The sequence below is a fragment of the Pinus tabuliformis genome, chromosome 7 (assembly GCF_031772625.1).
Source record: "Pinus tabuliformis cultivar Carrire ecotype Pingquan chromosome 7, CPIR1, whole genome shotgun sequence".
NCBI classification, from domain to species: Eukaryota; Viridiplantae; Streptophyta; class Pinopsida; order Pinales; family Pinaceae; genus Pinus; species Pinus tabuliformis.
This window is the reverse complement of record NC_142293.1, coordinates 771,379,135-771,451,223: the sequence shown is the minus strand read 5'-3', so window position 1 is coordinate 771,451,223 and position 72,089 is coordinate 771,379,135. Positions and strand designations below refer to the sequence as shown.

General features: G+C 39.6%; 1 protein-coding gene across 2 annotated transcripts; it reads left to right on the top strand.

The window, feature by feature from the left end:
* The first annotated feature begins 20,037 nt into the window (after positions 1–20,037).
* On the top strand, positions 20,038–66,080 carry LOC149249853 (muniscin carboxy-terminal mu-like domain protein). Of its 2 annotated transcripts, XM_089458803.1 has the most exons (3): positions 20,038–20,186; positions 20,337–20,488; positions 63,827–66,080. In XM_089458803.1, exon 3 carries the CDS (start codon positions 63,897–63,899, stop codon positions 65,805–65,807), a length of 1,911 nt encoding a protein of 636 aa, XP_089314929.1. In that variant the 5' UTR covers positions 20,038–20,186; positions 20,337–20,488; positions 63,827–63,896; the 3' UTR covers positions 65,808–66,080. The 2 variants fall into 2 exon arrangements, with proteins under 2 accessions (XP_089314929.1, XP_089314928.1); XM_089458802.1 differs by having other exon boundaries at positions 20,065–20,488.
* Positions 66,081–72,089: the final 6,009 nt, after the last annotated feature.

Sequence of the window (72,089 nt, the reverse complement as noted above, 5' to 3'; positions counted from 1 at the left end):
GAGAGGTAACCAAATTTTGGAGTGTATTCTCCAGAGTGGCTCATCGACCAAACAATCAAAGAAATAGATTGAAAAGGGATTGTTGTAGAGAGTTGCTACAAGCCAACCATTCTATAACCATGGCTCCTTCCAAATTTAGAACTTCTAGGGAGCTCCAAGTTTGTGGGTTGACAAGCCCAAATTTGTTGGAGACTTGATGGAGATAAAAAAACACCTTGTTCATTTAGTTTCTGAATCAGTGGAGCCGAGGGAATATGTGAATTTTGCCTGCCAATATAGGGATCCTTTCTAAAGAGAAGCCTAGTATCATTCCCAATTTTTTGATTAAGGTCATCCTTAAGGAAGTTGAAAGAGTTGATTATAGCTTTCCAAATGATGGCTCCATTATGTGCAGATTTCCTTGAGGATCGGATCCAATCAAGAGTAGTGGAAGGAGATATATTTTTTTGCACCATATCATGTGACCAAGGGTCCAATCATTTATCAATTTCCAAACACCTTTTGAAACTAAGGCTTTGGAAAACTAGAGAAGGTTTTTTAGGCCCCATCCCCTTCAAGATTTCGGAATAACAAAAGTGGACTAGGCAATTAAAACAAAAAAACCCTTTTATCTTGCTTCTTGCCCAAAGAAAACATAATAATTTTGTATTTATCTTATGTAGTATGCATAGAGGAACCCAAGTATATTTTTGTTAGGTAACTTAAGAAAGAAAATTGACATTGCTAAAATAAGTTTAAACCCTTATAAGCTTCATAACCAAACAATGTGGTAGATTGTCCCTAGAACACCATGGAATAAAATAATTTGTCATATTTGTGATACTAAAAAGGTGGAAGATGGGAAGAACTTTCACTTAAAATGCCATGTCTATTTACTCATTAAATATCATTTTCCAAATATCTATAACAATATCAACCCTCCTAACTTGTTAACTCATCGAAATTATGGAAGTGTAGTAAAGCTTCTATCCAATCATTTTTAGTATAGAAGTAACATTTTAAGCAAACCAATTAAATTTTCACATTTTTCTTAAGGTATGATAAACCAAAGTTGACCTCAATAGATAGTAACAACATCATCATCACCATTATTTATTAAAGTGAAATAAATAAATAAATAATAAACATTTTTCTAGAGGTGAGCAAAATATCATGTGCCCTTGAATGTACTAGGATAGGTGTTTAATGACATATGGACATATGGATTATAAGTATTGGTTTACACATTACTGCAAAGAGAAGTCCAAGCATTAATGCATCTTGAATCTTGTTCTTCATTATGTTAGTTTGGTTTACAAAAGTCTAATAGACATGGGGACCATTGCTATGCATGTGTGAGGTTATTGGTTTATTTGCATGAGGAAATCTATGAGCATGGAAAGATGACACTCACTATTTAGAGTCAAAATTAAGGAGATTTGGTTACGATGATGACCATTTTTCTTCAATGTCCAAGGTAAAGGGTAAAAAAATTGAGTAAATGGCCCTTGAAGGCAAAACCCTAAGAAGAATGCCAATCAAAATGGCTAAGAGCACAATGAACTTAATTCTTAAAACTAGTAAAAAGCAAATTTAACCATGTTGATGACTAGTGTTTTGTTGTAGCTGCTGCAACACCCTCCAAAATTTTGGCTTGAATCCAAATTTCGGAGCCTCCCTTGGTTTTCCTTATATGGTTGCAAACACTCAAGATCACCCCATGAGCTCTTGTGAAGTCTTTTTCATCTTTTTGCTTGTTTGACCAGAAGTTGTCTTTCGACATGTTGATTGCTTTGTCATTCTTGTGATCTAATTCTGTTGAGTTTGAAGGTATGGATTTGAGTGATTGGGTTGTCTTCGCTATGTGAACATTTGTCGTACTCACAAAAAAAGTTGTAAGCACTATCGCGCAAGTGTCGTCATGGTCGTTCGAAGGTCTATCACAAGTGTCACATTTGTCGCTCTCAACTCCAAGGAAATCTCACTAAAGGCATGTTTCGTCTTGATGTCATGGTGGTTTATATTGTCGCGTCATCGAGTATGCTAAGTGTATGTTCACAATGTCAATCTGCACAAGTTTTCTTGCTTTGGACACTTAGCCAATTTCCTGAAAATCTACCCGCTCGGACAACCCTCTTCCGCCGGACCCCGACTGAGTTGCACTACACAGTCTCAGCCACCAGTAACCCTTCTCTGCTACCCGGAACTACGCAGTGCTTGAGGTTGTCCTCTAAGGCAGCTACACTGCACAATCCTGGAGATAAGTAGCCTATTTGCCTCCTAGAATTACGCAGAAACTTCCTCCTTGTCCAACTAAACTGCAAATTTCTCAAGCACAGTCATCAACCCTCCTCTTTTCCCATCGGGAGCCTACATTGCTCTGAGACCTGGGTCTGCACTATTCTCCAAATTTGTGCAGACAAGCCCAGTTGGTCATATGTTGCCTTGCTCTGCACTATTCCCCAGAATTGTGCAGAGTTGCCCAAATGACCCCTGTTGCCTTGCTCTGCCCTGCCTCCAGAAATTGCGCAGACATGTCTGGGAGTTCCCCTGCTGCCTGTCCTGCACTATCTCAAGAAATTGTGTAACCATGGTTAGCATTCCCCCTGCAGCACTGCTATGTCTTCCTTCTAGAAATTGTGTAGTCATGACCAACAGTCCCCCTACAACATTGCTTTATCTTCCCTCTAAAAATTGTGCAGAGGTTGCCTCCCTCAGGGTCCCACCTTGCAGCTGACACTAGTGACTCTCATTGCGCAATCCTGCTTCCCGGTGATCACTACGCAGTTTTTCTCGACAGTGTAGTTTGTCCTCCTAGAATGCCTCATTCCAGCCTGAGTTGTGCTCTGCGTTGTCTCAGTGAGTTGTCCTCCCTCCCTGTCAATCAGAACACGAGAACAATGCATCATGCTAGACTAGGAGGCTTTGTATTTGATGTCATCCCATCATGAGTGAATTGCAGGAACAAGTACACTAGTAGATCATGGCGAGATGATGAACGACATGAAGAAGGAGTGCACATACTAAAAGACTTGCTTGCAACTGAACGGACATACCAAGCATATCAAGCAACAAGCAAGAAGAACACATGCATTGAACCATCAAACAATACCATTCCAGCCTGAGTTGTGCTCTGCACTGTCTCAGTGAGTTGTCCTCCCTCCCTGTCAATCAAAACACCAGAACAATGCATCATGCTAGACTAGGAGGCTTTGGATTTGATGTCATGCCATCATGAGTGAATTGCAGGAACAAGTACACTAGCAGATCAGGGCAAGATGATGAACGGCATGAAGAAGGATTTCACATGCTAGAAGACTTGCTTGCATCTAAACGAACATACCAAGCATATCAAGCAACAAGCAAGAAAAACACATGCATTGAACCATCAAGCAATACCAAGACCATCGAAGACCCTGCAACACTATGCCATGCAGAGGAGAAGACAAAGCACACCAAGAGTACATCCATCACTCAACAACACAACAACTTGACATGGACACCACAGTCAGCCAATACATGTCAATAGTGTCATGTCGAGTTGTGTCATGAGTTGTCTCGGCCACATCACCATTATGGGTCATATCCATTGTAACTGAATGTAATGTAAAGTGAAGTCCAATGGACGCACATAGAAGTCGAAGAGTCATGTCAGTTGAAAATTCATGGGAAGTTGAACAGTCACGAGGGTATTCCAAGAGTCACAAGGGTCAAGCATCACCCTTGGCTATATATACCCCTCCCATTGTATGAGCAAAGGACTTTTCACCTTGGCTCCTCCCACATAGCCTTGAGATTTTGTAGTATTAAGGAGCGAGGAGTGTATCCTATGTCCCACGATTCGGACTAGTGATGTATGGTGTACATATGTCTCTTGGGGATTTTGCTTAATTCAGAAGCCTGTTTCAGGCCAGCACGTTTTCACGCATGTTTTGTAGATGTTTGTAAGACTACTCTTTAAACATTTTTAATGCATGTTTGCTTAACCTATACTAAGATAGTTGAACTACTTTGGTTATTTTAGTACTTACATTGTTGAAGACGTGTTGTATTTTTTATCATTGTTGTCTTGTCCGTGTGGACAACTCCGTGGGAGATTAGACAAACCATTCTTGTTTTCTTGGTTATAACGATCGTCACCTCCGTGTGGACTACTCTGTTGGATAGTGTACGTACTTTCCCTTTGCATTTTGGTTTTAATGACTGTCGCATCCGCTATGGACTATTCCGCTGGATGTTGGTCAGGTCCTTGTTGTTTTGCGTGTGTCTCTCCCTGGGTGGTACTACTACCTCTCATATAGAGTCTCACTTTTACCCTCTCCTTTACAGTAAGAGAACCAAGACACAAGTTACATTACGCACTTTCCAGGCATACTCACCTCACTTTTTGAAGATACAAGCATAACACTTTCATGTGTTGAACAACAAGAGCTAAGGCAAATATTTAAGATAATGGAAACCGGACCATCATACCGGATGGGACTCCTACACCAAATGGTGTGAGGGCTAGTTGGGACTTCATACGAGGGAGGTCCCATGAATGTTTGCGAGTCCAGCACTGTCAACATTTATGGTGTTAGAAGGAGGGATGTCAACAATTTATGGTTGGATGTCCTACTAACCCCACTTACCTATCATATGGTCAAGGCAATAACACGTACTCCCTCTCCCCTACGTGCAAATATGAAGTTGTTTATTCCTCACCTCCCGGACTCGAACAAGAAATTTCATATCATCACATTCGCGTTGTCCATCCCATCACCCGTCAGATTGCTAAAGTTGTTGGACTAATTCCAGGAGTGCACACTCTTCCCTCTTCGTAAAGGAAGCAAAAGACTACTCCCACAGGAGTGGTAGTCTCATCTATGAAGAAGCAATCCTCGCCACTCTTGAAGAGCTGGAAGAAGCTGTTGAAAATGAAGAGGAACCTCCAGTTTTCCTATAAGGAGAAGAAGAGGTGGAGGGGAAGGCAGTGGAAGAGGTGGAGGTAAAGACGAACCAACAGATTCAGAGGTTGAACCGTCAGATTCAAAAGAAGAGGAGGAGGACGAAGAAGAGGACAACATGGCTGACCAAAATCTAGAATGGATGACACAGGGCCCATTGGCACTCCCGGGTGTCTTGCATAAGATTCTAAGACATGCAGAGAAGTTGTTAACAAAGTATGACCCTGACAGAGCAGTGAAGGTGGAAGATCATATAGACACGTTCTACCTACATCTACAGACACTCGAGGTACATTATGACGATGTTTCATGTAGATTGTTTCCATGTACCTTGGATGGCAGAGCAGTTTTATGGTACCACAACCTTCCTGTCAACTCCATTCAAAACTAAGGGGTGTTCAAGAGAATTTTCCTTGAGAAGTTTGCTGAAGACAAAACCCCTGCCATGTTGCTAAAAGAGTTGGGTAGTCTCAAGATGGAGCAGAAAGAAAAAGTGAAATATTTTAACCAAAGGTTTAACTGTATATTGAACAAGTTCATTGCAGACACAAAACCTCACGACTCCATCACAGTTGACTACTACATGTCTGCACTGCTGACCAACATTGCGTAGTTCGTCAAGCGAGCTGTGAAACCAACACTTTTGGAAAATTTCCAAGAGGCAATTGATGTGGAGAAAGACCTGCACACTATTGGAGTCATTGTAAATGACGAACCAGCTAAGGACTCCAAAGGTATGGGCAGGATGTTATGAAACCAGCTCACAAAAAGATAGAAAAGATAGATCAACGCCTTAGAAATAAGACTCTTTGAGGTGGAAACCTCCTTTACATTACACAAATGAACAATTCTTGGATGATACAAATGACAAGATCTCCTTTCTATATATAGGAGTCTAAGGGGTCATAATATAATTAGAGCCGACATAACAATAATAATGTAAGGGCACAATAATAACTATAGTGGGCTTCTATGGGGCACAATAATAACAATATGGGGACTACATGGGCACAACAATATAATAAGGGGGTTGTACTAATAACAATAAGGGGTTACACTAGTATTATAGGGACCTAACATGCCCCTATCCTTCAAAAAGTGTTGTCCTCAACGCTTGAGTAGTTCTTGATGTTTCTGTATAAAATTCTTGTCCTCCCATGTGGAATATTCAGTGGGTAAGTTCTTCCACTTGATGAGATACTCTGAAATTGATCGATTTCATTGCTATCAGGTTCTTATTTCTGTGACTGCTCCAAGTTCCAATATGATTTTTCCTTCCTCATCAAGTTCTGGCAATATTGTTTGAAATGGGATCTTCTGCAACTTTTGAATGAGTGGCCACACTTCTTCATCCTTCTTCCATTCATCCCTTGCTTCATTTATCCAATCTGGTTGGATAATAGAAATTGCACACAACAATGCTTCCACATCCTCATTCTTTCTTGAGAGTGCATCTGCCACAACATTTTGCTTCCCTTTTTTGTAGATGATTTCAAAGTCATAACCCAACATCTTTGTGACCCATTTTTGTTGCTCTTCAGAGGATGACCTTTGTTCTAAAAAGTATTTAAGACTATCATGGTCCATTTTTACCTTGAAGTGTCTTCCCATTAGGTAGGGTTTCCATTTCTTAAGTGCATGTAGTGTTGCCAACATTTCCTTCTCATAAATAGCTTTGTGTAAATACTTTCCTTTGATTGGATGATTTTCGAAAGCAATGGGTCTTTCATCTTGCATTAAAACAACACTAATTCCATTTCCTGAAGCATCACATTCCACAATAAAGGTTTTTGTGAAGTCTGTCCAATTAATGCTAATAATTCTTCACTATTCCCTTTGAATTCCTTCAAACTAATTTTTCAAACCAATCTTATGCAAAATTTAAAAAACTACACACCTTTTTTTCACTTTGTAAGAGCTCGATATTGAATCTGTTTTATCTTTGTAACTACAGATCTCGAATATCTGAAATCGCGTCCTGAAGTAGCCCTTTGAGTCCTCTTTCTAACTCCGCAATTCTGATCAAGATTGGATTCTCCAAGGAAGAGTTATGCCAAATCTCCCACGGTGACCTGATTATAGACTAGTTCAGTAGAGCGAACTTGTATGAAGTGCCACGTGTCACTGTTTTGGCCTTAGTATCTGAAACTGATATACAAAAAACTGCAGGCCATCCTCTTTCTGAAACTTCTTACGAAATTTAAATCTGATTCTCAGAACAAAATTTATGACTATTTTCCCTAGGTCACCTGTTTGGAATGTAATTTGGGAGTCTGCAAAAACCCTAACTTCCTTAGATCATATCTTCGAAAATATAGCGAGACAAGCTGTGACATTCAGACCCAAAGTTCAAAACGATTTTGTCTCAAATGGGTTTTTTTTTAGCTTCTGAAATGTCGTAGAAAAAAAGTTATAGCGAAAATTCCACGATGACCTATTTGGAGCAGTGAAACCCTAGAATCCAAAGCTCTGATACCAAATGTTATGAAACCAGCTCACAAAAAGATAGAAAATATAGATCAACGCCTTAGAAATAAGCCTTTTCAAGGGGGAAACCTTCTTTACATTGCACAAATGAATAATTATTGGATGATACAAATGACAAGACCTCCTTTCTATATATAGGAGTCTAAGGGGTCATAATATAATTAAAGCCGACACAACAATAATAATGTAAGGGCACAATAATAACAATAGTGGGCTTCTATGGGGCACAATAATAACAATATGGGGACTACATGTGCACAACAATATAATAAGGGGGTTGTAATAATAACAATAAGGGGTTACACTAGTAGTATAGGGACCTAACACAGGAGGTCTCATACTGCTATGAGTAAGGCAAAGGAAAAGGAAGCAAGTGAAAAACCTTACTCATCTCATCAAGTCCTTAACAAACGAAGTTTTCAAACTCAAACAACGAACAAGCGAGACAACCATCAACAGTAGGCCTCCCAGATTTGTGCAGAAGAAAAACTCAGCTTCGAGCAGCAGCAACAGTCACCTGGCCAAATCTACGCCAAGATCTAACCTTGTGTTCAGCCTGGATGCAATCATGACAGATCATTATTGCACGTTCCATGGCGAACAACATTCAGAGAGGACTTGCCAAGGATGGAACCAAGGAATGAGTGCCCTAGCTACATAGTTAATTGACTAATTTATGGCCAGTGAGCAGGCTGAGCCGGAGGGTGAAGGCGCAGAGGAAGTTGCTGCATCTGATGAAGCTCTAAGTGTTGGGCATGTAATCAACATGTATCATTGTGCTAATGTTTCCCAGAAGACAATCGCTGAGAAGGAGCCTCTGAGTGACCGTCTGGCCCCAAAGAAAAATAGTCGATACAGTTTGAGGAGTGAAGGGGCCCCCATTGTTTTTGAGATATCGAGAGAAAAAGTAAGACAACATCTACTAAGAATAGTTGATCCGCTGGTAAGCTCAACACAGATGACACAAAGCAAGTCTGGGAAGACATCTACAGCTAAAAGTACATCCGTGAACAGCAAAGACAAAAGCAACCCACTGACAACGCGAACACAAGTCTACCCCTGGACATCTTAGTGAGTCTTTCTGCTTTAGATTACAACATTGTTGAGGACATGAAAAAGACTCGCGCAAACATCTATCTTTATGATTTAACCAAGATCAAGGGCCAGCGAGATATTATTTTGCGTGCACTGGGGCAAACCTCCACGTACAGTGTTTCCTCTTCCAGCAAGGGACCAAGCAAGTCTCCCGACACACTTGCATCTGTGCTCAACGTGCTTCGCATGGAGGAAGAGAACTCACTCTGCCCATCATTTTTGCTATCATTCAACATATTTAACTTCAATGTCCACAAATATTTGGTTGATTATGGCGCGTCAGTCAATGTCACGCCGCTCTTAATTGCTAAGTGAATCAATGCTCAATGGAGTAGCACAACTGCGCAGATCATCCAACTTGACAGAACATGTGTGCCATCCATTGGTGAACTATGGGATGTGATCATCTGGTTATCGTCTAACGGACGAGTTCATTAGTGCATTAACATTATGATTGTGGACATCCTAAAAGCATATGGCTTATTTCTCAGCAGAGACTGGTCTAGCAAGTTGCAAGGATACTTTGCTACAGACTGGTCACACTTATGGCTTCCACACAAGGGTAGAAACAACCAGATCTGGGTGTTGTCAAAAAGATATATGAAACATAATGTTACTCCCTTGAATGGTGAAAATGAACCGTTGGCTTTCGCAAAACTTATGTTCGGAAATTTCTTTCTGGAAACATAGCTGGGGTGTTATCTCACACAGCCAGCCCCAACCCCACCAAACACACAATTGGGTCTCCTTCCTTGCCCAAATGGCGAAAATGAAACTTGTACCATAGATTGTAACAGTAACAATAGTAGTGACAGTAGTACTAGCACGACAAGCGATCCTTGTATAGATAATATGTGGACCCTATACTTTGACGGATCCAAGACATAGGAGGGCTCTGGAGCCGGTTGTGTTTTGACAGACCCGTTGCAAAGGAAACACTTAGTCTCAAGCCACTTGGAGTTTGAGTGCATGAACAACACCGCTGAGTATGAAGCACTCATTTTGGGCTTATAGAAAGCCATCAGACTCAATGTTGTTGTGCTTAAAGTGGTAGGTGATTCAGAGATCATGGTACGTAACACCATACTTTGTGTTTCACCCCTTCTTAAGAGTTACCAACAAGAGGTATGATAACTTATCTCTAACTTCCAAGCTTTCAATATTATCTTTGTACCAAGAATGCGTAATGCAACTGCATACGCTCTGACAAATGCAGTTGCTAGGATGACATCGCTTAGGAATAGATTTTTTGTTGAAATTTTGCATAAGCCATCTATCCCTGATAACATCATTAATTTATGTGTTTTTGATGATGATCAACAGATACTGCATTTCACAGCCAATGATAAAGTCTTCAAGGACACATCGATAGATGAAGACGAGCACGAGCAGTCTTTGTAGAGCAAAGCTAATGACAATAGAGGCAGCCTCATCCCCAAGGGTGTGGTATCACTCGAGAAGCTGTATGACTTGAAGAACCGCTTTCAGGGGTCAGTGAATGCCAAAACTCACAGTTCCACAATGTTGTACGAACAAATCAACCTGGGAACTAACAAAGATCCAAAGTTCATGAATCTCGGTACATGTTGCACACCAGAAGAGCAACAAGCTTTTGTCCGCCTATTCAAACAGTACCGTGATGTGTTCGCATGGACATATGATGACTTGAAAACATATGATACACGAATAATCCAACACGTCATTCCAATCAAAGAAGGGGCCAAGCCATTCCAGCAGAATCTAAGGAAAGTACATCCATCACTTGAGCCCCTCATACAGAAAGAATTGACTAAGTTGTTGGATGCTCAGATCATTTACAAGGTTCGTCATTCCACATGGGTTTCAAACTTAGTCCCTGTCAGAAAGAAGTCTGGGGAGATCTGCTTGTGCGTTGATTTCCAAAATCTGAATCGTGCCTCAGACAAAGATAACTACCCAGTGTTGTCTATGGAGCACATATTATAGACAATATCTGGAGCAGAGATGTTCTCTTTTCTAGACGGTTTCTCAGGATACAATCAGGTTCTAGTAGCAGAGCCTGACAGACTGAAAACAACATTTTGTACCAAGTGGGGTACGTTCACTTACCGTAGAATGTCATTTGGGTTGGTAAACGCAGGCGCTACATTTCAGCGTGCAATGGAAATTGATTTCCATGGGCTCATCAGATAGAGCGTAGTGGTCTACCTTGACAATGTGACAGTCTTCTCTAGACATCGGTTAGACCACATGCGCCATCTCAAGAAAATCTTTGAGCAATGTCAAAAGTACAGGATATCCTTGAATCCCAAGAAGAGCGTATTCACAGTGTATGAGGGTAATCTCCTTGGGCACATCATTGCCAAGAGTGGGATCAAGGTAGATCCAGACAGAGTCCAGACCATCACGCAGATTCCTCATCCCATGAACAAGAAAGTTATGTAGTCCTTCCTGGGGAAGATCAACTTCCTCAGAAAGTTCATCTCTGATTATGCGCAGATTGTCAAACCCATTTAAGAGATGACCAAGAAGGACACAGTGTACAGTTGGGGAAAGAAGGAAAAGGAAGTGTTTTCCTGGATTAAGCAAGCTATAGCAGAGGTGCCTGCACTGTACAACCCAAACTTCAACAAAGATTTCTTGCTCTACATGTTTGCTTCCGATACTTCACTCGCTGCTATGCTCACTCAAAAAGATGAGTTGAACAATGAACGACCCATCTCTTTCATGAGCACGAGCTTGCAAGGACCTGAACTGAACTATCCCATCATGGACAAACAAGCATATGCTATATACAAGGCGGTTAAACATTTTAGACCCTACCTCTTGAAAAATCACTGCATTGTCTTTGTGCCACACCCAGCAGTCAGATCACTGCTTGTTCAACAAGAGCTGGGTGAGAGGCAGGCAAATTGGATGACTGGACTGCAAGAGTATGATCTTGACATCAAGCCAATTCACACCATAAAGGGTCACGGTCTTTGCAGATTAGTAACTGAAGCAGTACATGCACAAGAGGAAGAAGTAGAGATTGTCGACTGGGAGCAAGAAATTGAAATGTATAATGTTGAGTGAGCCCCCCCCTGCCCTTCGCACAAAAACTCTTGGTACACATACGTGCGCCAATACCTTGAGCATGGCACCAAGACTTCTCACTCTTTATGTGGCAGAAGAGGGCAATCCGACTGAAAGATTTATCTTACGAGTTGGTGCATGGAGTGCTTTACAGAAAACATCACAACGAAATTTTGCTCAGGTGCCTAAAGGCATAGGATTCGGAAAGGGTGTTATGTGATCCCCATGGCAGACCAACCAGGGGTCACTTCGCGGGAAACATGACAACGCACAAGGTCATGTAGGTCGGTTTCTACTGGCCTATATTATTCAAAGATGCACATGACTATGCCCACAAGTGTCTGGTCTGTCAGAGATGTGCTGACAAAGAACGAAGGTTAGCAGCTCCGCTGTAGCTTGTTGCAGTGGACGAACCATTCCAACAGTGGGGCTTGGACACCATTGGGGATATTTTCCAACATGTGTCAAAGCAACACCGCTAGATCTTAACTGCTACAGATTACTTCACGTGGTGGATAGAAGTAGTTCTGCTGAAACAAGTGAATGACTAGGAAGCCATCAGCTTCCTAAGATAGAACACCATCTCGAGGTTTGGCATTCCTGTATCACTTGTTTTTTACAATGCAACAAACTTTTCTTCATTAAAGCTTTATGAATTCGCATTACAACGTGGTATTGTGTTAAAGCATTCAGCTAACTACTACCCGTAGGGGAATGGTCATGCCAAGTCTACAAACAAAAATCTTATCTGCATCATAAAAAAAATCATTTACTCTAAACATCGATACTGACATTCCTCTCTGGTGAATTCTCTTTGGGCTAACCAAGTCACACCCAAACCCTCTCTGATTACCTCCCCCTACTTCCTTGTATACGGAAAAGAAGCCATCCTCCTGCCAAATATCTACTTGCCTACTCTCAAGTTAACCCAAGAATTCCAAGGCAAGCCATGTCTATTGGTTTAGCGTAGGATGGACACATTACACAAGCTACAAGAAGAAAGCAAAAGAAAGGTTCACACTTCACCATAACTGTATCAAGGGATGGTTCGACAAGAAGTCTGCAGGGAACACCAACTTCGTTATGGGTGACTTAGCCTTGAAGTGGGATAAACCCCACGAAGACAAAGGCAAACATACGAAGTTTCAGTCCCTGTGGATTGGCCCATTCACAGTTCACGAGAAGCTTGGATAACACACATATAGTTTACTATCACTTGACGCTAAGATTGACACTATCCCTGTCAATGGCCAAGACTTAAAATGTTATTTTCAATGATTTGGGGCCACACTCCGCACCATATGCATACTTCTTCATTATTGTTCTGTTATTTGCTCTGCTTTTCTGCTTTGATTTATTATTTTGTTCTTTGCTTTGCTAATTTGCTCTTCCTTGTTGTCTAGATTTTTGTTTTGTAAATAAGTGTTGTCCCGCACTGTGTTCTGGCTTCTAAATGTGCATGTGGCTAAAGTTCAAAGAGTCTTGTGATACTGCAGTGCTTGGTCAGTCCTGTGTCCTTCTTCTTTGTGCTTGGTTGTAACTTTTGGCCGATGAAGTCTTGATGGAAAATACAATCCGTCTGTAAGGAAAGTTTTGGTCAAACCATGAACCCGTGTCTAGTCTGGGAAACCTCATGCCTATACTCAGTTTTCTGCTCTGTGTGTTCAAGCTTATCCAACTAGTAGAAACGGAGAAGGGGAAAATCTAAACAAGCAAACTTGAATCAAAGGTCTTACATGCTTCTCCGAAGGAACAACCTCTTCTTCTCTTAATAAGTCGGGATCCCTCGTCCGCCCCAAAAATCAATAACTGCCTATGCACAGTCATATTTCAAAAAAATAACAAAGGTGAAAGAAGAGAAAGGCTTCGTGCGCAGAGAGGTGAAGCAAGCAACTCCATTGGAAAATTGTCGAGGCTCGCGGGTAGTGGAGCAATGTTTGTGTTCCTGCGTGACTCCACTGGGGTACTGTCCAGGCCTGTTGGCAGCGGAGCAACACTAGAGATGAAAACTTATACTCTGAAAATCTTAAGCTCGCGAGCCAAATTACCCTTCCCGCTTTGAAACACTGTGATCTGGTTGGATTTTTATGTTGTGTTCAACTGAGTCGATACAAGGTGAACCGTGTCTGTCTGCGGGATAAGTGGGGAAGCCGAAGTGATTTGCACAATGAATAAATACTTCCTGAGAGGCCAAGGCCATGTGCTGAAAATGAACCAAAACAGAAAGTTGGTATTCAACTAGTGTATCGCCAAGTGTTGTAGCAGCTGCAACACCCTCCAAAATTTTGGTTTGCATCCAAATTTCAGAGCCTTCCTTTGTTTTCCTTTGATGGTTGCAAACACTCGAGCTCACCCCATGAGCTCTTATGAAGTCTTTTTCATCGTTTTTCTTGTTTGACTAGCGGTTGTCTTTCGACATGTTGATTGCTTTGTCGTGCTTGTGATCTAATTTTGGTGAGTTTGAAGGTCTGACTTTGTGTGTTTAGGTTGTCTTCACTATGTGAACATTCGTCATACTCACACACAAAGTTGTAAGCATTATCGCGCAAGTGTCTTCACGGTCATCCAGAGGTCTATTACAAGTGTCGCACTTGTCGCTCTCAACTCTAAGATAGTCTCACTGGGGGCATGTTTCGTCTTGTTGTCATGGTGGTTTATGTTGTATCGTCATCAAGTATGCTAAGCGTATGTTCACAATGTCGGTTTGCACAAGTTTGCTTACTTTAGACACTTAGCCAGTTTCCTGAAAATATTCTCGACTGGACAACCCTCTTCCGCCAGACCCCGACTGAGCTGCACTGCATAGTCTTAACCCCCAGTAACCCCACTATACCACCTAGAATTGCACAGTGCTTGAGGCTATCCTCCAGAGCAGCTGCACTACGCAATCTTAAAGATGAGCAACCTATTTGCCTCCCAGAATTATGCAGAAACTACCTCTTTGTCCGACTGAACTGCACATTTCTCAAGCACAATCATCAACCCTCCTCTTTGCCTGCTGGGAGCCTACACTGCTTTGAGACCCGGGTCTACATTATTCTCCAAATTTGTGCAGACAAGCCCAACTGGTCATTTGCTGCCTTTATCTGCATTGTTCCCCATAATTGCGCAGAGCTGCCTAGATGAACCATGTTGCCTTGCTTTGCCCTACCTCCAAAAATTGCACAGACATGTCTGGCAGTTCACCTGCTTCCTATCTTGCATTGTCTCTAGAAATTACGCAGCCATGGTTAGCAACCCCCCTACAACATTGCTTTGTCTTCCTTCTGGAAATTGCGTAGTCATGACCAACAGTCCCTCTGCAACACTGCTCTGTCTTCCCTCTAAAAACTGCATAGAGGCTTCCTCCCTCAAGGTCCCACCTTACAACTGACACTGGTGACTCTCATTGTGCAATGCTGCCTCCTAGTGATAATTGCACAGTTTTTACCGACAATGTAGGTTGTCCTCTCGGAATGCCTCATTCTAGCTTATGCTGCGCTCTATGCTGTCTCAGTGAGTTGTCCTCCCTCCCTGTCACCCGGAACACGAGAACAATGCATCATGCTAGACTAGGAGGTTTTGGATTTGATGTCATCCCATCATGAGTGAATTGTAGGAACAGGTACACTGGTAGATCATGGCAAGACAATGAATGGGATGAAGAAGGAGCGCATGCTAGAAGACTTGCTTGTAGTTGGATGGACATACCAAGCATATCAAGCAATAAGCAAGAGGAACACATGCATTGAACCATAAAACGAGACTAAGACCATCGAAGACCCCACAACACCATGCCATGTAGAGGAGAAGACAAAGCACACCATGAGTACATCCATCACTCAGCAACATAACAACTTGTCATGGACACCACAGTCATCCAGTACATGTCATCAGTGTCATGTTGAGTTGTGTCATGAGCTGTCTCAGCCACATCACCATTATGGGCCATATCCATTGTAACTAAATGTAATGTAAAGTGAAGTCCAATGTACACACATAGAAGTCGAAGAGTCATGTCAATTGAAAAGTCATAGGAAGTTGAACAATCATGAGGGTAGTCTAAGAGTCGCAAGGGTCAAGCATCACCCTTGGCTATATATACCCCTCCCATTGTATGAGCAAATGACTTTTCACCTTGGCTCCTCCCACATAGCCTTGTGATTCTATAGTATGTTCTTTGAGGAGCGAGGAGTGGCTCCAATGTCCCACTATTGGGAATATTGATGTATGGTGTACGTATGTGTCTTGGGACTTTTGCTTAATTTAGAAGCATGTTTCAGGCCAACATGTTTTCACGCATGTTTTATAGATGTTTGTAAGACTACTCTTTAAACATTTGTAATGAATGTTTGTTTAATCTGTACTAAGATAGTTGAACTACTTCGGTTATTTTAGTACTTACATTGTTGAAGATGTGTTTTATTGTTTATCACTGTTGTCTCATTCGTGTGGACTACTTCGCGGGACATTAGACAAACCATTCTTGTTTTCTTGGTTATAACGACCGTTAGCTCCGTGTGGACTACTTTGCTAGACGATGTACATGTTTCCCCTTTGCATTTTGGTTTTAACGACTGCCACATTCGTAATGGACTATTCCGCTGGATGTTGGTCAGACCCTTGTTGTTTCGCGTGTGTCTCTCCTTGGGTGGTACTACTACCTCTCATATTGAGGCTCACTTTTACCCTCTCCTTTATAATAAGAAAACTTGGAAATAAGTTACATTACGCACTCACTAGGCATACTCACCTCGTTTTTTGAAGATACAAGCATAACACTCTCATGTGCTGAACAACAAGAGCTAAGGAAAATCTCTAAGATAATGGCAACCGATCCATCGTATCGGATGGGACTCCTACACCAAACGGTGTGAGGTCTAGTTGGGACTTCATACTAAGGAGTTCCCCTAAATGTTGCCGGGTCTAGCACCGTCAACATGTTTGCAACTCTTGGCACTTTGAATAGTGCAAGTCATCAACCTCACTACCAATAACTCTGACCTAGTCAATGTAAAATTTTCCAAGAACGCCTAAAGAAGGCAGTTGGGAAGCAGTCTCACACACCATATCTGAAGAGTTGGCTTATCATTTGAATCCACATTCACTCCTATAATCCTCACAGGCATGATTCTCTTATACTCTTGTGAAGTATCCTGAAAAGCGGCATGAGGCCCTCCCAATGCCATCGAAACCCCAAACCTCTAAGCAAATCCAATAGCCATATCTGCTTTGAACTCCCCTAGAGACTTTGATAGCGTCAAAGCCAATAGATGTGGCCATGACAACCTTAACACCATTGGCATGTGTATTCCTGATGAAATAAAAGGAATCCTAGACCTACCCTTTGGTTCCAGGATACTATACTAGAACCCCACAGACATCCTTGGAATTACTATAATCAAAATCCTTCAAAACAACCTTTAGGACCTTCATATCAAGGGCACCTAACAGAATCGACATGGCTTATGCTACAATAGTCCTTTCATTGAGAAGAGAAATGTTGGACATGGGAAAGTTGATGGGATCTATAATCATCGTTTGGAAACTCAATAGTGGCTCCAACCTCCCCTAGGAAATCCCTACCTGGTCAATTTTTTGTCTAGCTCTTTGAAGTTTTCCTTTGAGTTGTGTTGACTCGAATGGTGAAAGAAACAATGTGAAAACTAATCCATTTTGTCTTCACAATTTTCCCTACCCAACATCACAACATAATAAACCAACAATTCCCTCAATACTCAAAGAATTAATTAAGGAATTGTATAAATTTTGTGGTCATTTAGTTATTTACCTGTGTAATTTTCCATAAGTCATCTTACTCTAGGCATAACCAAATGTTGCAATGGAAAATTTCCATCACTAAGCAACCAATGAAGAAGAAGGTTACTCTTTGTAATCATAGTCCCAAATACAATCATCTAAATAACTCATTTGAAATCCTCCTTTTCTCTACATTAACTATGTCTCAGTTCATACAATATGATTAGTGGATTCCTTCCCATTGCTTTCATTTCACGCCAATAAGTTCACTCAACATTGCAACTATCAACTCAATTGTTGACGTTGTTGGTGTTGTTAGATCAACTTCTCCTACATCCATCATATGCCAACATTATGGCTTACAAAATCCCAAAAAAACTCTCGCCTTCTATGACATGTTAGGTTGCATCATCGATGTCACCTTATGGGGCGTGCAATGCCATGCTGAAGGGGATGGAATTTCTGACCTTGGCACCTCAAAATCCACTCATTCCTTCTAATCAAAGGGGATCATGTCATCGAGTTAAATGGAAGGACTATTGGAACTATCCCCACTACTTTCCTTCTTATAAACCTAGATATTGTCGAAACACATCAATTCCAACAATGGTTTCAGGAAAGAGGTTCCAATGCATCCTTGCCTTCACTGAGTCAAAAATACACAGGTGTCTCTAACAGGCCCCTCAAAACAAAAATAATCGATAAACTTGTTGCAATGTCCTGCTCCAAGAAATCTCCATGGATTGTCGTCTGTGCTACTACTACAACAATTAACATGGAAGATTTTTACTTCCTTGCATGCCCCCTTCGCATTGATGGGATGAAATGCATGGAAAAGGTTGTCCAACAATCCAAAAACATGTGGCATTGCATGAAATGCAATGGTACCTTCCTTGAATGTGACTATTGCTATGTACTCCGTCTTGAATTGCATGACCATACTAGCCATCTAGAAAATGCCATTGCTTTCGATGATATTGCAACTAAACTCTTGGTTGCAACAACAAAGGACTTTTTCCTCCTTTCAAGCGAGCTAGAATCCATCATAGACATCTCCACCAAGATCAAATGTCATCATTTATTTTTCACCCTTTCTATTAAAATAGACACTTTCAACATCATTGAACGCCTCCTCCCAACCCTTGCGCACTTTCATTTATGTTCAGAATTTATTTCATGCCTTTTAAAAAACCCCAAAGAAATTGAACTCCTCTATTATGTACCTTCTACCTGCAAGGATTGCCATTGTTCTGGGACATTTATGTTAGTGTAACTTTCTTCTTAAATTTAAACTCGTGCTACATTCTTTAGAAGATATATAGAAACTCAAATTTTGATTATATTTCATTATCCATATATTTTGCTTGATTATTGCTTTCCACATTCCCCGATTTCAGCGTTCCTTTGCACCTCTCGGTGCAATTGCTAGTTGTAATCTTCTTTTCCATAGGAATATATATATATATATATATATATATATATAACTCTTATTTTTTATAAGTATTATAATTTTGTTTTCAAGTTTAATATAGGATATGTGATCACATTACTAATCCTATTGTCACTATATTAAACTTGAAAACAAAATTATAATACTTATAACAAATAAGAGTTATATATATATATATATATATATATATATATATATATATATATATATATATATATATAGGTTTTTTCTGTTTGCTAGTTTATGTGAGTCTTGAGACGACTTCATGACTAACCTGTGGCTTTAGTAGCCACAACCCAGGGGCATTTAAATTGTCAAAATCACCCCTGGATCGCACTTGACTTAGGCCATACCAACCCTTCTCATGGCTAGATTCTTTGCTCACGAAGTTTCGAACCAATGACTTTTACACCACAAAGTATCTTAACAAAACACTTTGTCATTATTCACTTTACATCTTGTGAGCTATATAGAAAAGAGAAATATTATATTTACATATACTTTTATATTAAAAAAAAATACAAATATATATAAATAAAAAACACTTTAATATAATTTGTAAAAATACAAATTTTATAATAATCAAAATTTTATTTATAAATATCTATATCTTCCTAAATTTTGAGTTTTTAATTTTATATATGATAACTATTTTAAATTTTATATATTGTGGTAATTTTAAATCCAATTTAAATCATCAAAAGATTTGTGCTGGAAGGAATTTGATAACTTAATTTCAATTTAGTTTTAAATCAACCTTTCTCCTCCTCCAACAACTTTTTACACATAGAAAAACAAAATACACCCTATAATATAAAGAAATACAAAACACACCTTATAATATAAAGAACAACAAAATACACACTATACTATACTATTATAGAAATGAAAAATATTATATATAAAAATAAATTAATAATTACATCTAAACCTACATTAATATTATATATAAAAATAAATGAATAATTACATCTAAACATGCATTTTACAATCCTAAACATAAACATGGTAAGGAATCTCACAAAATAATTAAACAATAACATGAAAGACAGAGGGAAATTAAAAAATATTAATGACCTAATTTAAAGATATCTTAATTTTAAATCTATTCAATTTAGAAAATATAATTTTTCTCCTAATTCATGCCTGCTCACTTTGTAATAATACCTATCAATACTTAGTAACTCTAAGACGATTGGAAAGTGAATAATCGCTTTCACCATGTACGGCCACCAATCCCATGGGTGCCAAACAAACAACGATCGTGCCCGCTAAAATTTGACTGCAAAGCCTGAAATAAGAAAACAAGTTTTACCAAAAGTTCTTTACCGACTAAAACACATAATGATGAACTCTGTAAATTATTGGAGTCGCTTTTCGCTGCCCAGTCCATAAATTTTTGTTAACTTCATGACTTTCCACCATTAGGCTTCTAGGTATTTTTCTCTGGCAGAAAGGCTTTTTCTAACAATTTCCCCGAGTTCGTCTGGATTGATTGCTTTTGAAGTCAATTTCACATCACAATGCATATCTGCTGCAAAATGTCGAAGTCCTAACAATGCTGAGATGTTGACTCATCATCACAGTGTCGAGCTATTGGCCTCCTGGCTACCGGATCAATAAAGAATGAGATTTGATCTCAGATGGGTTTCGAGAAAAAACAGGATTGCTGGTCGAGTGTTCGATCCCGTTCATGTCTAAGGGTTGGAGCAAGATTTTAAAACCGCGTCAGACCAAGGTATGTTTAATATAGATCCTCATGGTTTTTAATGTTATTTTATTTATACATTTGTGTTATCTTTTTGACTGAGATCCAAAATGAAATGAAGAATCTGATCTCTGATCGGAACAAGCTTATTATACATGTCTGTCAAATATTTCTTTGATTCATTGCATCCGTGTTTTGTCGGGTTACAATTGGATAATAAAGCTTCAGGGAGTATTTTCGGAAAAGAACTGTATGTGTTTTGCTAGGGCATTTTTTGGCGTACATCTGTATTTGACGAATTACAGGGACCAAGATTAGGGCATAACTTCGTTTTGTGCAAGAGGCTTTAGGGCATTTCATTTGGTGAAGAACTGATGCAATTTTGCTAAAGCAGTTTCGGCTTGTTATAGAGCAGAATTAGAGTTTAATTTTGTTAAATTTGGCAACTACGGCCAAATTCCACTTTGGCCAGCTCAGTTGAGGGAGATAATCATTCCGTTGAATTCCTCTTTTTGAGAGAACCAAAATCCATATAAAGATCATCAAATTTGGCTAAGGAGAAGTATGATTTTGAATTTTTCTTTCTCCTTTGCAAGGTCTGCCTCACCTAAATGTTGGCTCAATAAGCCCAATAGTCATGTCTCTTGACCACAACAAATTATATATATATACTTCCAAGTTCATATTCATTGTTCAATAATGAAACCATAACTATTAAGTAGATTATTAGTAATATGGATACCAATACATTGAAAATTGAATTTTGATCCACACGTAAAATTTAAAATCATAATCGAATTAAATAATGACATACATTGATCCATCCTCATCATTCATTTTGATACATACATCATTCAAATGATATACTCATTATTCATCCATAACATGAGATTCAATAATGAAATATTCAAATACACTGGTCCATATCATTCTAGAATCTAAATTGAAGGCAAAACATACTAGTACATTACTGTATACTATATACTAAATACTGAATTTTTGAAGGGGGACACCCAGATTCACCCCTTTTGGGGAGTCTCGTCCCCCACTGGGGAAACGCACCCCCTTGCGTCTCCCCAAGACTCCCCAAAAAGGGTGCATGGGGAAACGCACCTCCAGTGGACTTCCCGTCCCGTGTGCATGGGGTGTGAGGGGTGCGTGCACCCGACCCTGGGGGACACATCCCCGTGTAACACTGTTTTAAAGGCCACTGAAACCCAATTGACTTGTACTGATGCAGTATGAGATCAATGAATCACATTATTTAAGCAATACAATTACAAACAAGACTTAAACTTAAACTGCTCAGAAACTCAAGTTAAATCAAAATATCAGCATTGAACTTATTGGAGGAAACCTTGGATCAGACTCTAATGTTGACTTTATCCATCTGAGTTTGGACTCTGAACTGTGTTGGATCTTTCCTTTCAGGGCTGCTAAAACCAATGTAATTTATGGCAATGGTGCTATTGAAGGAATATTTTTAGATCATGGGAAAATTGTTCATTTCAAAGTCTGGAATTAATGAATAGATGGAAGGAAGAACGTACAAATACAAGTGAGTTGTTAGAGTCTGATCTAATGTTTTCCGGTGTATGCTGTGAAATTTGAGATTGCAAATGACTTTAGTAGGTTTCCCACTGTTCTTTGGCATGAATTTTCAGGCCAAGTAAATGGGTAACATATGCAAAACTAAAATCAAGTTGATGTTTCTTTTGTGTTGTAGACCATTGGAAATTCTGTCAGAATTTAAAAAGGATGTCTCATTACTAATTATTGACTTTTGTCTTTAATCGGAGTCTCTTAGATTTTGTGAATTGTTCAGGGTTATTCAAGTACACATCTAGAGTGAACCTGTGTTAGAAGATTCCTATTGTATATCTTTGTAGAAAAATCCTTTAGTTGCTGATGAAGAATTATTGTTTTTTAAAATAAAGATTATATTATCATAAGAGCTATGTAACACATTTCATGGAGAAATTCAAGTGGACAGAACCCCAAAGCGTGATCCTTGATAGGTTGATTGGTAATAATGTTGAAACAATAACGTGATAGAATCCTAACCCTGGAAGGAATGATGGACAGAGTTCTATGGTCTCTCCTGACTAACATGTATCAATTAATGTCCACTTGGGATTCATGTTGTAATTGAATGGAAAAATTATTTTATGCTTGCTGCTTAGAATTATTCGGTTTTGAGATACAATCATGCTTTTTTCCAGCCTGTAACAATCTCATCTACTGCGGGAGCAGTCAGACAGGTAAAGGATCTAATTATGAGCATGAATCCAACCAAACCTCTGTGCATGGTTTTTGCATGAATTTAGTCATCACATTTGTTGATTAAAACAGGAGGAAAATGTCTCTTCTATGAGGGAATTGGGATAAATAAATACAAGGTTTTTCTTTATAATCATCTTTTGTTTGGGTGTATAGTTTTTTTTAATCTGTAAATAATTCTAAATCTATTGATATTATCAGGAAAAATAGGTGTTGACTGAGAGCCGTTAAATTTTCAGACCATTGTGGGATGGTTCTGTAGGCAGAAAACTCTAACAGCTAAAACAGAAAATTTAACGAAATATCAAGACTGAAAATTCTGAATAAACTAATCTACTAACGCATCATACTGAAAATATAGGACATAATGTTCAAAACTGAATTTTCAAACCTATAACCTGCACCCTTCAGCAATTGAAGCAAAGACCTCAATAATATCAACGTCATCTTTCACATCATACTGAAAATATAGGACATAACTTATAAGGTTCAAAACTGAACTTTCAAAGTAGCCTGCACCCTTCAGCCATTGAAGCAAAGACTTCAATAAGAGCAACTTCCTCTGTCAGAGAGAATCCTCCGGCAAGTGGAGCTAGTGTCTCATTAAAGTCAGGTCCCTCTTTCTTAGAGAGTCCTTTGACATCAAACATGTCCTGGAACTCTTCAATACTCCCATCAACCGCATGCATGGAATGAGTCACTGATCTCATGGTAGGTTTTGAAACTGTCTCCACAAAGCTGGAAGGGCACTGCTCCATCATGGCATCTTTGACATACCTGCTCTACGGGATCAGGAAGTAGCATATAAAGAGCAAAATATTGAACTTCTCTGGCCAAAACTCAACCAGGTTCAGGGTTGTGTTTTCTAATGATTTCTTCCTGATCATCAAACTCAGCCATACACTGTCTATCTGTCTATCATGCTAGCCACTATATCATGAGTTATGCTTTTAAGTCTAGTGTGTCATTTATGAAGTTGTGGCTAGTTTGCAAGAGATTTGTATTTCTTGGAAGGTATTGAACTCTAAGGTCATGTTACTTTTCTTGCCTTGATTTTTCCTCTCCAAATTTCATTTGGGAAACAAGCTCAATGATAGGGGGGCTTTCTCCCCTTAATCACTTGCACCCAAGAACTGTGTTCATCAACTTGCTGTGTTGGCAAGCCACAGTTCCATTCTTTAGGTTCTCCTGTTGAAGGAAAATTTCAGTGTGTTTGCTCTTAATATCTGATATAGCTCAATTTGAGGATGTTGTAATCCTTCAGCTGGAGGTGTTTGTGTTTGCACATGCTGGAGATCACTGATCTTCATATCTTGTGCTTGGAGTTGGCTGTAAAGTTCTGCAGTAATTTCTTTGTGACCAGAATATGAAGTTTGATCATTATATCAAAATTCTGTCCACAATGCCTTCAAAGCTGGTTTCTCTTGTATCTTCAATTCTCTAAAATGAAACCTGGTTTGATAATCTTTTCTGAATGCATGGTGATTTAAATCACGGTGAAAAGAATAGTGGGGACTTGGAAATGTAGCTGCTCAGGAGTAGTCGTCATGACTGCCTGCCTAAAACCTTGTGAGCATCCATTTACAACCACAAAGGACATGAAACAGGTGCTCAGAAGGGTCGTGGGTAGTAAATGGAAGGGAATGGGTTGTTGGTAGTAGAGGAGATCATGTGGCTACCAGACGGGAAGGGAAGGGAGTGATCAGAAGCATATGAGGGCTTGTAGTAGCAGAGGGGTGGTGGATAGTAGAAGGTCCATGGGTAGCATAAGGGAGAAGTGGGTTTGCAGGTAGTAGATGGGAGGAGAGAAGCTGCATGTTATCTAGAATTGGAAATGAAGCAAATTGGGCAAAAATAGAATAGATTGTAATTGCTAGAGGACTTTATCATTGGGATTTTGTCTTTCAGTCACCAAATAAATGTGTTCTTGTCTCTTTATATGTTTGTGCTCTCGTTTGCATTCTCATTTACGTCTATGGTATTCTGGTTTCAGCTTATGCACAGTACCGTTAAAGATTATCATAGAGCTGTTTTATTCCCGTCCATCACTTAGTTATACATCTCCTTTATAGTTAATCCTTAGGTGACTAAGTACTTCCGTACATCTAATTGTGCCTATGAGGTAGTAACAATTTGATGAGGGGAGAAACTTAACTGATCAAATTGTGAGAATACCTTGGACTACCATGTAGCCTCTTTATTATGTTTAGTGGCTACTAGTAATGATTTGGTTAACTGTTGACTTTTTTTTTGCGATATACTCAATAACTTAATGATTGAAAACACAAGGGGTTAGCTCAACTGGTTGTTTTCACTGTTACTCTGCATATAGCTAGATCGGTACTGGCAGGGGCATAGTTTGAATCGCCTTAGGCAAGGTGAACTGGTATACATCAATGGGTTTACAAGGGATGTCATTAACGAACATGGGGAAGCATACCTTGGGATTCCCTGCTAGTCTAAGTCAACTGACATGCCCCTAGGGGGTCACGTGTCACAAATCCCATGTGTTCATGAGGACACATGTCCTGGGTTAAGGACAGGTCTTGTCAATGAACAGATGTGGGATGTGTTTACAGAGAGGGAGGAGTGGTTGAAGGAAAGACAAAGATGTTGGATGTGTTTCCTGATGCTATGGGTTTGGACAACAATGTTGAGTTGGGATTCGCCAACTTGGATCTTAACGAACCAATGCTAGTGATGATCACCTATGATGATGGTGATCCTCTTGAAGGGTCATCCTCCACTCCAGCAGATGCATTAATTGGATTGGATCTAGAGGAGAGGGGGAGGATGGAGGAAAGATCAGTGGTAGTGATGTTGATTTAAATTTTAGATGATACTGACAATAAAGATCTATGGGATTCCTCCATCTACGGATCTAGTATCTACCTTATTTTGTATTTGGCATTGGCATTCCCACCTATTGTAGTAGTGACTTAGTGTCTATGTAATACATTTTGATTTTGATGACTCAATGAAAAAAATGTGGTTTATGGTTCTAATTTCTTGTGTGTTTGTCATTTGATCATCATTGATGTAATACTAGCATGTACTAAATAGTAACTAGTGGTATGATTGAATTTATATCATGTGAATGTTATAGTTTCTAAATTATAACAAAATTTGAATCTTTATGTTTATATTTCATTTTTGTATGTGTAATATATATATATATATATATATATATATGCATGCTGTACCTTGTTTCTGGGGTCGCTGTGTCATGTGTTGGACATCATATTTCTGTGTCCTCTGTGTCATGTCATTGTGTCAGGTGACTTAGCTGCCAGGTTTTCCTTGGGGGAAAATAACTTAATGATTGAAAGTAGAAGATGTGAAGTGACTTTCAGAAAATCTATTTAAAAAAGGGACAAAGATCTAAATTTTATTTGTTCTTAGGTGCAATAAATGCAAACATGATGTAACATTTTCTGAAATTTCCCCATACTTACGATATTTCTGTAGAAATTATGACAGTCAATTTTTTACCATGGAGATAAATGTAATGCCCTGGCCAAGTGATGTCAATGACTTGGTGTCCAAGCAGATCCTGATTTCCTTCTTAGGTTTCCAACTGGTGAGAGTATAATCCATGTTCAAATTTATCTAGGAATATGCTAAGAAATTATCATGGCTAAAGTAAAACCAGTAATGCCCATGAAGATAAGAAGAATGGCTGGGCCAAGTTATGTCAGTAGCTTCATACTCAAGCAGATCTCTGATTCCCTTAGGTTTCTATGTGATGAAAGTATAATCCATGTTCAATAAAATTATCTTAGAATATGCTAAGAAATTATCAAGCTGAAGCAAATGCAGTAAAATGGCTTCTGGACAAAGCTTCATTTGTTTTAGTAAATCTTTACTCTTCAAGAAATGAAAGAAGAATCCAACCAAATGGCATCTAGCAAAAAACAAAATTATTCATGGACATGGCTTATCATTTATGGTTTGTCAGCCTTGAGGTTTCCACTATCAAGAAAGTTCAAGATGGGTTGCATGTGCGCTGAAATTAGAACTGACAAAGGAGAAAGGATGATACAAGTTGAAGAGCACTGAGAATCCATGGAAATGAAATTTTTGATTGTTGAAATTTCCTTTTACTGCAATTAATGCAAATTCATAAGTTTCACCTCAACCTTGAGGTCCCCTGGATCTATTTCTTGTGAACTTTCAGCCTGAGAGCTGAATCTGAAATATAATTTATGGTGGCATGTAATTCACTTTTCAACCAAATACACAAGGAAATTCATAAAAATAAATACCAAACATGTGTACTTCAATGGAACAATGTTTCCAGCCCTTAGGGCAGACTTCCCAACATAAACCAGATCTGAAAATAACTTATTATAGCAGATTTATTACAGCCATAAATCTGCCCAGTTACCTTTCATGTGTTTGTCAATTCTTTAAACAAAAATTTGTTCAATATTATGTCAAATCAACATGCATAATTAACACTAGAAAGTTGAAAGTTGAAACTACCCAATCACAATGATAACATAAGCTGAAAATCAGATCTGCAAGTACACAAAGTTTGGACAGCGAAACATGTTTCATATATATCTAAGATGAAGTTATAAGTACATACCGATAGCTTCATACAAGTTGGTACAAGTCATGCTTTCCAAACCTTTGCTAGGGAAACAATGAGAAAACCCTAGCCACCAACTCCTCCTAGATAGGAATCGCTTCCAACCAAAGTTGGTTGTTCCACCAAAGATCCACAACAAGCTAGCATACAAATTGACATGTCCTCCTTGGCACCTATCCTTGGCACCTATACTGTCCCTGTATTTTCTCCACACCAAGCACTCCAAGTTGAACTGGGGTTTCCAGATGCCACAAATTCCCAATCTTCTCTCACAACAAGTACAATAACAAGTGCTTCCTATCTAGGGTTTCTCCCAATCCTTATCTTCCCATGTCTTTTCAGGGAAAACCCTAACCCTAGTCTTTTTCTTGATTTAACTCAAGAACCTTAGCACTCAAGGCAAAGAGAACAAAGTACAGTGAAGAAGAGTACAAGTGAAAGAGACAAGTTTGATTTAGCTCTCACATCTTTAATATAATGATTTGATCAACGTGATCGAAGCAAAAGACTCATTGCTCCCTTTAATTATATGAAAGGCGAGGGAGGGAAACAATAACAAAGTGGACAATGTCCACAAGTGACCTAACTAATCACTAGATAGCTCTACATGTGAAGTGCTCTGAATCTAAGTGATACATGCCAAACTCCAAGGTATGCATGTCCACAAAGCAAGGGTCCCAAGGTGAGCTCTGCACATGAAGTGTCCAATGCTCCTCCTTCAAAGGACTTCATTGCTCCAATGCTCCCTCTGAAGGCATGTGTACCTTTGAGTCCACCAAAATTACATGATTTCTCCTTAATTTGAGTGTCCTTGACTCAAGCACAAGCCTCCATGCAAGCAAACAAGTGTCCCTATGTTACCTGGGGTTCAACTAACAAGTGCCCCTATGTTACCTAGGGTTCAACACCCTCATCTTAGATCCCTAATGCGCCTCCTTCAAATGGGTTTTCCTCCCAAACAAGCAACCAAAATCCTTCATGTGCATGCCTTGTGAAGAATGTCAACAAGCCACACAATTTTCCAATCTCTTAAGGAAGTGTACCACATAAGCATCAAGTCCAGGATTGTTAAGTTATGGTATGTTCTATGCTTAGAGCAGTTTACTTCTTTTCTTCTTATTAGCCACTGATTAGCAATCACATATACATTAAGTAAAGTGCAGATAGAACATTAAACGATCGACATAAAACAAGCCAAGACAAGAGACACAAGATGTGGTGGCTAGCCAGGGACAAACCCCAATGCGGGGAAACCCTTTGATCAAATCTTCTTTTATCTTCAATAGTTCAGCAGAGAGAAATAGTACAAAATCAGAAATCTGTAATTTTATATCAGCAGCAACAAACCCGAGTTCAGCGAACTCAAACTTAGTCAAACGAGATGAAATTGACCTCCAATATGCTTGGTCAATTTCCCGGTCATCTAGTCCTTGAACAACCTGAAGAAGCAGCCCATAAACAACCCCAAAAACACAGTCAAACTGTTGTTGACTGAAGTCAACCTGCTGCCCCAAACTAGGGCAGTCAATGCTGGTCAAACCAGAGGTTAGATTGCCTCAGTTTGCGTGCCAAAATTTGCGGCCTGCCTAGGAGAGGCAGCCACACCAAAACCACACTCTTGAATGGTCAATGCTTGGTCAATGTTGGTCAAAGAGATGACCTGCAACTTCTACGTCCTTTCTGCGTCTTCCTTGCCCTACTGCGTCCTCCTTCCCATGTGTGAGCTGCTCCTTGTGTAACCCAAAGCTAAGGAGAGAGAGAGAAGAATGAGTGAGATGAGATGAGTTGATAATGAATCAACCTCACTTGTACTTATATGATTTGCTGGGCATGTGTGCCACACATTTAGCTGCTGGCCGACCTTGACAATTTGTCAAGTAAATACAAATAAATTCATATCTCCATAAATACTTGTCGGAATTGGATGATCTTTAGATCAATCCTACACCTCTTGACAAGAGGAATCTAGGAAAAATATCAGCTGCCATAAATAAGATGACCCACATGGAGTTTGGCCCTAGTTGCCAATTTTAACACTCCCTCTCAACTAGGGAGAACTCCATCTGCTAATCCGTCTGACTGTCGGTACTGTCCCAGCCATCAAATGCACTGCCTTGCACTACTTGGCTCTGCTTTGCTGAACTATGAAGAAGAAGAAATGATCGAGGATATATCATACCATCCTCCACTGACTCGAAGTCAATCTCAGAGTGTGTCAACCACTCTCACTGATCCCAGATCAATGGAGGTCATCTTAGCATAGGGAGTACGGTAGATACAACGATGCATCCATTGATAGTATTACTAATGGTCCCTAACCCCATTTCCCTACTCATTGATTAGATGAGAGGTACTTCCCATGAGTCCCAGACTGCATGGGTAGGATGCCTCGACAGGAGAACTAATCATCCTATCCATAGGAGAACGAATCATCTTGTCCAACAGTCGCCACAGGAGAACTAATCATCCTGGCCCACAGGAGAACTAATCGTCTTGTCCCACATTCGCCACGGGGTGTCACAGGGGAAGGTTGAATCTTTCACCTTGTACATAGCACACCACCAGGGGATGGTGAGTCGCCCTGTGGTCGCATGTTGCTCCAAGAAGTACCCTGCGCCCCCCTGGAGCTCCCAGAGCTCAATATATGCATCATACGCAAGCCTCATAAGAGGGTCTCTCAAAGACACCAAGTCGTTCTTGGAAAGTCAAGAATTTGACCTTTCCCAGGGGCTTCGTCAAAATGTTGGCGCCCTGTTCATCTGTATAGATATGTTGGAGCCTTATTGCTCCCCGCTGTAGCATATCCCGGATATAGTTGTACCTGATATCGATGTGCTTGGAGCGATCATGAAATACGGGATTCTCTGATAAACGAATCCCGCTCTGGTTGTCACATAGGATCACGGTAGTATCCAATGTGAATCCAAACAGCTCACTGAAGAGCTTCCACGACTAGACTGCCTCACAAGAGGCCAAACTAGCAGCAATGTATTCTGCCTCGGCGATGCTCAAAGCCACCGACTTCTGCTTCCTGCTCATCCAGGATATCGAGGCAGATCCCAAAGAGAAACAACACTCCGAAGTGCTCTTTCGGTCCACCACACTACCTGCCCAATCAGCATCGGTATATCCATGTAGTCTCACATCTCCGACAGTGTATCTCAAACCATGTGTGATTGTGCCACGAAGATATCTCAACAGATTCTTGGCACCAATCCAATGTGTGTGGTGAGGCTCAACCATATGTTGACTCAACGTGTTGACTGCAAAGCATATATCCAGACGGGAGTTCACCAAGAACATCAATGCTCCGATGAGTTGACGATACATGGTAGCATTTCGTAAAACAGGTCCGGCAGCACTACCGCTTAACTTCTTGAAGTCAAGCTCCATCGGGGTAGTCACGGGTTTGCAATCCACCATACTGAACCTTTCCAATATCTTCACCACATATTTTCCTTGAGATAGGAAAATCTCCCTTGGTTTCTGCCAGACTTGCAGTCCTAGGAAATAGTGCATCAGTCCTAGGTCCTTCATCTCAAACTCAGAAGCCAACTCACTTTTACATTTGTGAATGAGGGGCTCTGCACCTGTTAGAAACAGGTCGTCAACATACAACACCAGTATGAAAGTTTTGTCATCTTCAACCTTAAAATAAAGGTTAGGGTCGTCTTCACCCCTAGTGAATCCCAACTTCATCAGGTAGCTATCGATCCTCTCATACCACGCTCGGGGTGCTTGCTTCAGCGCATAGAGGGCTTTCTTCAACCTGCACACGTGAGATTCCTGATCATGAATCTAAAATCCTTCGGGTTGTTCTGCATAGACTTCCTCTTTGATTGAACCATGCAAGAACGCGGCCTTGACATCCATCTAATGTAGGTTCCATCCTTGCGAAGCAGCAAGGGTTATGATCGAGTGGATGGTGGTATATCAGGCAACAGGTGCAAATATCTCGTCATAGTCTATACCTTCCTTCTGAGAGAAGCCACGAGCGACAAAACGAGCCTTATACTTTTCAACACTTCCATCAATTGCATGCTTTATCTTATAAAGCCATTTCGAAGTGACAACTGCTTTGCCCTGGGGTCTGGGGACCACATCCTAGACATCATTTTTCATGATGGACTCATATTCCTCAGTCATAGCATCCTTCCATACTTGATGCTTGACAGCTTCTGCAAATGATGAAGGCTCATTTTGGATGATTGTGCTCATGATGGTCAACTATCCCTGATTCTTGGCCGGCTTCTTACTTTCCCGGAAAGTCCCTGTGGGTGCAATGTGTCCTTCAACATCATCAAGTGTCCCCTTAAGCCATGAAGGCCTTTTCCTAGAAGAGGAAGGCTCTTGCGGAGGGGGATCAATAGGATCCATAGGTTCTTCCACATCAGGCATCGTCTCATCTTCCTTTTCCTTTGGTTCCCTGGTGTCAGCTTCTTTAGATCCCCTTTGAGTAGGAAGATTGTCAACTTTGCTAAGAGCCATATCTTCATCAAAGGGGACATCATGGCTAATCTCGATTTCCCTTTGACCAACCACATAGATTCTATAGCCCTTAGTATTTTTGCTATAACCCACGAAGATTCCTTTCTTTCCAGATGCACCCAGTTTATTCCTTTTCTCCTTCAGCACATGAAAATATACAGGACTTCCAAAAATTCTAAAATGAGATACGTTAGGTTTCTTACCAGTGAACATCTCTTCGGGAGTCTTGGAACCCAATGCTTGATGAGGGCATCAGTTTTGCACATATACGGCGGTATTCGCAGCTTCGGCCCATAGAAACTTCGGAAGTCTTTGATCATGGAGCATAGCACAGATAGCTTCCACAAACGGTTCTTCCTTTCCGCCACACCATTCTGCTCAGGAGTATGGTGTTGTAGTCTCCCTCTTAATGTCAGCCTCTTTGCAAAAGTCATGGAACTCATTGGATTCATACTCAATCCCATTATTAGTCCTTAAGATCTTGGTCTTCTTTTCGATTTGATTTTCAATCAAGGCTTTGAAGTGACGAAACCAAGTGAACACTTCATCCTTCTTTTTCAACAAGTATATCCAAGTCTTACGAGAATAATCATCTGTAAAAGTGAGGTAATATAAATATCCTCCCAAGGAGTTCACAGGCATCATACCAGATATGTCTAAGTGAACCAACTGCAATATATCGGAGGTCTTGCTTTGGCTTGAGGGGAATGGTCCCCTTTTGAGCTTCCCTTTGGCACATCCAAGACATACACCTTGCTCTACTCGGAACTCGGGCATCCCTGTCACCATTTGTCTTGCATTGGGTAGAGTTTTATAACGAGGGTGAGCAAACCTCCGATGCCATAGTTTGGACTGAAGTGATGTGTTACAAGACATGACACCCAGTGGACTTCCTCCGACCTGATATAATGAATCGCCTCGAAACCCAAGAGTGAAAGCTTCTTTAAAATTCTTTTTCCATACACGTACCTTGCCATCGATGAAGGTCACCTTGTAGCCTTTGTCTTCCATTGCTGACACGGACACTAGGTTCTTTTTGAGATTAAGTACATATAAGACTTCTTGCAAATGAATTGTATTACCTTGATTCAATTGAAGAGTGACATTCCCTACGCCTTTCATGGGATATTTTGTATTGTCCCCTAGAACAATTTCCAGGTTGGTCTCCTTCTCTATTAGAATAGAGAGAGCTTCTTTGTAACTAGTGAAGTGCCTTGAGGCACCACTATCAATAAGCCAATTTCCTAGCGAGTTTGGGGGAGCAGTAGTAGAGAGGGCCACTGGTAGACAATATTCATCTTGCTTATTGTTAGCAACGTTAGATTCATACCTGAAGTTTCTTTCCTTCTTGAAGGGTTGTCCTCTTCCTTGATTTCGACATTTCTTTTACCTCTACCATTGGACCTACCATTCCTTTGATTGCCTTGAGAGTGATTTTGGTCATCGTCATAGTATGAGTCCCTTTTATCAGGGCACTCCCTCACATAGTGGCCCATTTTGTTGCAGTTGTAACATCGTCCTTTTCTTCCATCCTTCGGTCCAGCCTTTCCTTTGGATTTAACCCCATAATTGTTTCTTCTTTTAGCATGAGAAGAAAAGGCAGAGGGATTGCCTTTAAGTGCGGGCATTTCTTGCTCTTCCATCCTTGTTTCTTCTTGAATACATCTAGCCATCAATTCCTCAAATCCTGGGATGACATTATTGTTGAGAAGAGTAGTCCTGAATATATACCATTCAGGTGGCAGTCCTCCAAGAGTTGTGATAGTCATTTCCCTGTCAGGAACTACTTCCCCAATAGATAGGAGATCATTCTTGATCTCGGTGATCCTTAAGAAATATGCTTTCATACTCTCATCTTTGCCCTTCTTAATTTCCTTCAGCTTATTTCTAAGGAACAAAACTTGATTTGCATCATTAACTTTAAATAAACTCACCAGTGTATCGTAGATTTCCTTGGAGGTGGTCAGCTTGGAAACATAGGCGACCAGGCGCTTGTCGATAGAGTCTTGGATGATCTTCTTTGCTTTGACTTCTCCCTTGGTCCACTTGCTTTTGGCAGCAGCAGATGCATTTGATGGAGGCGCAATGATATTGCCTCTCACATGGTCCAACACTTCCTGATCTTCTAAAGTCAAATCAAGAGACATCTTCCATCTGTGATAGTCAGACTTCTCACGGAGCTTTTCTTCGGCGGGGAAGAGTGCTGAGGACCCCATGAAGTTTTTAGGATAGCCTTGCCAACCTTCGGTGATTGCTCTTGCTCTTGCTCTTGCTTGGGCTTTGTCTTCACCTCTGCTCTGATACCATGTTAAGTTATGGTATGTTCTATGCTTAGAGCAGTTTATTTCTTTTCTTCTTATTAGCCACTGATTAGCAATCACATATACATTAAGTAAAGTGCAGATAGAACATTAAACGATCGACAGAAAACAAGCCAAGACAAGAGACACAAGATGTGGCGGCTAGCCAGGGACAAACCCTAATGCGGGGAAACCCTTTGATCAAATCTTCTTTTATCTTCAATAGTTTAGTAGAGAGAAATAGTACAAAATCAGAATTTTGTAATCTTATATCAATAGTAGCAAAGCCTAGATCAACAAAGTCAAACTTAGTCAAACGAGATGAAATTGACCTCCAATATGCTTGGTCAATTTCCTGGTCATCTAGTCCTCGAACAACCTGAATAAGCAACCCATAAACAACCCCAAAAACACAATCAAACTGTTGTTGACTGAAGTCAACCTGTTGCCCCAAACTAGGGCAGTCAACGCTGGTCAAACCAGAGGTTAGATTGCCTCAGTTTGCGTGCCAAAATCTGCGGCTTGCCTAGGAGAGGCAGTGACACCAAAACTGCACTCTTGACTAGTCAACGCTTGGTCAAAGAGATGACTTGCAGCGTCTGCGTCCTTCTTTCTACGTCTTCCTTGCCCTACTACGTCCTCCTTCCCACGTGTGAGCTACTCCTTGTGTAACCCAAAGCTAAGGAGAGAGAGAAGAATGAGTGAGATGAGATGAGTTGATAATGAATCAACCTCACCTGTACTTATATGATTTGCTGGGCATGTGTGCCACACATTTAGCTGCTGGCCGACCTTGACAATTTGTCAAGTAAATACAAATAAATTCATATCTCCATAAATACTTGTCGGAATCGGATGATCATCAAATCAACCCTACACCTCTCGATAAGAGGAATCTAGGAAAAATATCAACTGCCATAAATAAGATGACCCACATGGAGTTTGGCCTTAGTTGCCAATTTTAACAAGGATTAGCAATCCATGAGGAAGATATCTCTAATGTGTATGCCCATCTTGGTGCAACCAAAGGTAGCTAACACATTATGCACTCCACATCACATGAAGCACTCTCAAGCATGGTTTACTCTCTTTTGGAGTAACCCTGAAAACTAATATTTTCTCTTCACAGGGAAAGTGTTTTCATAGACACCATTTTTCTCCCTCCACATCTCAACCAAATCTACTATTTGCAAATATGAACATATTATAGTCTTGGAATCAATCATTGGCCCTTAGAACGAAATTGCATCCAAACATCATTCTTCTCTATCATGGCATCACTTCTCTTCTCCCCAAAACAACTAGAAGACTAAAAAATGGAAGTTCAACTAATGCAATATGGTTGGCATATCTCTTGGGCAGTATACTCAATCTCACCAAAGATATGGGTGCTCCTACATGCTCCTGGGCATCTTGCAATGTTCGAGTAAGTAATCTTGACTTCCTACATGCTAGAGTACAAGGTGAGGGCATATCCATCTTCAAGCTCTCCTCATCCACACCTAGATTTGATTATTCTCCATCCAAGTCTACCTCTGGAATACCAACCTCCTCACTCTCTTGAATAATTGAAGGAGTTACTTGTGATCTAAAGGAAAACACATACTCATCGCACTTCACATCTCGACTCACCACAATGTTCCACTATGTTGGAAGGCTACTATAAATTTTAGAGGTTTCATTGTATCTCACCAAACAAGATACTAATACATCATCTCAAACTTTCCCTTTACTGGGGTCTTGACCACCTATGAATTTGGAGGGACATAACCCTGGACAGTTAATGTCCTGCCAACTGCAACATCCTTCATATCAACTTCTCAAGACCAAATCTCTAGACACCACATCATGAGTTGTTTAGGACGTCTTACAAATATGATCACATCTAAATACAAGAGCAAGACAAGTGTATCATGTTTGTCAAAATGATAAAGATAAAAATATGCTATGTTACCTAGCAAAAAGTGGGTAACTCATAAGAGAAAATTTTCTCCTCCTCCGACAACTAGTCGGCCAACAACCCTTTTGATTAGCACATGACATGATGCCATAGGTCCTCCACATATTGCTTCGATTAGATTTCTTCCTCCCATCTAGTATTCCATCTTGAAGGAAGGTGGGTCATCCATTGACAACTACTTTAGCCTTTAACCATTTTGTAATCATGTGCTTTAACTTAATGTTTTTGGGCATACTAATATGAATCAAGGGGTGATCTGGATGATTGACTGATCTTGACTGTATTTTTGTTCTCTCACTTCACTTGGGAGGTTAGTCTTTGACTCTAGTCTAGACACCAGTGGGACCTCCTCTAAGTACTTAGGGTTTTAAGAGGGACACTATTGGGGAGGCTCTGATTGAAGTAGCATGTCCATGGTATGCCATGTTTACCACTTTCCATCTTTCATGTTATTCCATCTCCATTCCTCGGACTGGTTGTCATTGCTCTTGGGGATTGACACCTTCTCATCCTCATCCTTGAGTATGGGCCAAAAACCTTGCCCTAGAGGTCGATGCAGTTGAAAGAAAGTTAAAGTAAAAGAAAGCCACAATAAAAGAAAAAGATAAAATGGAAAAGATGGCTGGGACAAAATTAGCACGTGGGCAAAAGCCTAGCATGAGATCTACTCCCCTCATTGGCTATCACAGGGTTCTTGAAAAACATGCTTGGGCTCCTAAGCTATGCACCCAAATCAAAACATTACCATAAAGAAGAAAAGGCATACCAGAGGGGTGGAAAAAACAGGTCGAGGAAAGGGGTAATTGATGTCTCCATAATTTCTCCCTCATTTCAATATACTTAGGATGCTGGACCACCACTAGTTGGTCACTTAGCTATGGCACCTTTTCCTGAAGTCATGCCCACTTTGTTGCCACCATCTACACACACACACCTATGGATTGATGGGCTAACTTGGGACCTGTCACTTCCCTTTGTGGATGGAAACACCTAATAAGGTTATCCATTTGGCCATCCTTAGCATAAGGAGGGAACTCTTATACGAGACTTGGTCTACTTAGATATTTGAACGTGATCTTTGTGTGAAGTATTATTGTGCCCCTAACATTAAGTATGGTCTACTTTGATGCATCCATGGTATTGGTTACCTAATGATTGTTGAATTTCACTTGATCATGAGAGGATTTTGTCAAGTGGTTCTCATCACAACAACATAGGCTTCTTGAGGTGATTGCCCCACCTTCTCAGTAGAGCAGTAGAGGCCATACCATTCATTGCAGAGAAAGAGAGAGAGAGAGAGAGAGAGAGAGAGAGAGATTGACCTTGATGATATAACGTTGCTTATCTAGAGCAAAGTGTTGGGCTATTTGATGACCCCACATGATGCTTAACACCTCGGGGGACCCCCAGATGCTAAAATGTTGAGCCCATGAATCTTGGTGTTGTACATATTGATGATGTCCCAATGGACCTAGGATGCACCCAAGCTGGCCTCAACATCGTTTGATGGGCATCACTTGTTCCAAGGCCTAGATGATGCTTTTTCATCCTTTAGATGACAAGGGAGGGCTTGCACATCACTTGGAGCCCCAATGCTTGAGTTAGAAGAGTGCCATGTCACCTCTCTCACTCCTCTGCGGTTGACGTAGGTCAACATGGACACGACATCTTGGCATAGTCTTTTTGGAGGCTTGCACATAATCCTTGAGATGCATTCTGGAGTATGGAGCACTCATTAGCTCATATCACACCTTTTGGTGACTTAAAGAGTTCATTTGGAGGATGAAGTCATGCTTCCCATGCACGTGGAATTTTATGGCACTTTTGTTATGTTTTAACTTTTTAGGCTATGAGGTTGGCTTGTAACCTTGTTCTTGTGAAACATTTAAAGTCAACTTGTCAATAGGGCTTCATTTGTTGATTTAATGTAAAAATGAGTGGGATAGGTCTCATATAAATGGAGCCTCTCCTCATTTTGTTTTTTTATCATCACACAATATTCTATTCCTCTCTAAGAGTGCGAGTTAGTTTTTCTTCACTACATTGGGCAAAATGTGAGATTTATGGATGCGACTTGCTAAAGGATGTGATTTGACTTGGAGACATTGTTCCAGGATTGAAAGAAATGCCTTTGTGGAGGATTTTTGTAAGTTTATTGTTTGTTATTGATATTTTGCATGCTTTAATGTTTAAACTAGGGTTTTAATTGTTCCAAGACTAAATGGTTTATCATTATTGAAATTTTGGTTCAATATTTCATGTGAAATTGTCCTCATTAAGGCCTATAAGGAAACTCTTTATGTAGAGATCCTATACTTAATTTCTCCCCTTACAAGAGCAATAGCTATGATTTTCGAAGTGGATGTGCTAAGGCATCCCTCTTACTCTTTCGATATTCTTGGAAATTCATGCCATAAAGACTCCATTAACCCTTGTTGGATAAGGCGCTGGTGAAAGAGTGTGTTGGTCAGCATAAAACTTCATAAAAATCCTTTTCCTTTTTCTCTCTCCTAGACGGCTAGGGCAATTGCTAGGGTTTTAGGTCTGATTTATGCATAAAAGTGTTGTTTTATTGCATGTGGGTGGTTGATGATATAGGAGTAGCCTCTATGCATCTTCTACAAGCAAAATCTTACATAGTGGATGGCCTAGCATGCCCTAATAGGTTGACTTCTCCCTTTTATTTTGCTGTTTATGCAATTACATATCTCACAACCATAAAAAATATCCCCTAGCCTAGCCTTAACCTCTATATGAAGTCCTTGTCCCATTCTTATTGAAGATAATTTTAAGGCCTTTTCTAAGGTTGACATTGAATGCCATATTATTGAAGATCATCCAAACCCTAACCTAAGTCACTGGGTTCAACGAATTTCAAGGTTGAAATTCAAAATTCGTTGAACTTGTTGACACCTAATCCGAAACGGATGGGTGAACTGGACAGTCATCTAGAAGATGAACTGATCCGTTTTATTTTTGTATATAAACATGAGTTAGTTAATGAATAAGATCATCAGTTCTTTTCTCCCGCTCATCCTGGAGTTACCCTGGCCTGACATGGTATCAGAGCTCAGGTCCCAGTCCCTAAAATAGTTGTAACTCCTGTCCTGAGAGCTGCTCAGTCCTGAGCGCTACTCTGACCTTGATTCCCTGGCTCTGCCTCTGCCTGGCCTGACTGCCAGAGACTGCGCTCTCTGACTGCCAGAGATTGCGCATTATTTTTTTATAAACGTTTGCCTGACATATCAGAGCTGCTCCTCTCTGCGCATTATTTTTTATAAACGTTTGCCTGACATATCAGAGCTGCCCCTCTCTGCGCATGAATCCATGAATGTATCGGTTATGTTTTTGAGAGCTCCCTTGCGCGTTTCAGATGAGAACGATTGACCTTCTCACAGATTCGATTTGATGGTTCTCTCATCCATATTCTTCTGAGAATTTGAGCTTAACATGCTCTGAGGACCTGAGAGAGAAACTTGGGCGTTTGCCAGTTCTCCCAAACCCGACAAACCGCAGTCCGTTGCTCATCCGGAGGCCTATCTCGTCTCCCTCTTCGAGGACTCAAATCTCTGCACCATTTGCATCTGCAACTTCGCCCCTCATCTCTGATTCAATTGGCGTTACAACTGCAATCTTTACGCTCCAGGAACAGCCAGCGCATGGAGGCATGTGGCCCATCTGGAGAAGATATGAAGCCTGAAGCGTTGATGTGTTGAAGGTTTGCTCTACGCTATATTATTTCTTTATCGTTTCTATATTGGCTGCTCCAAAGGTGCGATTTTTGACAAAGATATACCATCCAAATATTGATAAGCTAGGTCGGATATGTCTAGACATTCTAAAGGATAAATGGAGCCCTGCTCTTCAAATTCGAACAGTTTTGCTGAGCATCCAAGCGTTGTTGAGTGCTCCCAATCCTGATGATCCGCTTTCAGAAAACATTGCCAAACACTGGAAAGCAAACGAAGTCGAGGCTGTGGAAACAGCCAAGGAATGGACAAGGCTTTATGCAAGTGGTGCCTGACGGTGTTTTGAGGCTTGTTTCTTTGAATAACACGTTTGTAATGTGCAAGCTGTCATCCAGCAGCGGAACAAGTTATTGTATGTGACTCATATTATAGTATGCAATATCATGCTTATACTTGGAGCGGAGTTTTATATATTGCGCTGTTTTTTTTTAACAGTTTTTGCATTGATATATATTGAAGTGATATATGTTGAAGAGATCCCTTAGCGCCTTTTTTTTTTCTCAAAACACAGTAGTGTGGCAGTGATATAAGAAATGGTGATGCTGATGCAAATGTTAGAAGAAAAATAAAATGCATAAGGCTATGGCATAAGGATTTTTTTTCAACAGAAGTTTTTTGGCAGAGATATTTTTTTTTACAGAATGCATTCAATCATTTCTATGGTAGGAATAGTTCTCACTGGCAAGGAGAACTATTCAGAATGGTCTCGAATGGTAAAACACACGCTCATCTACAATGAGCTGTGGAAAGGAGTGTGTGTCGGAGAAGAAGACAAAGACCCTGTGCAGCCTACATCAGATAAAGAACTTGTCATTTGGGAAAACAAGAACAGCAAAGCCTATGCATTGATCGCAGCATCTGTAAATGAAGAAGTAAGTCGTCATATTTCATCCTATTCCACTGCCTTTGAAGCTTTACAAAAGCTGAAAGAACTTTATGATTCACATTCTGCACTTGAAGTTGTTCAGCTGATGATTAAACTCTTCACTCTTGAACTAAAAAATAATGATCCCCTTGCTCTTGCATCTGAAATAAAGTCTATAATGCATGATATTAAATCCACTAAGGTTGAGCTGGATATCTCTCTTATTGCCTTTCTCAAAGCACTCTATCCTACCTACTCTAATTATCTTGAGTCTTTACAAGCAAATGGAAATCTTAAAGACATAACCTTTGAGTCTCTTGTGAAAAAGTTTGCTGAAAGAGAGAAAGCCTTTGGAAAGAAAACAGTCCCTAAATCTTCTGAAGAAACTGTTTGCCTTGCTCATAAAGAAAAGCATCCTGCTCAAGATTCTACAAGAGGAAGAGGTGGACGAAGAGGAAGAGGAAGATACTTCAGAGGCAGGGGGGGCAGACATTCTCAAGCAGAAAAGGCAGATCTGCATTGCATTCGCTGCAAACGAAATGGATCACATGATGCTTCTACATGCAAGCTACCATGGGACAAAGTTGAGCAGAGAAGAAATCAGCAGAAAGGTAAAACTGATGACACAGACAAAGGTAAAGCACCTGAATCCGCTCACTATATTGAGGCACAATGTAACATTGGAGTAAATGAAGATTTGTTTAATGCTTCACTTGCTTCTTCGAAAAATGACTGGTTGCTTGATTCAGGAGCAACCTGTCATATGACTCATAGGAAAGAATTTTTTGAAGATTTCACTGACAATGTTGATGGAGCAGTATACTTTGCAGATCAGTCAAAAATCAAGCCATCAGGGCTTGGCACAATCAGGCTTAAACTGCCTGGTCTTCCAGACTTTCTTCTGGATCATGTTCTATATCTCCCACAGCTCAAGAGAAACTTGCTGTCCCTGGTCCACATCCGCCAGCAAGGTCACTCCATTCATATGTTTGATGGAAAGCTTGAGGTAAGAAAGGCATCTGACCATTCACTTGTCATGAGGGGTATAGAAGAAGAAAGACTTCTTAAACTGCAAGGAACTTCTGCTCATGCACAACATTTCTCATATATTTCTCATCATGAAGAAGGTACACTTCCGTCAAGTTTATTATGGCATGCTAGATTTGGACATTTAAACTATGATAGTCTTCGCTTGTTGAAGAAAAATGGTGTTGCTGGTTTGCCTACAATTCCTAGAAAACATAAACAATGTGATGCTTGCATTCTAGGAAAGCATAGCAAACAGTCTTTTCATGATTCACATTCAAGAGCACATAGGAAGCTTGAACTTATTCATTCAGATTTATGTGGTCCAATGCCTGTTCCTTCTGCAAATGGAAATAAATATATCATGACATTTATTGATGATTACACCAGAATGTGTTGGGTTTATTTATTGAAGAACAAATCTGATGCTTTTCAAACATTCAAGAATTTTCATAAGTGGATTGAAAATGATGCACAATCACATATTGGGTCTATTCGCACTGATAATGGAAAAGAATATACATCAAATGAATTTGAACACTATCTTCGCCAACATGGGATTAAACATCAAACAACTGTACCTTATAATCCCCAACAGAATGGTGTAGCAGAAAGAATGAATAGAACAATCTTGAATATGGTACGATCCATGCTTTTCTTCAAAAAAGTAAAGACAATGTTTTGGGCTGATGCTGTTCTATGTGCTGCATATATAAAGAATAGATGTCCATCTAATGCTATAAGAAACAAGACTCCTTATGAATTGTGGTATGGACATGTTCCTTCGGTAAAACATCTCAGGATATTTGGTTCCACCTATTATGCTTTAATACCAAAGGTACATAGAAACAAACTTGGTGCTAGAAGTCGTAAGTGTATCTTCCTGGGGTATTCAAACACATCTAAGGCATACCGCCTCTATGATGAAGTAAATAAAAAGTTTGTTTTATCTAGAGATGTCATTTTTCTTGAATCATCCAAATCTGACAGTGTTGTTGAGCGGCAACTTGATTGCTTGGATAGATTCACAAAACCGAAATCATTCCAAGAGTTTGATAATCAGATTCCACATCTTGAAGGGGGGATTCCTATACTAGATCAACATGTGGAATCTCCTTCTGAAGAACAATCTCCCCTGCATGACACTCCAACAACGGATGATGCTTTAAGTGATGTAATTGATAGAATTGGGAGACTTAATCTTGATTCAGTCCCAACTCAATCAACAGAACAACCTGGACCATCTCAGAAAGGTCCCCCAAAGTGGCTGACAAAGACACTTGAAAGTGTTCATCCTGATGAAATTGGAAAAACAGGAACCAGAAATACAAACCGACAAGATGGAGGTGATGTAGATAACTCTAATTCACCTGTTGATATGGATGTTACTTATGATTGTGAATTGAACTTGTCTACAGATTTTGAACCAACTTCCTTCAAAGAAGCTGCTTCTCATGATGAATGGAAAGAAGCGATGCAGAAGGAGTATGATGCCCTCATAAAGAATGGCACTTGGAAGCTGGTTGATCCTCCATTTGGAACCAAACCAATTGGCTGCAAGTGGGTCTACAAGAACAAGTACAAAGCTGATGGCTCACTTGACAAGCACAAAGCTAGGCTTGTGGCAAAAGGTTTTGCACAGAAGGAAGGGGTCGATTATGAGGAAACTTTTGCTCCCACAGCAAAATGGGCCACCATCCGGACACTCTTTGCACTAGCTGCTCAGAACGGTTGGAAAGTCCATCAAATGGATGTAAAAACTGCATTCTTGAATGGAGACCTAAAAGAGAATGTTTTTATGTCCCAGCCTGAAGGATTTGCTGTGAAAGGACATGAACACAAAGTATGCAAACTTGTGAAGTCCTTGTATGGCCTCAAACAAGCACCACGAGCCTGGTATGAAAAACTAACTGAGCATCTTCTGAAACTCAACTTCAAACATTTTGATCTTGATGATGCAACTTTATTTGTCAAGAAAGTTGGCAAAACAGTTGTATATCTTGTGGTATATGTAGATGATCTTTTAATGACAGGGAACAATGAAAGCTATATTGCATCCATAAAGAAAGAATTAGGAAATTTTTTTGAAATGACTGATTTGGGCTATGTTCATTACTATCTTGGCATTGAAGTAACCCAACATCCAAAGTCCATATTTCTTTCTCAAAAGAAATACATTGGAGATTTGTTAAACAGATTTGGCATGACAGAGTGCAATCCCCTTTGTACTCCAATGGAACAAAACTTGAAGCTCACATCTATTGAAGGAAAGGAATTTGAGGATGCAACAAAGTATAGACAGCTTGTAGGAAGTCTCATCTACCTCACTACTACCAGACCAGACATTTCATTTGCTGTTGGAATCCTCTCCAGGTTCATGCAAAAGCCTTGTGAGGGACATTGGTCTGCTGCAAAAAGAGTTCTAAGGTACTTGAAGGGAACTCAAGACCTTGGAATCAAGTATACACAGGTGGACGACTTCAACTTGATTGGATACTCTGATTCAGACTTCGATGGAGACAAAGAAACTGGGGTATCTACTTCAGGATATGCTATGAGTCTTGGATCAGGAGCTATCTCCTGGAGATCACGCAAACAATCAGTACTAGCAGATTCCACAACAGAAGCAGAATATGTGGCAGCAGCTGAAGCAACGAAAGAAATTGTGTGGCTCAGGAAAATTCTTGAAGATTTGCAAGTAAAACAAATACAATCAACTCCACTCATGATTGATAACACATCTGCAATAAAGTTGGCCAAGAACCCAAAGTTCCATGATCGTACTAAGCACATCAATACTAAATATCATCTGATCCGACATCATGTTGAGGCCAAAACAATCCATCTCCGTCATTGTTCCACAAACGGGCAAATTGCAGACATCTTCACCAAAGCGCTTGGAAGAGAAAAGCTTGAAAGATTCAGAACGATGCTTGGACTCACCAACATCCCTTCAGATTAAGGGGGGGGAATGTTGACACCTAATCCGAAACGGATGGGTGAACTGGACAGTCATCTAGAAGATGAACTGATCCGTTTTATTTTTGTATATAAACATGAGTTAGTTAATGAATAAGATCGTCAGTTCTTTTCTCCCGCTCATCCTGGAGTTACCCTGGCCTGACAGAACCTTAAACAAATTTGAATTTATTCGTTTAAATTCCTCAGTAAAATTTGACTAGGGTTTAATCTTGGACTAAAACCTAATTTCTAAACACCACACTGGTTGCATTCCACTCCTAGTTCTCTTTATTGTCTGTCACCTCCATTGATTCTTGAAGCCTTATTTGGCGTCGTGACTAGTCTCGTGACTCTGCAACTTGAGAAGCTTAGAGTCCAGAGAATGACAATATGTCTAACATTGCTTGTTTTGGTTTAGTTGTTTGCAATGGTGAGTTGGTCGCTGTCGAAATTTGCTTTCTCGAGATCTGCACAATGAAGTTGCCCGACGCCAATGCAAAGACGACTATCGAAATCTACAGTGTCGAGATCTGCACAATGAAGCCGCCTGATGCCAACGCAAAGATGTCCAAGTCGTAGTATGTAAAAAAATTATTTACATAACTTTTAATAAACATGGTCTATATATATATAAATTTTAATATATTTATATGTAAAAAGAATTTATATATAATGATATACAAGTTTTAATATATTTATAAAATTCATGAAATAATGGGTTCATAGGGTGAGTCACATGTTGTAAAAGCATGAAGATCAGGAAACCATCGGGACATGTAGGCTAAGTCACTGCGTTCGTTTAATGATTAATCATGTTGGCAACTTGGTAATGTTATTTTTATTTTCGGCATATGTATTTGAACTCATATATATATATATAGTATGTCGAACTTAATGTTGAACTTTATCATCAAAATTTTAACTGTTGAACTTTAGCTTCAAAGTCGCTGAACTCGAACATGAACATGAACACGAACACGAATGCGTTGATTATAACCCTAACTTAGAGCAACATGTCTAGTGGTCTAACCTTAGTGCTTGAATCTTAGCATTGAAAACCTAGGTCATCTTTGGTTTTGCCAAGTGCCCTATCCATCTTTAGACCTTCAAAAACTTATCACCTTGAGCCCTCATATTAGAAGGTAATTATAGGTGATTTGGGGAAGCCTCCCTTGTGGTTTAAATTCCATTAAAGAGCACGAGGAAGGTTGCTGAGGTGATAGTGGCAACCATTCATCATTGTTGCCATAAGGTCTGGCTCATTGCCTAGTGAGGCTTTGCATCGAGGCTGCTAGATTTTGCGACAACATGCACAAATATCATCCATCTTGAATGACCAAGCTCGTAGTGCAAACAACTATCCACACAAATCATCCAACACATTGTAAATATAGGTATCTCACCCATGTACCTCAAAACTTGTTGCAATTGAAGCCAAAGTTTCAACAAGGTCAACTCCTTTTCGAGAGAATCCTTTGGTAATTGGAGCAAAGAAGCTCATCAAGGTCATCTCCCTCTTTCTAAGAGAATCCAATAACCTTGCCTTGGTACTCTTCAACACACCCGTTGACTACTATGTGTCAACGACCCATAGCAGTACACCCCCTTTTTCACAAAAGGGATAGCGCCTGATCGATGTGTCCGTGCCGTTCAGCTATTATCATTAGCCTCATTTACAAGAAGTTATAATGTAAACCCATTCTGCATGTATATGATGTAAATAATCTCAGCATATCTGTGTCATGTATGTAACGACCTAGGTAAACCTATTTTTCTAGTGACGATCTACATTCTGGGAGGTTTTTTGTCTCACCGATCCATTCTCGGATGGTCGACAGAGTTTTCCTTTAGTCTTACCCCAAAGCCGAAATGGATTTCGTCACTGGGATCTTAGGCGAGTCTTAATGTTCTAGATTGAGTCTATGTAAAAGTGATTCAGGAATAATCTTAACTATTTGGTTAGGTTATTTTATTACAAATTGCTTGGTCTGCTGGATTATATTTGTATTGCAGAAATGGGTAGTCTGTGAGGGTCTATTACAGATGGGGTTTCCCCCTTATGATGTAAAAAATATGAAAATCATAATGTAAGGTGTCTTAAGGGTTGGAAAAATAGTTTATTCCCCCATAAGTTAATTAAATTTTTTGGCCAAAAATTAATTAAAATCCTAAGCTAGAGATTTAATTAATTCTAGGTCCTAGGTAAATTTAAATTCTCCAAAGGCAAAATTCGTTGGTCTTTAAAAAATTAAATTTTAAAAGGTCTCGGGAATAAGGTAAATTAATTATTTTGCTAAATTTTAAGCCTTTGGTCCTTGGCGGTTAAGTCAGAGTCAAATTTTTAAAAAGGGAAATTAACTCAAAACTTTTATTTATGAGTTAATTAAAATGCGTTTAATTGAAAAATTCGAATTTCCTAAAAAATTAAATATTTCAACGGATGAGATTAAAATAAATTTTAATCCTCATCAACAGTCAAGATTGCTTTGACGAGGATCACTCGAACTAGCCGTTGGAGGAGTTATCTTTAAATAGGAAGTCATTTGTCAGTTGATCGATCCGATCTCTGAGTCGTGTGTTAAGCAAAAAGTTCTTGTGTAATTTTTTCTTGGATAATAAAGAAAGACTTTGGGGTTAAATTATGCTGGTGTTACTCTTCATGGAAATGCTGTAAGATGCGTTGTTTTCATGCATAAATTTTTTTAGCCATTGATGATAACTTCTGAAGAGTGATGTGAGTACAGGTATTTCGCTCAGTCACTGGGGTTTATGTGATAATTTAAATTTTGAATGTAATAGCAGGTATCTCTATTTATCTGAATTTTATTATCATTTTTTCGCTCTATTTTAATGGATGAATTGAGTTTTGCAGGAAAATCTTGATTTTTAGATCCTCGGGCATTAGGGGAAATTTTCAGTTGGACTAGCCAACTCCCGATCTGTGTTTTCTGAAGAGCCTAGTTAAATTAGCTTCGAGCTTATCATAATATTTTATGTGTGATATACGAAGAGTTTTGATCTAAGCACCTCTTTTAAAATATAAAAAATTTAATTTTTGTGTGGGAAATTGATAGATTTAGCCGTTCAGAGCCTTAGATTATCAAATCTGGGAGCGGAGTTGGACTCATACTCTTTAGATCTGATAGATCTACCATCTTGTGCATAGATCTATAAATTTTTTGGTTTTTTGACTTGGGTTTCTGGGTATTCTTTTTTCAGGTATAGGTTGCAGATCTGAAAGTGAAGTTTGATTTGAAGCCAGATCTAGTCCCTGGAGGGTAAGATCTGGCCTCAAAACAATTTTTGTAGGGGCATTATTTTTGCAGTCCAAGGGTTTGAAATTTTTTAATTCTCGATTTTTTCTTTTTTAAGGGTTTTATTGATAAATCTGAAGCAGAATATATCAACTTAATTAGAATTTTCTCGGGAAGTTTTTTAAGGGTTCATTGAGCTACCATTGTCCTCTCTGTTTGCTACATTCGAAATTTCTTTTCTCTAAAAATTTTCGAAATCGTTTTTCAGTTTTGCTCTCTGGGGTTTCTCCTCATTCCTCAGCATCCATCCCTCTTGGCCTGCGTCCCTTCTTCCCTTAACTCCTGCTACGTGAGTTCTTCAAAACTTTGCAAACCCTCTGCAGCTTCATCACTGTCTGTCTGCAACCATCTCGACATCTCTTCCTCCCACGAGTTATCCCTCTCTTCGTTTCTTGCTCGCAACCCTTTCTCGCCTTTCACCCCTGCTCTTCATCCTTTCGTTGTCCACTGTCATCACTCCATCGACCTGCGTCCTCCTCTTGCCATCCTCTCGATCCCCTCACAGCTCCTCGCTCCTCATCCCTTCCGTGGCTCTTAAACGCTACCATCGCATCCCTCAACCTGCAAAACAAGTTCCCTTCTCCGTCGAGAGCTCCAGTTCCATCTCATCGCAACCTTTGTCTTGTCGATTTCCCTTGCCACCGCCATACCTGCAAGCAAACCAAATAGTCGATTTCCTTTTTTTTATTTGTTTGTGCATGCGTTAGGGTTAGTTCCCTTTTAGTTTTACAAAATCCGATTTCATTTTTTTTTGTTAGACTTTGGTTAAGCTTTTTTTGTGTTATATTTAAAAATTTCGATTTCCTTTTTTGTTTGTTTAGTTTTCATTTATTTATTTTGTTTTTTGAATTAAAAAACTCAAAATTTTGGTTTCAATTTTAAAATCTTTTTTTATTTGAGTTTGATTTCTTCTAAAAATTGAATTTCTTATTTTTATTTTTGCTTTCCCCTTGGGTTTTGATTTTTTTTGGAAAGCAAAAACTAAACATTTAAAAAACCTAAAAAGTTCGTTTTATGTGACTAGAAATTAAATAAAAAAATTTCACATTAAAAGTTTTTAATTTTTTTATGTGTCTTTGGCCCATTAATTTTTTTTTAAGTTATTAAATCCTTTTGATTTGTTTTGGTCATATTAAAAAAAAAATCTTAATTGATCATTGGCCACATCAACTTGTTTCATAAAGCCTAACACTTTAAATTTGCATAAGGAATAATTAAATTGTTAATCTATAGTTCCTTCTTGGTGTCTTTTTGTGTTAAGGGTAAAATCTAAAAGAAAACTTTTGTGGTATTAAGCATTTTAACTTCTCCATAGTCAAATATACTTAAATTTTTTGTATCTAAAGATTGACTATAGAAAAGTGGTAAATTTTCGTAGATTTGGTCACTAAGCATAAATCATTTTAATTCTAGGACTGTGAATTGATTAGCATTTAAATTTCATGGTTTTTTAAAGTATTTAGATCTTTAGAAATTTAATTGCTAGAATATTTTGCATCTATTGAAATTGATCGTCATTACTTGAATTATTTGATGTTTGTTACATGTTAGATATTTTGCGAATATTTTCAAGTAATTGTTAAAGTACTCTGTTGTGGAATTGTAATAAATTGCATATCTTTGTTTCCTAAGATGAATATTTTTTTGGGCATCTGTTGACATTGACATTAAATTGCAAAGAAGTTTTTGTTCTCTTTGAGCTATAATTGTATCAAAAAGATTTGAAATAGGCTTGTGGTTTAATTGCAATATTTTCAGGGGTTTATTTTAAAGTCTTCGTCCAATAAAGCGAACATTTTATTTTGGTGATTAAGGGCTTTTGCGACACAAGTGTTTTTAATCCTCGAGTCTCTATTCATTTCATCATCTAGTGCATTTGCATGTAAGTTAGCTTTGCATAAATAAAATTTAATTCCAAGCATAAGCTTGGTCGATAAAGAAATAGGTATCCATCCATTTTTGCTTGAGAAGCCTACTTTTAATAGTACTTAAAAGTGTGACCTTGCAGTTGTCAGAGCCATAGCACTCTGCAGCGCTGGAGGCACCGAGTATGTTAGATTTTCAGGAGAGGTATCGTTAATCACACCTTAGTGTGTTTCACCTTATCTTCTCTCTACCAATTATTACGAAATCAGGCTCAACACAGAAAGGATCGAAGGCAAATTCAAATAGGCATTTAACTAAAAATAACTAAGTTACCGGAAATGCCTGAAGAAATTGCCGGAAACACGGATCCTCGTTTTCCGAAACGGAAACGGATACGTCCTTGTCCGAAATGACGTAAAAACGATTTGTGCAGTTTCAAAAAATCAGAGACTTCGAATTCGGAATTGGATACGTTTCCAAGGGTTTTTAATTTTTTTGGATCTGTTTCCAGATTTAAATCGTGATCAGAATCCACCCTTAAAATGTTAAAACGCACGAAAAGTTGTTCAAAAATTTATACAAACAGAAAAATATAGATGTTTAAAAATACAAACAGAGGGGTTTGATTAATGTCTTCATAAAGAGATTTATTTGAGCGATAATTTTCAGTTTGGTTAAGGTTTTGTTTATTATCATTGATTTTGCTCTTGATTTCGTAAATCCCTCCAATATAACAAATCTTCTCTAGCCAATCTTTTGCCTACATATAGTCAAAATACCAAGTTTTTTTTTCTCGGCAAATCTAACTACTTTGTATTAATATTTACAGTAAAACATTTACATCAAACAGACAAGCTGCCCAGGGCCACCTATGGCTCCTTGGGTGGTGATAGCAAACTTGAATTTTTGCTTCGCAGGGCACCTGTTCCAGAGAGCTTGACAAAACATGACTATGTGATTTTCTACCATGACTACAAAATGGCCCGCGCAGGGGCAAACCAGAAGAGACGCGGAGTACAGACAAACTGAAAAAAATGGTGACATTACCGTAAACCGACACGATACAGGTAAAGACATATAGCTAAGACCCGACATTAGACTCCGGACCCAGAGCAACTGAGGTAGCCGCGAGCCGGACTTACAGATGTAAAGAGAATAGACTAAGATGCACATTGAAAACTTGAAATTAGCCAATAACCAAACCCCAACCTGAGAGAAGGAAGCAAAAACGAAGGGGAGCCGCTGAGGACTACTCTTCTGGTTCTTCTTCCACGATTCTGCTCCAACCCTGCCCATCTGGAACTCCTTCCCACATGGCCATGGGGTTCTGCGTAGTAGATGACATTTCGGGCTGTTGAAGTTGGGCGGGGGGATGAGGCAGCTCTCCTTCAGAATGGCTCGCTGCGTTGGAAGACTCCCCCATTGGGCGTTTACCTTTTTCCTTTGCTGAATTGTCCTCCGCCAGAACCAGTGACGAGCTATCCTCATCTTCCTCAGGGATTTTTGTAAAAAGCACAGAGATGTGGGCATTGACACCTGCAGTGTCTCTGGAGCTGCCCAACATGAAGGTGACTGAGCCAAATGCTGGGAGAATTGGCTCACCCTCGACGGAGCTTCCCACTTCCATGAATTGACCAGCTGGGATTTGGGTGACTCCCGTCCTCCGATAACAATAGCAACAGCAGCAATGATGATGAACATCAGCTGCAGGAGGACGAGAGGATTCCCCCCTTCCTGGGCCTCTTCGGCTAGGCATCCTCTCTCTCGGCCGCACCATGGAATCCTCCAATTCCGCTTCCTGAGCCCGAGCAGCGAAGGGCCGACAGTGGCTATGCCCCCTTCCCTTATATTGTAGCACCCAAATTGGGTATGAACCGGCGTAGACTGAACGAATACAGAGCCCAGACAGCACCAGAATGGCGCGGACCTTACCCGAACCTCCAAATACCAAGACGAGATATTGACTCTCAGGATTCTGAGAATTATGCCAATCACTCTGAGCTCCCTTACCCACCGAATCGGCATATTTAAGCTCCTGCACATTCCCTCTGAAAAGACCTCCATTAACTGCGTCTGGCTGGACTGGCATCACCTCCCACAGCGCCATTAAAACCTCCTTTATGCCTCTCGCTTGCTGAAGGATCGGCGGCTTGAGGCAATAAAGGCTCGCTCTCCTCACGTGTCGGCCCATGCCCGCCATGTGGCCTCCCATGGATTAGCTCGAAGACACCCGCATCCGGGGTAGTCAAAATACCAAGTTGACATTGAGAAGATTGAAGTTTTCAAATAGGTCTTGACAAAATATCCCAATGATCCCATGGGCCTTTTAATTGCCATGCAAGGAAGATAGATACCATTTGCCATGCATGACACTTCTTTCAAGGAGTTGGACCCGAAAGCACAAAGGTTGTAGCATTTCTGATTACATTACTAATGATGATGATAATATGTTGAATGTTATAATAAATGCTAATGATGATGACAATGTTTATGTTGAGTTCATGATGATGATTATGTATTTTTAGATATAGAATCTAGATTTAAAGATGAATGGTAATATGATATATATATATATATATATGTCCTTTCCTTACCTTATAGTATCCAGACTTTTTGAAAATTTGTCATATCTGTTTCAAACCCCGTATCTGTATCCATTCCTGTATCCGTTTCAGTGCAACTTAGAAAAATAACCAGATTCTTGCATCTCACATTAGATATATATATATGTCCTTTCCTTACCTTATAGTATCCAGACTTTTTGAAAATTTGTCATATCTGTTTCAAACCCGTATCTGTATCCATTCCTGTATCCGTTTCAGTGCAACTTAGAAAAATAACCAAGATTCTTGCATCTCACATTAGTTTTAGGATCTGCATTTCATATAAGATAGTCATTCATCTAGGCATCAGTTGCTAATCGATTACTTGGTCTTAATTTCCCTAGCAAGATCGTTGACTCCATAAGACACTGGTATCAATCGTTTAAAATCTAATTAAACCCTGTAAGTCTTGCTAAATCTTAATTCATCTAGGCAGCAGTTGCTAATCGATTACTTGGTCTTAATTTCCCTAGCAAGATCGTTGACTCCATAAGGCACTGGTATCAATCGTTTAAAATATAATTAAATCCTGTAAGTCTTGCTAAATCTTAATCAAGTACTTGGTCGCTTCACTGTGTCTCCCGAACTGGTTGGTTCCCAACTAGTTCTTCTTCATTCCATTTTTTCATAGGGTCTACCCCCCTTAGCCTACTTTAGGGAGACAGCTTAAACGGAGAGATTGGGGATCAGGGTGACAGTGCCCGATCTGAGCCGTTGTCATGGTGCCTAGACATTCTGTGCGACAACAACACCCATTCGTTGCAAGCTTGGAATCAATTACTAATTCCACAATAATTTTTGAATCTCTGTTGCCAAAAACACCTACATAGGCAACATTCTAGTGCCATGAACACTTGGAATGACAAAACAGGAGCAAACAACTTGGAAATTGCTTCAACCATATCATAAGTTCAATATTTGAAAATGTGTAAGGTATTTCTGAGTTGTTTTTGGGATTTTTGAACATGTTTGTATGATGTTTCAATGGATTTTTTTTGAATGTTGTCAGGCCACCCAGGTAGCCATGAGGGGCATGGGACCCACAGGGAGCCTAAAAACCCATAATTAGTGATCATTGAAGACACCTAATTAATTTCTAAACATAATTTTTACATTCATTTTAAAAAATTAGAAATCTCTAGAAATTTAGAAATGCTAATAATTCCATTTTCCTGTAAAATTCTCTCGCTAGAAACTTAAAAACCGACTTGAAACTTTCTCATGTTGCTTTTGATATTGGTGGTGTTGCAAGTGGAAATGGAGCTGCTCTTCTTCTAGTCGACACGCCCGTTTCAATCAATAAATAAATACCTAACAAGTGTATTTAAATCAAACAATGTTTCCAGCCCTTTGTGGACACTTTCCTAACATAAACCAGATCTGATTATCACTTATTGCAGCCATAAATCTATCCAATTAGCTTTTATCTGTTTGTCATATCATTCAACAAAATCTGTTCAATGTTATGTCAAATCAATATGCATGATCAGTGCTAGAAACTACTCAATCACCATGAGAACATAATCTGAAGATTGGATTTACAAGTACACAAAGTTTGGTCAGCAAAGCATGCTTTTTATGTGTGTGTATTTGTGTAAAAATGAAGTTACAAGTACATATCAACAACTCAATACAAGCTGGTGCAAGTCATGCTTTCCAAAATCCTAGATAGGAATATCGTAAGAAAAGCTTAGCTCCCAACTCCTCCTAGCTAGGAATCACCCCCAACCAAAGCTGGTCACTTCAAATATCCACAACATGCTAGCATACATATCAACAACTCCTCCTTGGCATCTACACTTGCATCCCACAAGTGTAAAAGAGAAAACAAAATAGTCTCCCTCTATCTTCTCCACATCAAACACTCCTTGTAGAACCCTAAGGTTTCCAAATGCCACAAAACCCTAGTCCTCTCTCACAAGAAGTACAAGAACAAGTGTTCCCATTGGTCCTCTAGGGTTTCTCCCAAACCTTAACTTTCCTTGCTTTCTTAGGGAAAACCCTAACCCTAGTCTTTTGCTTGAATGAATTGAAGAACCCTAACACTTAAAACAAAGAGACCAAAGTAAAATGAAGAAGAGTACAAGTGAAAGGGATAAGCTTGCTTTAGCTCTTACATCTCTAATACAATGATGTGATCAACATGATTGAATGAAAAAACTCTCTCTTGCCTCCATTTATAACATCTACAACACAACCTAACTAATCACTAGATAGGTCCACATGTGAAGTGCACCAACTTTAAATGAGACATGTCAAAGCTCTAAGGTATGCATGTCCACCAAACAAGGGTACCAAGGTGAGCACTCCACACAAAGAGTCCAATGTTTCTCCTCCAAAGGCATCCAATGTTGCAACATTCCTTTCTATGCTATGTGTACCTCTGGGTTCATCACATCTACACGATCATTGCTTAACCAAAGTAATCTCAAATCAAGCATAAGCCTTCATGTAAGAAACCAAGTGTCTCCTTTCTTAATGCTTCTCCTCCAAATGGGTCTTTCTCCCAAACAAGCAACCAAATTATCCATGTGCATGCCTCATGAAGAATGTCACCGAGCCACATAAGTCTCCAACCTCCTAAATGCATAAACATCAATTTTGGGGATAGCAATCCATGAGTAAGATATCTCCAATGCAATGTTTTAAAACTTTGTCTCTGGTTTGGAAATGGCTGAGGGTCTGCTCCGACTCTGACTCCGACTTGGTATCGACTCGGTCGGTTTGATTTCAATGACTCGGTCATTGTAAAAAATACACTATCTATATATATATATATATATATTATAAAAAACAATTTTTATTATAAAAAAGCATAATTTTAAAGATTTTCATTCATGTTTCCAAACACAAAGCTTTAGAATATAGAGAGAAGACAACATATGATCAAAGTAGGCTCATGAATATATCCATTATATCAAAATGGCACCTAGTGCACTGTCCAATACATACATGAATGTTTATATAGAGATCCAAACAAAAACACATAACCATGGAGGCTAGAAATGGCCTCTACAACAAAAGTAAACTGCGTAACATCACTAGTCACTAGTACTATTGGCTATTGCTAGAGGAGCCAACATCATCTGGCTTAGACTCTGAATCAGAGTCAGACAGGGAAACCCATGGCTCCTCCTCATCATCTCCAACTGCAACTGTAGCAGTAGAAGTGGTAGCACTAGCAGGGTGCGTAGCAGCTGCACGCTGAGATAGATGAGATATGCGCTTCCGTCGTGGCTGAGTAGAGGAAGCGCCTGCAACTGGAGGACTTGGGGCTGGGCTTGAGGCTGGTACAAGTGGATCTGCATTCAACTAAACATTTTCTTCAACTAATGCCTCTGTTTGTAAATCCAAATCAAGATCCTCATCAGAATCAAACTTTGCTGGATGACTCTCCACTACCCAATCTGATGTTGGATCAATATCTTCCAACACAATGGGATCTAAATCAGGTCTTTTGTTCAACAATTGGTTGCGTCTGAGCCGAAGGTTGTATTGGACATAGACTAGATCATTTAACTGTTTTTAATCCAAAAAATTTCTCTTCTTCGTGTGAATCCTCTCAAAGACAGACCAATTGCGCACACACCTAGTAGCACTGCAAGTTTGACTCAAAATATGAATTGCAAACTTCTGCAATTGAGGACAATGGCTACCAAATGTCTCCCACCGTTGTGTTACAAAAAACATAGTTGTGTAATGAGTTAGCTCAACAAAATTACAAATTATATCCAACTTTGAAATTATAAACAATTTAACAAAATAAGAATTTGAAAATTGAAATTGTTTGTTTACCTAGCTCATCTGCTTCCCTTGCAATCCTTGCTAGGTTCTTGCCAAAGGTACTTGTGGCTTTGTTGAAACAAGTGATCTGTCGGTGTATCTCTAGCTGATCACTCTCCATAGGGACCATGCGATCAATGCAGTGAATCAATCCATCTCTAACCTCCCCATCCAAAGTTCCTGCCTCCAGAGCTTTATAATGATACCTTGGGTTCAAAAAATACCCAGTTGCATGTATAGGGCGATGGAGTTGATTGTTCAATCTTTCATCAAAGATTGCCCAAATGGGCCCATACTTAGCCACTCTATCCACCAACCACAACACCTTAACCAGTGGCTCAACAACCTTCACAATCTCTGTTGCCTTTTTCCAAAATAATTCTTCATTAACTTTCTTTTTCAAATCTTTGCCATCCTGTTTGTGAGACCAATGGCTTTCATTCCATTCATCACTGGAAAACAAATTTTGCAAGTTTCTATGTTGGGAATGTATAGATTGCAATGTCAAAAAATGAGTTGCAAATCTAGTTATGGCAGGCCTAATAATATCCCTGCCCTCTGTGTGTTTCCTCATCAGACTCAAAATCCATGAATGATTGTAGATACATTTTGTTATGCTTTTGGCATGCTCTATAGTGTTCTTGGCCCAATCTAATTTGCCAATATCCTCAAGCATGAGGTCTATGCAATGTGCAGCACATGGGGTCCAAAAGATGGTTTGTGTTTTTCCTCTAATAGTTTACCAACATGAACATAGTTAGAGGCATTATCTGTGATGATTTGAACAACATTAGCCACCCCCACCTCCGCAACAACCTCATGCAACAACTGAAACAACAATTGTCCATCTTTCACCCTATCAAATGCATCAACTGATTTTAGAAGCATGGTTCCTTGTGGGCAAAAGATAAGAAAGTTTATGATGGTATGGTTCCTTTGATCAATCCATCCATCTGACATGATGGTACATCCTGTTTTTGCCCATGAGCTTTTGAAATATTTCAAATACTCATCAATGGATGAAATTTCTTTTCGTAAACGAGACCTCCTTAACTCATGCATAGTAGGGCCGTTGAAGCCCTTTCCAACAACAAATATGGCATCAAACACAGGCTCATAATATGGTGAATGAGAAGCATTGAAGGGGATATCAACATCATATCACCATATAGCTATGTAATCACAAGCAGTCTCCCTCAATTATTTCATCCAATGGTCATCTAAAGTGGGCTGCATATGACTTCTACTAGCTTGAGGACCATGTGCATGTGATGGAGAGGAGGGTATGACAATGAAATAACTTTTGATATTCATATCACCCTTCTTTTACATTTTACCCTTACCCTTTTTTCTTGCATGGACTCCAAAGAGGGAGGAACATAGTGGAAGGGGTTGGATGCATTAGTACAAGGGATAGATGAAGGGCCTCAAAATCAAAATGGGGGTTGGTAGCCATCATTTGTTGTATACTCTTCCTCCCAATTTCAGCCTCTATTTCTTTTTGCCTAGCTTTTTCTTCCTGAAACTTCTCAAAGCTATTTAACAACTCCTTCCTAATCTCCCCAATTTGTACTGATGGTGCTTCACATGGAGTAATTTGGCCTCTAATACCAGCCAAGTGTTGTTTCAGCCTATGAATGCCCCTAGGACCCTCCTTAATTTTTCTATGACAAAATTTGCAATGCATTTGATTATCAACCATTTCAGCATATGCCCAAGCAACATCTTTCACTCTAGGAGCCATTTTTTGACTTGGAAATGAAAGAAAAAAAATCTGAAAATGAAAACAAAAAAAATAACATTGCTTCAATGTTCATTTATTTTACAAAAAAGACTCTTTTCAATTTCCAAATTTGCACAAAAAAATAAATAAGCAAAAACAGATTTTAGAAGTGAAAAAAAAATACCCCTAGGCGCAAACCGCCTCCTAAATGCTGCTCCAACAAACCAACTCGTCAATGCTACTCCAATGGCTGCTCAAGCAGCTCCTCACTGCTGCTCCAATGCTTGCCCAAGACTCCTCATTGTTGCTCCGAAAACAAACTCCACAACTCTTCACAAACTCCTCACAAATTCTCACACAAATGCAATGAGATAGCTGTGAGGAAATGAGAGGGGTTGGGTAGCTTTTATAGGGTTGGGAGAGGTAAATGGACCTCAAAATCACCCTAAAGCAAATTAGAATTAGTTGTGGGGTCCAATTCCCCCCCCCCAAAAGACCTTACTGGCCTTGCGTGTGCATGGGTGATCGAGCCGACTGAGTTATCTCGGGCTCGGCTGAGCTGGTCAGTTTGTTACTGAGCCGACTGAGTTAGTGATCGGCTCGGCCGGTTCGGTAACAAACCGGCCAGTGGATCCATTTCATCCACCGAGTTGACTCGGCCAGGCCTTGGCTCGATCTGGCTCGGCCGAGTCGAAGTTGACTCGATCATTTATGAAAACACTGCTCCAATGTGTATGCCTATCACAATACAACCAAGGGAATTGAACACACCATGCAACCTACATCACACGAAGCACCCCATTTATGAAAACACTGCTCCAATGTGTATATCTATCACAATACAACCAAGGGAAGTGAACACACCATGCAACCTACATCACACGAAGCACCCTCAAGCATGGCGTAAACAATTTTGGAGTAACCCAAAATGCTAACATGGGTGCCTTTGACTAAATTGAAGGGTTACGTGATTAATGCTGTGTTGAAAATGGTGTAGCTTGGGAAGTACTTCCACAAGTCTTGGGTGCTTGACTTGTGACAGAAAACCCACTTTGTGGGCAAAGTACCCATTTGGACCCAAAATTGTGGGCTTTGAACCCAATAATAATATTCTAATTGTTGTGGACATCTTTAATGGACAAAAGGGGCTCCTAAGGCAACATTAGAGAGATATTTATATGTGAGACCAATGGAGAGGTCAAACACATCATAGAAATCCATTATTGTGAGAACAACAAGCCTAAGAAAGGAACTGCAACAAGTGAAGGATAAAGAAGGAGATCTATTTCTATGTTGGAAAGGAGATTCTGCCCTAGAGAACTAGACCAAGTTAGTCTTCAAGAAGGCCGAGTTACCTGTCTAGTTGATGAGGAGGATAGGTTGCCAAGATAGTGTTTTGTCTGCTATTTAAGGAAGGTCTTTCAAGGACCAAGTTTTGTTTATGATTGAGAGGAAGGTCAGAGCCTTAGCTCTGGGCTAAAAGGCCTCAGATCTACAAGCAATAGGGCTGAAAGGCCTCAAGGTGTGGACAAACAAGGCCACAACTTGTCTGAGTTAGGTCGCAAGTAGAAAGGGGGGGCTGAGAGGCCTTAGAGGCTCGTTGATCAGGGCTGAGGTGCCTTAGGCCTGTGGAGAGGCTAGCGAGGTAGTGACGCGAGGCAGTAACAAGGGTTGTTGTTTGTTGAAGAAGGGTTGTTGGGCATATTTGTGAAGTCTGTTCATGTAAAGGAAGTTTGAACAACATGGCTTGATGCTGGTATATGTAGTGAATTGAAGGAGTAGCCCACTGTGAGCAACTGTTTGTACAGGGCATTGAAAGGAGACATTTCTTGTGAATTAAGGAGGCAAAGAACAACTAGCACATAAGCAAACAGGAAGCTGATCTTCTGTGGACAACAAGACTGAAAGGGATGATTGAAAAGGGAACTCAACCAACAAGTAAGTTGTGAATTTTGTCTTTGATTTGTTGGGTAGATTGAAGGTCTAAAGGAGTTGACCTCAAGTCCTAGTTGTATACTGTGTATACTAGCATTGTATCAGGGTTTGTTAAGGGCCATGATCTCTGGTATGAGAGCCATATGATTGTTTATTCACAAACTAATAAAATTATAAAACATGTTTGGGCCATATATATCTTGTGTACTTTATTGGTTTCACTGTTGTTATATTTATGTTGTGCAAAGTTGTTTTGGTTGAGCACTCCTATTGTGTTTGTGTGCTAATCTAGCCATAGACTAGACCTGGGGTACAAGGGAATTTCAACATGGTATCAAAGCTACCTTGAAGGGACAATTGAATCAGAGTGTGCATAGGAAGAATCCTAAGAGGGAGTTGGTTGATTTGTTGTTGAAGGACTAATAACGTGTCAAAGATGATTGCTGGCTTGAGTTATGAGGACAGGTTGGATGGGCTGTCCAACTACAGTCCATGGAAAGAAAGAATCAAGCTAGTGTTATTGGTGAAAAGGATATGGCGGTTTGTTGACAAGGACATTGTCAAGCCAACAACTCCTAATCAGTTGGCTGAGTTTGAAGAGTTGGATGCGAAGGCTAAGCTAATCATTCTTGATAGAGTAAAGGATCACTTGATACCTCATCTTACTGAGAAGAACACTGCACATGATATGTGGAAAGCTCTTTAGGATTTGTTCTAGAGCAAGAATGAGAATCGGTTGATGGTATTGAGAGAGAAGCTCAAGAGCACCATGATGATGGATGGCGAGAATGTGGCTTAGTATCTCACGAGGGTTTCTCAAGTTCGTGATGAGCTTCTTGCCATTGGTGATAACCTTCGAGAATTTGAATTAGTGAGGACTGCCTTGAAGGGCTTCTCCAAGGAATGGAAGCCATTTATCAAAGGAATCATCGCTCGAGACAAGTTGCCAGATTCGAACAAGTTACAAGATGATTTCATCCAAGAGGAACTTTAGGATGAGGATCTTCATAAGAAGAATTCCGATGGAGAGAATGTGGCTCTCGCTTGTAAGATGAAGGGCAAAGGGAAGTTCGAGAATGGAAAGAAGAAGGACTTGAGAAAAATGAAGTGTTTCACTTGTGGTGAGTTTGGTCATTATGCGAGTAAGTGTTCGCGTCATAAGAAAGGTGGGAATGAGAAGAAGCAAGAATCGACAATGGTTGCTTCTACAACTGAGTAGGATGATTTTGCGAGAAGGTTCGAAGAAGATTTTGCTTTAGCCTCTCATTTCTCTGAGGGCATCATTGATGATGGTGCTTGGTTCATTGATAGCTGAGCGTCAAAGCATATCACAGGATCACAGGAAGTATTTGAGATTAACTGGATGGGACTGTAAATTGCACGTGGAGGTTGGCGATAAGAGTTAGAGGATTGTCAGAGGGTCAGGTGTTATGCCATTCAGGATGGAGTCAGGAGGGTTGCTATGAGTTCAGGATGTACTATGGGTACCAGAGCTCAAGTGCAACATGTTGTCTGTCTCAACAATTGAGGCTAAGGGGTTTGAAGAGTTGTTCCAGGATGGGAAGGTGACGCTCAAGCCTAGAGGCTCTAACTCCATAGGAGCAATTATTGGAGTTAGGGAGAGGTATATACAAGTTGAAGGGAAAGCCTATAGATCAAGGGAAGAAGAAGGGTTCTGAGATTTAGAGGGAGTCGAGTTCGAGAGAGAGTTTGCTGAGTCAGAGGGAGATTCCGCAACCCAACAAGAGTACATGGTTAGTGTCAAGAAAGGAGACTTCTACAACTGGAAAGAAGGAACCTTGGAATGGCTCGAAGGCATATCGAGAGAAGAAGCGAGAGGCTTCTAGTGGCAGGGACACTTCCAATGAGAGTGTTGTTCATATTGTAGGTTATGTTTCAATGATGTATACTGCGAAAGAGGAGTGTGTTCCAGCTGAGCTACTTCCAAGGAATGGAAGTACCTACTTCGCTAAAAGGGAGTGTTGAAAATGGTGTAGCTTGGGAGCTACTCCCACAAGTCCTGGGTGCTTGACTTGTGAGGAGAAAACCCACTTTGTGGGCAAAGTATCCATGCCTGGGGGTTTTGGACCCAAAATTGTGGGCTTATAAGCCAAGGATATTATTTATATTCTAATTGTTGTGGAGGACACCTTTAATGGACAAAAGGGGCTCCTAAGGCAACATTAGAGAGCTATTTATATGTGAGACCAATAGGGAGGTTAAACACATCATAGCAATCCATTATTGTGAGAACAACAAACCTAAGAAAGGAGCCGCAGCAAGTGAAGGACAAAGATGGAGGTCTGTTTCTGTTTTGGAAAGGAGATTCTGCCCTAGAGAACCAGGCCAAGTTTGTCTTCAAAGGCCGAGTTACCTGTCTGTTGGACGAGGAGGATAGGCTGCCAAGATAGTCTGCTGTTTAAGGAAGGTTTTTCAAGGGCTGAGTTCTGTCTGTGATTGAGAGGAGGGCTGAAAGGCTTCAGATCTACAAGCAGCAGGGCCGAAAGGCCCCAGGGTGTGGACAGACAAGGCTGCAGCCTGTCTGAGGTAGGCCGCAGGGTGAAAGGGGGGGGGGGAGAGGCCTCAGAGGCTTAGGTGCCTCATGCCTGTGGCGAGGTCAGCAAGGCAGTAACAAGGGCTGCTGTTCGTTGAAGAAGGGTTGCTGAGCATATTTGTGAAGTCTGTTCATGTAAAGGAAGCCTGAACATCAGGGTTTGATGCTGGTATATGCAGTGAACTGAAGGAGTAGCCCACTGTGAGCAACTGTTTGTACAGGGCGCTGAAAGGAGACATTACCTGTGAGTTAAGGAGGCAAAGGACAGCCAGGACAGAAGTCAAAAGGAAACTGAACTTCTGTGGACAACAGGACTGAAAAGGCTGATTGAAAAGGGAAATCAACCAACAAGTAAGTTGTGAATTTTGTCTTTGATTTGTTGGGCAGATTGAAGGTCTAGACTCGAAAGGAGTTGAACTCAAGCCCTAGTTGTATACTGTGTATACAATCATTGTATCAGGGTTTGTAAAGGGCCATGATCCCTGGTACGATTCTACGAGAGCCCTATGATTTTTTTTGATGGACTAATAAAACAAGTTTTGGACTATATATATCTTGTGTACGTTATTGGTTTCACTGCTGTTATATTTCCGCTATGCAAAGTTGATTTGGTTGAGCACTCCTATTGTGTTTGTGTGCTAGTCTAACCATAGACCAGACCTGGGGTACAAGGGAATTTCAGCATGCTGGACACATCTTCCATTGGCATGGGGAAATTTTTATGTACCTTTGGGTTATACTGACAAAGTTGTGCATTGACAAAGAGGGCATGCAGAAAGGTAAAAGTAGTATATTGTGCTTGAGACAACTTGATTTACTGCATGGATTTTAAATGCAGAGGATAAACCTTCCACAATTTTTTTGTTGAATTGTCCCATTTAGTCAACTTTTAAATGATTGATGAATTTTTAATACAATAGCAGGACAAGATGTAGGGTTATATTAGCTGTTTCAGAGTGATTCAGATCTATGACATGATTCATATAGCTTTCTTCACTTTTAATATTTGTACCTGTATCAACTAGTTTTTCTTTGCCTGTCTAGAAGCAACTGGCAAAAAGGACACAAGTTGGCTCATTCAGTAAAGTCTGAGAATGGTTCCTTTTAGAAAAATGCCTAATAGATATGGTTAATTTAAAAGAACATTGCCATTCATTTGAATATGTCCTCTTTCTCATTATCACATTGGGACAGAGGTATATGCATGTGGCTTGTATTAATTCAAACATGTACCTTTGACCGATAAAAATGCAATTTTGAAACAAGCTTTAACATTTCACTTTCTTAGTTAAAGATGAATTATGGAGGAACATGCTACCTATATATCAGTATGTCTAACTATAAGAAATGTATACTCTATTTTGCAGCATAATCATTCAGTCTTAGACAGAGCCTTTCAAATTTGAAGGAAGCTGTTAGATAGGAGACAGTTGCATTATGGCATGTTTAGCAATTGCTTTGCAGCCTACAAAGGGGTCTGATATTCTTCTTCAAACCCGAGAATGGTTTCCTCCTGCAAGAGCGTTGGTAGCTCTCTCCAGTTTTAGAACCACTCGTCTGGCTTTTGCAAGTGGAAAAAGTAATACATCTGATGATGTTGATCAAGGACTTGGTGATGATCCTTTGGCAGCTTCAAGTGGACAAGTAATTGTTGGAAAGGAAAGCAAATATCGGGTAGTATACCGTTTGGTGAATAGCATTTACGTTCTTGGTATTACAAGTGCAGATCAGGATGTTAATGTAAACAATGTTTTTGAATGTACTGGAATTGTAAATCAAGCAGTAAGTGTAGTTGTAGCAGCTTGTAGAGGGGTTGATGTTACTCCTGACAAGCTTCATCGCAAGTATACAGAGATTTACATGGCTTTAGATATAGTTTTGCGTGGGGCGAGCAGCACAAGGCTTGCCACTATTTTGACATCTATACATGGGGAAGGTATTGCAAAAATGGTTCTTTCTGCTATTGACGCAGAGAACCGTGCACGTGGTGCAGATAACTGGATTCATGTAGAAGGGCAGTCTATTGAGCATCAGGCAAATGTACAAGTTCTTTCGCAGGCTTCTTTTGAGCTGCCAGAAGAGACCTTATCTGCTGGGGATGAGGTAGCGGCAACTATTGCTCCTGCCCCACAGAGCACTGCATCTCAGGCTTCACAACAGCAGTCAGTGGAAAAACCAGAAAATAAAGACCCATTTGCTGTTAGTGATACTCTGAATAAGCCAGATGAACTTGCTGGTGGATTTAAGAAGAACAATGCATCGTCCTCTGATCTCACAGCTGCCCTTGCTGAGTTGGAGGTTACAAAACTGACAACAAATGCGACAGCAGAGTCCATGTTCATTGGAGTGGAGGGTTTTGAAGGAGAATATGGAGGAATTGAGTTTGGGAACGAGGAGGCAACATTATCTGAGACATTTGAAGGGTTAGATAACGCCTTCGGTGGAGGTTTAGATCCATCTGAATTTGGAGCAACTATTGAGCAAGCTAAACCCAAAGGGCTTGGAGGCCTTGAGGAGCTGGAGAGTGGACAGTCAACATTGAAACCATCACTGCCAGGGGCAACTCCACCCGGTGTAACTCTGGCCATAGGGAACGCTTCTGAAAACAAGGGTCCCTTATTATACATGTCTGAGGAGATCCATGCTGAGTTTAGAGGGTCGGTACTTAAAAAGATTGGACTTCAGGGTACATTGTATTTGAAAACTACTTCCCCAAAAGATTCTGGTGGTAAGGATACTGAATTTTCATTTAGACTCGATGGTACAGCTGGCATCAGGAGTGCTATCATGAAAGATGCAATTGTTAGTACTCTAGGAAAGGGTTTGTTTCATGTTCGAACTCCAGCATCAGAGAATCCTATTACAGTTTTGAAATATCGTCTTCAACCCCGTTTTACTCCATTGCCTTTGAGGGTTCGTTTGGTCACGCGTCAAAGTGGGACCTTGCTTTCAATAATGATACAGTATGTAGCCAATCCATTTTTACCCGCACCTCTTAAAGATGTGGCTTTTATTTTGACATTACCAGAGGATCCTACTTTATTGAAAGTGTCTCCAAAGGCTACTTTGAACCGGCATAGTCAAGAATTAAGATGGCATATTCCGGAGATCCAATTACAAGGTCGTCCTGGACGTTTAAGAGTTCAGATGCCAGTCAGCTCTCCAACTCGGGATTCCACAGATCGGGCTTCTCACAGGAAAGAACCAAATGTAAAAGGTCGCATAGAATTCTCTGTTCAGGGACACACACTTTCCGGAATCACTGTCTGTCCTATTTCTGAAGGGAATTCCAACTTTAATACAGGTGAAAATAGCTGCAAAACAGGTCTCTATCTCTGTAAAGCATAAGAGCGAATGTTGAAAAAAGGATAATGTTATTTTTATTGTTGTTTTATTTGTAAATCTTTATGAGTTAAAGGTTGTGGGATTTTGAAGAATTGGAAGTCACATGTCAATAATCTGGGTTTAAATGGGTTTCCTGGATTTTCTTGCATTTGTTTTTCCGTGCTAAAATACCGGAGTTGTCCATTTCATCATTCTACATATCCTATTTGTTTGGGCACATCGCTACTATATATTGTAAGGTTCGGTTTTCAGGCCGTTTTTAATTTTTTTGTTATATTTTAAAACCCCATATAACGTAGAACTTTACAAACCTTTTACTTTTTACAATGGAAATGTCATTATATTAGGATGCATTTGTATTATTTTCACTGGTATTATCTAGATTGCCTAGTCTTTTCATGTATATCATGCGGACAACAAAATTATCTATGTATGTAGCTTAGTTAGAAATTCAATGTACATAATAAATTTCCCTTGAAAACAACGTTGCTGATACGATTAATTTTATCCTAGGCAAATAAATTAAGTCCCAGGTGGCAGGATGCATTATTCTGAAAAAAATATCATGGTTTTTTTTAGAATTCTGAAATTGAAGTTTTTTATTTTTTATTTTTATCCCATGCAAAAAAGTAAGTCTAGAGAGCCACACAAAGTGGGCTTTTGAGGGAAGATATAAGGGCGAACATGCATGAACAATTCTGTGACAGCTAACTTCCAGTCTCTAGAGAACTGTTAAATGCAGAAGTCAACTTGATTCTATCTGTTGATAAATGACAGTTTATTCTGAGGAGTATTTTCATATGATTCCAAAACCAGCGTTGAAAGTTCACATCTACGAGCTTGCATATATATTTTAGTCGGGATCCTGGAAAGTTCTTTTGCCTCATATTTTCACTTTGAAGACAATTTTTAATGTCTTCTTTGATGTCATTATAAAAGTTTATTTTCTTCCCTGACTTATAGTAAGCAACAAGGGCCGAAATTCCTCTTAAGGTACATTGAATCATGTCAATTATTTATTTATTTTAAGTCAGTTCATCTTTCACTCTATTATTGGTCAATTATATTTCAAACTAACACATTATAAAGTTGAAATGAACACAATGTTATCTATTTGTAAAGTTAGGTAGTGCATTTTGTTTGTTTCTGGAGTTGATATGTTGGAAACTTCATGTAGCATGTTTGACCTTGTATAAATCCAGTCATCTGTCGGGCAAAGCTTTAAACTGTTTATTTATTTTTTCACTTTGGCCTCACAGGTGACTATAAAATGATTTCTTATGAAGTTTGCTATTTTTAGGGGCACGTGACATGTGCAAGTGAAAGAGTGCAAATGCCAAATTTTATGTTAAATAATTTGTAAATATTAACTTAATCTGTCTTCAATAACTGTTTGGCTAATCTACATAAGAATGATCACTGCAAATGATATCCGTGTTAATGGTATTGGCAATATTATCTGTTCAAATTCTCGCATCCTTAAATGGATACTCTTTGGCATATTTATATTTTTATTTTTATACACATGCAGGCAGAGTACTGGTAGCAGTGAAATCCTCTGTTCTGACTGCGTTACCATCTGAATCAAAGAATCTCTCGTAACCGAAAAGACAGTCATTACTGAATGCTTTTTATTATAAACAAGTTTTCTGGCTATGAAAGTGGATGCATGTGCATATGCTGGCTATGTTTCTAACTCAAATTGTGAATAACCTTTCCTATTTCTGTTGCAACAAGACATCAACCTGCATGGGCTTGTGGTTTGCGTTAGAAATTTTTCCACTGGAGAATTTTAACAAAAATATTGTTTTCTTGTATGTCTGATCTGGTTTGTTCTTTTGTACGAGTGCTTCCACTAGAAAATAGTAACAAAGTATCACATTCTTGCATCTCTATGATCTGGCTTATACTTTGGTACCATGTGATTTTACATATCATATACATATGACAGATATCTTTCACTATAGAAATATTCTTCATCAATATCATGTACCTGTATATATACACACAGATAATGATATCACGCAGATAAAACAAGCTTAGAGTGAAGAAATATACATCCTAATTCTTTGCCACGGAAATGTTGTTAATCAATATTATGGACATGCATACACAAAGATCAATATCATGAAGTCAAAACAAGTAATATCCACAAACTTCTCCCTTATATTTTATTTGGCAGAATATTTTGCACTTGGGTCAATTTGACAAAATTTAAACAATGCACAATGGAAATATTTCCGCATTTTTTGCTGACTACCAATTAAGGACTCAACCCTTAGATTGAAGTGTTGCCATGCATATTGCTCACTCAGTTTCCCAAGTTGAGTTAACGTGCATGTTTTCATTGATTACTTAATTTTGAAAGTTTAAATAGTTGTCATTAAATAATAACCATTAATATGACATAATAATACAATAGTAATTAAATTTTCTCGAGTTGAACTATGTTTCAGTTTTGATGGACTCTCTACATGATGAAAACTTGACTAAACCGAGGAGGGGGTGAATCAGTTTAGTCCATTCATGGACATTAATTTGATTTTATTTAAACTCATTAACTGAAACATTAAATGAACATATTGATGTCTTAAAACCTGATGAATTCCTCTAACTTCGGTACTATCCATAGCTGTTCAGTCTGAGATATCAGGAGGAACAGGTTCCAAAGAACTGAGCAGGGTCCTGACTCCTGTAATGTGCAACGGAGTTCCAGCATTTGAATGTAGCAGGTCAAAAAGAGCCTAGAAGGCCCAAATCAACCAGGATGGGCCCAGAAACAGGGCGAACTAAAACCTCATCACATGGTAAAAAAAGCACAAACTCTGGGCCCTCCCAGAAGTCACAGAGGTCATAAACTACTAAAACACCAACCGAATTACAAAAGGGAAAAAGTCAGATTTTCAGGACTATATTCTACATTTCCTTGAGAGTGAAAACTGAGTATAATTTTTTGCGATGGAAATAGTAATGTATACACTCATGTAGAAGAAACTCTGCCCAAGCTTTGGAGTTGTCTTGTGGAGTTAAATTAAGCTGTAACTTGTTGCCAGTGTAAGTGAAAAGACTGGAACTTTCAATCCAGGACATAAGGGAAGTACCGATGGACAGGAAGAGTATTTGAGATGCGGCACATCAATGCATTTCTTGAGAGGTAGACTATGAATTTTGTATCTGTATTTTAGAAGGTGGAGGTAGAAGTTTGAAATGACAAGATGACTACTGTTATCACCATTTTAGAAGAAGGATGTTGATGTTTGAGATGATAAGCTCATGGATTTTAGCTGAGGGTTTCTTCTGGAAGTTATAGAGGAATAATAACATTCAACAAGGTTAATTTCCCAGTTTGTTTATGTTATCCTTCATGGAAAAGAGAGGCATGATGGCAAACGATTTTCAGCAGACTGACAGAATGCCGATAGTTCACTGCACAAATTTTTAATTTACTTGTTGCTAGCACATAATATCTTTGATCGCAATACATTATTTCATAAAAGATCACATTGTTTATAGGTAATACAAACCATGTGTAGAACAGGTTAAACTGTTCAAGATTTCTTTTTGTCTCAAGATTCCAGTATTCACATAATGTGAGGAAACCTTGGCTCATACTTGCAAGCTTTATCCTCCTGAGTATGAACCATGGGGTTCCTCCTTTTAAAGGCCACTGAAACCCAAGTGACTTCTACCAATGCAGTCTGAGATCAATGAATCACATTATTTAAGCAATACAATTACAAACAAGACTTGAACTTAAACTGCACAGAAACTCAAGTTAAATCAAGATATCAGCATTGAACTTATTGGAGGAAATCTTGGATCACACTGTAATGTTGACTTTATCTATCTGAGTTTGGACTGTGAACTGTCATGGATCTTTCCTTTTAGGGCTGCTAAAACCCATGTAATTTATGGCAATGGTGCTATTGAAGGAATATTTTTAGATCATGGGAAAATTATTCATTTCAAAGTCTGAAATTAATGAATAGATGGAAGGAAGAAAGTACAAAGACAAGTGAGTTGTTAGAGTCTGATCTAATGTTTTCCGGTGTATGCTGTGAAATTTGAGATTGCAAATGACTTTACTGGGTTTCCCACTGTTCTTTGGCAAGAATTTCAGGCCAAGTAAATGAGTAACATATGCAAAACTAAAATCAAGTTGATGTTTCTTTTGTGTTGTAGACCATTGGAAATTCTGTCAGAATTTAAAAAGGATGTCTCATTACTAATTAGTGACTTTTATCTTTAATCGGGGTCTCTTAGATTTTGTGAATTGTTCTGGGTTATTCAAGTACACATCTAGAGTGAATCTGTGTTAGAAGATTCCTATTGTATATCTTTGTAGAAAAATCCTTTAGTTGCTGATGAAGAATTATTGTTTTTTGAAATAAAGATTATATTCTCATAGGAGAGGTATGTAACACATTTCATGGAGAAATTCAAGTGGACAGAACCCCAAAGCGTGATCCTTGGTAGGTTGATCGGTAATAATGTTGAAACAATAATGTGATAGAATCCTACCCCTGGAAGGAATGATGGACAGAGTTCTATGGTCTCTCCTGACTAATATGTATCAATTAATGTCCACTTGGGATTCATGTTGTAATTGAATGGAAAAGTTATTTTATGCTTGCTGCTTAGAATTATTCGGTTTTGAGATATAATCATGCTTTTTTACAGCCTAACAATCTCATCTACTGCGGGAGCAGTCAGACTGTAAAGGATCCAACCAAACCTCTGTGCATGGTTTTTGCATGAATTTAGTCATCACATTTGTTGATTAAAACAGGAGGAAAATGTCTCTTCTATGAGGGAATTGGGATAAATAAATACAAGGTTTTCCTTTATAATTATCTTTTGTTTGGGTGTATAGTTATTTTTTAATCTGTAAATAATTCTAAATCTGTTGATATTAACAGGAAAAATAGGTGTTGACTGAGAGCCATTAAATTTTCAGACCATGGTGGGCAGGTTCTGTAGTCAGAAAACTCTAACAGCTAAAACAGAAACTTAAGGAATATGAAGACTGAAAATTCTGAATAAACTAATCTACTAACACATCCTACTGAAAATATAGGACATAAGGTTCAAAACTGAACTTTCAAACCTATAACCTGCACCCTTCAGCAATTGAAGCAAAGACCTCAATAATATCAACTTCCTCTTTCAGAGAGAATCCTCTGGCAAGTGAAGTGTAACTAATCTACTAACGCATCATACAGAAAATATAGGACATAACTTATAAGGTTCAAAACTGAACTTTAAAACCTATAGCCTGCACCATTCAGCAATTGAAGCAAAGACCTCAATAAAAGCAACTTCCTCTTTCAGAGAGAATCCTCCGGCAAGTGGAGCAAGTGTCTCATTGAAGTCAGCTCCCTCTTTCTTAGAGAGTCCTTTGACAACAAACATGTCCTGGAACTCTTCAATACTCCCATCAACTGCATGCATGGAATCAGTCACTGATCTCATGGTAGGTTTTGAAACCGTCTCCACAAAGCTGGAAGGGCACTGCTCCATCATGCAATCTTTGCCATACCTGCTCTACGGGATCAGGAAGTAGCATATAAAGAGAAAAATATGGAACTCCTCTGGCCAAAACTCAACCAGGTTCACGGCTGTGTTTTCTAATGATTGCTTGCTGATCATTAAACTCAGCCATACACTCTATCATGCAAGAAACTGAAATAAGACTCTTTGTCAAGACTCAAGGCATCATCTAACTCAACAACATCACCTGAAGGGATGCTGAAAGAAGCAAAGCCTGATCTAGTAATTGGTAAAGTCACATCATTGCCCAATTCCACCCGTATGGCATCTGTTAGCCCTTATATTGTATGAGGGTTAACAAGTGTGATTTTGAACACACATATGGATGGCCTTCATGTTTACGTTTTTTCGGCTTGAGATGGTGCATGGGATGTTAGATGTTGATTCAGTGGACTGGTTTTTTGCTTCGTTGTTTTACTTGGCACTTATATGGGTAATGGTGACATAGTCCTTGGATGAGCATGACTATGGTCCACTCTATTTCTCACAGTAGCATGCCTTTTCATGATGGATCATCATACTTGCCTCATTTGAGTTGTCTTGACATCACAATGTTTTCCTTGCACATTTTATGGAGATCTAGTGATGGGTAACGTATGGTTATGGCATCATGGGGATAGGCCAGATTTGCATTTTGTGATTGTTTAAATCCACGTATCTTGTGATCAAGTAAGGGTGTTAGAGATTGGTATGCAATTTGGTCTATTGACAGAACAGAGCATCTAATAAGGCATT

Coding starts and splice junctions, on each gene's coding strand:
- LOC149249853 (XM_089458803.1), top strand. CDS start 63,897: ATGGCATGTTTAGCAATTGCTTTGCAGCCTACAAAGGGGTCTGATATT.